At 32.9% G+C, this 72,089-nt stretch overlaps 1 protein-coding gene, 1 long non-coding RNA gene and 1 other non-coding gene across 7 annotated transcripts; 2 read left to right on the forward strand and 1 right to left on the reverse strand.

Moving 5' to 3' along the window:
* Positions 1–8,614: 8,614 nt before the first annotated feature.
* LOC107917885 (uncharacterized protein At3g49140) lies at positions 8,615–13,658 on the reverse strand. Of its 5 annotated transcripts, XR_005916692.1 has the most exons (12): positions 13,366–13,586; positions 13,052–13,142; positions 12,651–12,870; positions 12,162–12,264; positions 12,011–12,078; positions 11,212–11,355; positions 10,985–11,107; positions 10,421–10,759; positions 9,954–10,106; positions 9,781–9,801; positions 9,575–9,670; positions 8,778–8,837 (listed from the first exon to the last, which is right to left on the reverse strand). XR_005916692.1 is itself a non-coding variant. In XM_016847272.2 (11 exons), the coding sequence occupies exons 1-11, from the start codon at positions 13,436–13,438 to the stop codon at positions 8,739–8,741; spliced, it is 1,509 nt and encodes a 502-aa protein (XP_016702761.2). In that variant the 5' UTR covers positions 13,439–13,658; the 3' UTR covers positions 8,615–8,738. The 5 variants fall into 5 exon arrangements, 4 of the variants coding, with proteins under 4 accessions (XP_016702761.2, XP_016702770.2, XP_016702780.2 ...); XM_016847272.2 differs by lacking the exon at positions 9,781–9,801 and having other exon boundaries at positions 8,615–8,837; positions 13,366–13,658; XM_016847281.2 differs by lacking the exon at positions 9,781–9,801 and having other exon boundaries at positions 8,615–8,837; positions 12,651–12,864.
* Positions 13,659–29,431: 15,773 nt separating this feature from the next.
* Positions 29,432–33,314, forward strand: LOC107917906 (uncharacterized). Its single transcript, XR_005916693.1, has 3 exons — positions 29,432–29,549; positions 30,685–30,810; positions 31,732–33,314. It is a non-coding gene; the product is annotated as an uncharacterized lncRNA (long non-coding RNA).
* Positions 33,315–40,121: 6,807 nt separating this feature from the next.
* Positions 40,122–40,194, forward strand: TRNAA-UGC (transfer RNA alanine (anticodon UGC)). The gene has a single exon. It is a non-coding gene; the product is annotated as a tRNA-Ala (tRNA).
* The last annotated feature ends 31,895 nt before the right edge of the window (positions 40,195–72,089 follow it).

Here is a 72,089-nt window from a genome sequence, read left to right on the forward strand (position 1 = left end):
CAACAAAGCCAATCAGTTCTCATGCATCCCAATTAATTCCAGCTGCATTTACAAGCTCTAGAAGCTGTCCAAAGATGTTTTCATTGCTGGAGAAGTTTCTTGGAATTTTCTTGAATTTTTCTGGAAATTTCAGCTCATTAAAAGCTGAAATTAGATGACTATTTGGCTAGCCGTTGTTTTGGTTATAAATAGTTGTTTATTTTCATTGTAAAAGAACTTTTGAACCTTTGATTAATGTTTTATACATTTTGTGAGTTTTTCAACCCTCTTATTTCGTTTTAGACTCAAGTAGACTTATCTAGCTTGCTAGTGGCGTCTTCATTGTTTCTTCGAACTTATCACTCAATCTCGAGTGTGGCGTTCAACCATTTGATACCTCTGGTTCCTAACTCTTATAGTTAGCGGGTCAAGGTCCTTTCTACCACCTTTAAGTGTTTTTATAAGAATCGGGTTGGTACTCCATTTTAGTATTGGTTCCTTCTTGACCTTAAAGCCATTCGAGCCATCCGTAAATCCATCTTCAAATAACCTTTAGCCTCTTCACTTAACCGAATCCATTACATACCTTACTTAGCCACCTTGAACCTATTTTGGAAATTAAATACCACACTTAGCCGAATTTAACCACTTTATTTTAAATCGAGCGATACTTCTGATTTTAACGATCGGGCACATTAACGACTCAACTCATATCACCGAGCCGGATCGCATCATACAGGAAGCTGGAGTTGACTTCCAAGAGACCTTAAGTCTTATGGTCAAGCCAACCACTATCAGGATAGTTCTTGCATTAGCTGTGTCCCTCAACTGGTCTCTTAGGCAAATTGATATCAATAATGCGTTTTTAAATGGGGAATTAAGTGAAGACATATACATGTTTCAACCTCCAGGGTTTGAATAAAGTGGGTTAAATGGTGAGCCACTAGTTTGCAAATTGAAGAAGGCTTTATATGGTCTCAAACAAGCCCCTCGTGCGTGGTTTCAGAAGTTAAGAGATTTTTTGGTTGCTATAGGGTTTACGGTCTCCAAGACAGATAACTCTCTCTTCATTCTTTGATCGGGTGCTCAAGTATTGTATGTTCTAGTTTATGTTGATAACATTATAGTCACTGGCAGTGATTCTCAGGCCATTACCAACTTTGCTACTCAACTCAACACTAAGTTTTCATTGAAAGGCTTAGGAAAGTTAAACTACTTTCTTGGCATTGAGGTTCAGTACACATCTGAAGGAATGGTTTTGTCTTAAACAAAGTATGTTCGGGACTTACTTCACAAAGCTTCCATGGATAGGTCGAATGGCCTACCAAAACCAATGGTCACCAATTGTCACCTATCTGCTAGTGACGGCAGTCCAATCGTGGATCAATATCACTACAGAAGCATCGTTGGTGCCCTGCAGTATGTACTGATTACGAGGCCTGATATTGCTTATTCAGTGAACAAGGTGTGCCAGTTCATGCACAATCCTCTAGATGTACACTTCAAAGTAGTAAAACAAATACTACGGTATTTACAAGGGACGATGAGCTATGGTTTAAAGTTCACTCGAGCATCTAAGTTTCTATTGGAAGGTTATTTAGACGCTAGTTGGGGGTTCGATGTTGATGACCGTAGATCCACCTCTAGATTTTGTGTTTTTCTCGGAGGTAATCTAGTTTCTTGGAGCTCCAAAAAGCAACAGGTGGTCTCTCAATCTACAGCAGAGGCAGAATACAAGAGTGTTGCTCACACAGCTGCAGAAATGGTTTGGATAAAATCATTATTAATTGAGTTATGTGTTCCAGTATCGCCTAAAGCTTTGATTTGGTGTGACAGTTTGGCTGCGGTTGCTGTAGCAGGAAACCCTGTTATGCACTCCAAATTTAAACATGTGGAGTTAGATGTATTCTTTGTCCGAGAAAAGGTGGCAGATGGTGTACTTCAGGTTGGCCATGTTCCAGGTTCCTATCAGCTTGCGGATATTTTAACAAAGTCGCTCTCTGCACCCGTGTTCAATAACTTTCGTAGTTAGCTTCGAGTTGTTAACATGAATTAGAAGAAGTTTTAAGACAGTAGATAAGTATGGGGAATATTAGGAAGTAAATGATACAGTTTCTGTTATTAGTTAGCATCAGTTATGGTTAGTTAGGAAAGTAGTTGAGTAACCGTTCTTGAGCTTGCATTAAATACATGTATTCTGTACGTGTTTTGTAGAATGGAAAATAGAATTCTTTCTTTCATGTGTTAGTCGTTATCTTAGCAAAACTATCTATTTCGAGTGTACCAAACTGCCCAGTAAGCAATCACCATAATCTTCCTATCTCTAATATCTGCTTGATTGAAGACCTCTCTGCTAACCAAAGCCTGTAATCTGGTTATTGTGAGGCAAGAAACACCCCAATTTTCAACGAGCCAAATGTTTGCTTAGAGATAGAATAAAATCTCAGCAAATAATCCACCGTTTCTTCAGCTTCCTTGCACAAAGGAGATAGGTTGTCAACATGCAGCTTGCACCTCAATAAATTCCCAAAAGTAGGTAAAAAATTATTAAAAAATCTATACATAGTAATCTTAATTTTTGCTGGAATTTGTAATGTCCATAACTTTGTATAAAACACTATAATTAAGCTAGGCATAGTCGTAGAATGTAATCTCCTATTGTGTAACTCTTCATCAAGAAGCAACTTGTATCCACTCTTGGAAGAATATTCACTCGACCCTTTATAGCGCCACACAAAAGTATCTGGAGGTCTCGTTTGAGCAAGTGGAACAGTAAGAACCTTCTCATCCTAATCGATCTTAAGAATGGATCTAACTCATCATTTAATCCAGGTACACGAATCTGCATTAGTCAATTGTGCCACAATAGTAAATCTAACATTTATATGCTGACACTGAACTCTTTCATTTCTTGGACTAGGAATCCAAGAATTATTCCATATATTGACCTTATCCCCAATACCAATTCGCCAACCAACTCCTATTTCAATTAAACCCCAGCGCTTAAGATACTTCTCCAGGTAAATTAAGAGTAAGTTCTAACCGAGCTAACATAAAATCTATCTGTGGATAATACCTAGCTTTCAAAAATTTAGCCAACAAACTATCTGGATGAGTAATAATACGCCAACATCTTTTGGCTAATAGGGCAATATTAAATTTGGACAAATCACAAAAACCTAATCCTCCCTCTGCTTTCGGCAAACAAAGTGAATGTCATGTAACTCAATGTATAGCTCATCAAGATTTATTTTTCCTTTACCAAAATAAGTTAAGAAAATTTTCTAACTTGCTAAATAACACTTTTGGTAAGAGGAAACACTACATTGCATAGACAGGTATAGCTTGCAAAACTGCCTTAATAAAGACCTCTTTCTCCCCCCAATCGACAAATATCTCATACTCTAGTCTTCTACTTTCTTGTTAAACCGACCCAAGTAATGCACAAAAGCTTGCTTCTTACGTCTACCAACCATCATCGGCAGACCCAAATACTTTTCTGGGCTTGTTGAAACCCTAACTCCTAAAAGGCTATCCACAATCTCCCGCTCAACTGATCCAACATTAGCCCCAAAATGATTCACCTTGCCTCAAACCTCTCAAAGGTAAAAATGATTCACTACTGCAAACATTAACGCCAATCGTATAGGAAACATAGGTCACACACTTCATAACCAAAGCCACACAACTATCACGAAAGCCCAATGTAACATTATCCCTGCTAAAAAATCTCACTCCACCTTATCATATGCTTTACTCATGTCGAGCTTAAACACAAAATTACCCTGCTAGCCAAATCTTTTTATTTTAAGGGAATGCAAAATTTCATACGCAACTAGAACATTATCTACAATATGCCTTCCAGGTATAAAAGCTCATTGAGCCACATCAAGGTAACCTTTCAAAACTCTACTCATTCTGCCCACTATTACTTTAGCAATGATTTTGTACAGAACATTGTACAAGCTAATAGGTCTAAATTACGTCATGTTTCTGGGACTACTGACCTTCAGGATCAAGACAATATGAGTCTTATTTATTTCCTCAATGGCAACCTCCCCATGAAGAACCGCAAGATAGTATTTCGTAGCATCATTGCCTACAATATGCCAATATTTTTTTTGTAAAAAAAAAGCAAGAAAACCATTAATACATGATTCTTTAATAGGTTTCATAGACTTGACTGCAGCCTATACTTCCTCAAGTCTGAAAGGTAGCAACAACTACTTATTTATACCTGGTGAAGCCTTTTTTTGAACATTAGCACAAATCCACGAAGCATCCCTCGCAGGGGAGGCCGTAAAAATTTCAATGAAATAATTTGAGGCAATTTTCAAAACCTCTTCCTCCTCAGATACCCAAATCGCCTCTTCACCCTCAATACCGATAATATTATTGCACTTTTTTCGACCAGTTGCAACTTTATGAAAGAAAGCAATGTTTCTATCACCATTTAAAAGCCAATTGATACGAGTTCTCTGTTGCCAAAATAATTCCGCCTTATCTGCTTCTAATTCAAGCTAAGCTGAATCTTTGACAACTCAGTGAAGATATCATCATTTGGATCTTTTTCATAAAGCTCTTTCATTCTGAGTTGTAGCCTTTTTTTTATTAACCTCTCTATTTCTTTTTATCGTATGGCTCTAATGTCTCAACTTTCTTCCTAACCCAACCAATTTTGAAGGCAACGTGTCTAAAGATGAAGACTAAAATTGGCTTATTGCTTCTTCACAAAACCCCTCCAAACACCAATTAGCATCAAAACGAAAATTATGACAACCCCCTCTCTGCCAACGTCTTCGCCCTTTCATATCTATTACTACTAGACAGTGATCAATAAAAGAATGTCTCCAATGAGCAACTGAATAATTAAGAAACAAACTCTACCATGTTGTATTCGGCACTCCCCTATCAAGCTTCTCCCAAATGTTGTTTGCCACTAATCTACCTCTCTTCCACATGAACCAGCACCTTGTAAACCCTAAATTACTTAGATCACAGTCTTGTAGAGAAGATCTAAAAGCCTTCATATTCCTTTTCACTCGTAACCATGCTCATTTCTTTTTTAAAAAATATACTATCTCATTAAAATACCCAACTACCAACCACGGAATAGATTGATCTTGACCCAACTGGAAAAGTAGATCTTAAGAATTGCTCATTAGGCGTTCCTTAGGATGCCTATAAAACCAGTAAAACGCCATAAAAAACCCTCTTGCTCATCCTGAATGTCAACATCAATATGATACTGCGAATAGCTTTGCAAACTAGATACTGCGAATAGCTTTGCAAACTAACCACACAACTTTGTCTCTAACCCAACGATAATCCTCCTCTAGAACCCACTACTCCCACATTAATTCCATTAGAAAATTCACACTTCCTCCTAACTACTTCCATCATTCTCGCGCTAACTTTTTTTTATAAGAAACACAATTTGGGGACAAATTTCTCTCAGCTTACTCCTGAGACGATTTATAGCATGTGGCTTCCTCAGCCCACGAACATTCCAACTTAAGGTTTTCATTGCGCCTAGCTGGCCTACAATGTAGAAATTGCACCAAGCATTCGTTGTCTTTTTTTCCCCTCAACAAATTGAATAGAACACTCTTTACCATCTGAGCCTAACTCCATAAGCTCAGAACCATTAGACCCATTAACCTTCGACTCATTCTCCCAGTTAGGTACTCATTCATTTGCATTAGCCAATTGGAATCTTATGGACCATACCAGATTTTGATTGCGATTAGGATAGATATTTGTAACATTATCCCCAAAATTACATCCGTTCATATTCCTATCCTTATCCAACCTCTGACTCACCGTTCTATCTGACTCCTGTAACCATCTGCTAACTACCGAAGACCCTTTTTGTAACCGGAGCACACAACGAAATATCCCACCCAAAAAGAATCTTAGCCAGATCTATCCTCACCCTAACTGGGAAAAAACTCTACCCATGCTCAAGCTTCCCATAGAGAAAACAAAATACGCTGAGCTTTTTATACTGAAACCTAACATATAGCATCTAACTAGCCCCTAACACAATCTTCTTTTTACGCTCAATGGAAGTCAAATGTCCAGTCGAACCTTAATCCTCATATACCTCTTTACAACAAACATTGAAATCTTCGTATCATAATCAAGAAAACTGCCCAAAAAATAACGAAATTGATGCGCAATTGCTTTTGACATCAGACCCGAAGGCAGATCGTGAATCTACACCCAAAACTCCACATATAACAATGGCAATGTATTCGGATCCTCCCCTAGTTGAATCTTATGCAATAACAACAAATGATTATTAAAAAACCACAGAGTCCCCTCTAAAACCCAATTCACATCAACTTCATAAAAGAACTGAAACAAAACATGCTTCTCACCTAGATTTGTGATAGAAATACCTTCAATAGGGTACCATAAATCAGCCAATGTGTTTCTCAACGAAGAGAAGTGCACTACACTATCTGTCAAACAACTTCCAACAAAACAAAACTTGAAATCTTTTCTAACTCACTCTCCTCTTGAAACGCCTCCACCTCCTCGTCGACAAGAATCAAATTTTCCAACTCGTCCTCCATGGCCCCCTCCACGAGCCCTAGAAAAAAATCGTGTCAAAAGACAAACGAAAAAATTGCGTGCCAAAACGGCAGACGAAAAAACTACTATGATCTAGATTTATTGTTATGCTACTATTTTTTTAATTGTTTACATATAATGTGATATAATATGATTATTATAGTTAGGTATTTGGAATCAAATACATTTTGCATTGCTTACCCCCCTCAAACATATTACAACATTATTTTATAAAATTTTACATCCTAACAAATTAAATACTATTGCATCTAATTCGCTTTCAATGAAAGTGGCAACATATATTCCAATATTTGAGTAATTAACTTTTGCAAATAGCAAAAAAATAAAAATACTTTTGTAACAATATATAAGGCATACTATTTTTTAAAATGCTTACGATTGTGTTCTTAATGCAAATTGTGTATGCTTTACTAAATAAATCTAAATGTTTGACTTTATATTTCAAATTATAAAATCATCAAAAGATAAGGGAGGAACTTTATATTTCAAATTATAAAATCATCAAAAGATAAGGGAGGAATCCACTTACACGGGTAAAATTAAAGTAATTTTACACTTTTTCGGGTTTTTTTGTACAATTAATATTTTAACAATGTAACCGACATAATTCATATTTCATTTATATAGATTATGCATGTCAAATTTGATGTAAATTAAAAATTTCTATCTATTTGGATCGATATATACAGTACTTTAGATCAATATGATAGTGATATCAAATCAGTTCAAAAAGATGTATACATTACAAATACAATTATATTGATAAATTTAACGATTAAATTGTTAAAACATTAATTGTAAAAAAAATACGAAAGAATATAAAATTACTTTAATTTTATACCGTGTAAATGGATTCCTCCTTTAAGTAGATAGGAAAGAAAGCTCTTGAAATTATTATATTCTCAACTCTTTTCGAATATTTAAGATTACTTAATAACATTTTTGGTTTTTTTTTTCATTTTAATTCTCATGTATGACATATTAAACCATTTTTTTAATTGATTACTAACCTTTCGTTTATGATATATTTTACTATTCTCAAACATTCGTTTTCTAGGTTGTAATTATAGTCAGAACTTTAAAATGAGAATCAAAATGATTTTAGCCATTACATGGTTCTAGGTTTTAAATTTTATATTTATCTTACATTATTAAAATAAAACTAGCAACACTTAATGTTTTCCTTCGTTTTTCTTTTCATCATGTAATTGAAGTCTTGAGGTGAAAATTTTTTAGATAATCTTTACTTATAGATTTAATTTCCTTTTTTTTTGAGAAAAAAATTGAAATGGTAAGCAAGATATTAAGATTATTAAGATTAATCAATTTGTGTATTAGGTATTTGTTTTTCTTAATTGAAAAATTGCTCGACCATTTCATTCTTAAAAAAAAATTGAGATTTTATTCCTTGGTTGATTTTAAGTACTCACTTTTTACTCAACAAAAGAAAAGAAAAACTCAATTTAAAAAAAATACAAAATCTAAACAAGAAGAAAAAAAATTGAGTGTTATTGATTTTATTTTAATAAAATAAGATTAATACAAAATCTAAGAGTTAAAACTATTTGTGTTGATGATCATTTTGGTTCTCATTTTAAAAGTTGTTACAATCATTTGTTTTTCAAGGTTTAGAGTAAACTCAATAACTAATCCTCTGCATTCTGTAAATGTTACTCCATACCCAAGGCGAGGATCGAACTCTCAACAACTGGTTAAGGTAGGAGAGACACTTATCATCTCACCTATCTCCCATGGTTAATACTATATATATTTTAAACATTATATTAACACACATAATATTCATCTGTTAAAATATAAAAGGCAAAAACTATTTTACTGGCTTAATCCAATTTTTATTGGATATGGATTCATTGGATCCTCTTGTTGGGGATTTGTTGGAGTTTAAGTAGAGGTAGCTAATCGTACAAGTGAGACTAAACTCGTTTTTAGACTTTGGATCATCTTCGCCTGTATAACTTGTTCTCCAATTGCCTTTTATCAGTCTGTAGACTTTTTGCTTGTTGGCAACATTAAATTGTGATATCATCAAGAATTTATTACCACGTCAACGAATACATACACTTGATGCTGGCAACTGTTGCTTTCTTTCAGCCTGCATTTTACAAAACTATTCAGAATTATGCTGATGACTTTAGCTCTCATTTTGATGACCCTGTTCTCCTCTTCTGTGGCTTTTGATGACTCCTTGGAAACAATAAGTCCTTAATTTGTCGCTCAGCACTATACTCTGAAGTTGCCTGCAAAGGCCAAAGTCGACAACTGCTTAACACCAATGATCTTAAGGGCCAGTTCTTCATTGTTTTTGAAAAGTATTGTGAAAAAGTGCTTTTGAGAAGTGCTTTTGAAAAGTTTAGTTTAAAATTTGAGTGTTTAGTATTACTGTCAAAAAGTACTTTTGAGAAATAAAATGTCTATTTCAAACATGTTATTATCAAGTAACAAATATGTATTTAAATAATATTTAAATTAGTTAATATTATTATATTTTAGTAATAATATAAAAAAATTATTATAATTTGTTAATATTTTAATATATGAAATATAAATTGTAAATATTTTTAAGCAATAAATATTAATTATTTATAAAATTTAATTAGAATATATGAACTATATTTTAAATATTTAAATATAACCATTAAATATTTGTAACTAGTATTTTAAAAAATATTTTTTTATTTATTTTTAATTAATGATTTTAACACAATTGTAATTAAACACCAAGAAAAAAAATACTATGTTATTGGAGAGGTGAAAAAATATTTAAGCACCAAAAGTCCTTTTCAGAAGTGCTTTGCTTCTTTTCAGAAGTGCTTTTCAAAAGCACTTCTGAAAAGCTAAAAATTTCAGCCAAAAGCAACTTGTTCTTCACCGTTTTTCTTTTAAAAGTGCTTTTAGAGTCAGAAGTGTTTTTTTTAAGCAATGAAGAACTAGGCCTAAGAATAATAATAACAAGAAACAAAGTCAAGGGACATACCCGCGCATTATACGCGAATCTTAAGGTTTGGATTTGGGTTCCACAGCAAACTCTCAAGTTAAACCCAAGGGAGTCTACACTGATAATAGCTGCCTCCTATAACGAATTGCAAAGAAAACGAATCATCATCTAAAGTATTATAATTAACACAACAAATGATACTAAATATTAAGGTATTAGGGATATGTTAAGGCAACAAATCTTACTTGTCAAAGTCCTCAAGGTTCCTTTTTAAAAAAAAAACATAAAACATGTTTCAGAAACTTGAACATTTTACACTGCCAAGTATGGTCAGATATGGTGCCAGTAGCTCAACATCCAGACAGCAGACTTTCACAAAGCTAATTTATTCCTAACTTCCATGTTAATGTTTTTTTACCTCAACTGGGATACCCTTGCATCTCCAACATAGTGATTTAAGTGCCTGTACGGTCTTCTCTCCACCAGCTTTCAGGCGAGATATGATTTTGGCTGTTGAATGTGCAATGGCATCAGGTTGAGCTTGTTTGAAGTCTTCTAATTCAACATCTGTCTGAAGAAGTGGAAGAAATCAATTTTTCTGATGGAACAAGTGCTATCGTAGCACTCAATTATTCCATGGAACTGTCTTTCTATGTTGCAACTTTATAACACAATATGGTTTAGTTACAGAAGAATGTTGCTTAATAACACCAACAAACAATGCATATCAATCAGCAACTTTATTATTCTAGCTAAGAACAGGATACAAGACCAGAACCACAAATGGTCTCGAACACAAGTAATAAAAGTATTCACACGTTAATCAAACAAAATTTAAAAGAGAAAGAGGATGAAAACCACTAAACACGAAAGCCTTCTACAAACCTGATGTCCATGTGCTGTAATTAGCTGAATTTTAGACATCTGCAATTTGTAAAACAAAGACCCATTCATGGAGATTTCATTTTTCTCAGATTCTTCTGATGTTGAATTATCTTTTGAGGACCCTAACCCATTTCTGTGACCATTAATTATGCTAACATCTTCTATTTTGTCTCCCACAACTTTCTCAACCTGATGTTTATCAGAACTACGAGACTGATTGGTAGATATATGCTTCTGAATTTCAGAATGTTCTTCAATGAAGGCTGGCCTTAGAAGGCCTTGAATAGCTAAACCATCCGAAGGTTGCTCCATCCAGTCTATAGGATCATCTGAAGCAACCTATAACAAATAAATAAAGATAAAGTGAGAAAATGTTCACTGGTACAAACCCATGCATCAAAGTTATTTTCTTTAAAACATAGTTGCTACCAAGGGTTCCTTCAAATCAAACTTGACACATGCCAGGAAAGGTTATGTTCGCATAAACATGGATTTAGTTCACTCATCTTCCAAGCAGTGTTCCGCGTTAATTTGCCCTTACTATCAAACATACAGTATCATTACCTCAGTCAACTTGTTGGCGAAGTACATCGGATGGGAGGAATGCATAGTCTCCAATTTTGCCCAGTCTCCTAGTGTCCCATCAGAGTCATCTTGATCATTATCTTCAAGAGCAGAAACCCAATCCTACAAATAAGAAATTAAAAGATGTCTTAGACAGGTTAGAAGAAACATCTTGCATGAAAAGCTAAGTTCATGCACAAGTTAAATTTGAAAGGAGAAGGTCAAACCTCATCATAATCCTCTTCTTCAGCATTCTCATCTTCATCTTCATCTTCATCATCAATATCCTCAATTTCAAAATCAACTTCAGATGCGCCTGATAACTCAAGTTCCTTCATGATTTCTGTAGTATCAAAGCCTATAATGACTTGCTGCATAAATGAACTACGTAAGCTTTCAGGAATGCAACAGGAAAAGGAAAAAGGAACTATTAGTTGACCTTTCCGTATGTGACTGCAACTAAAGGTTATTATTCTTATAAATTATTCCAATTTACTCAAAATGAAGCCCATTCTTCCGATTAGAATGGCGCATTCATTATCATGCCAAATCAATAACATTAATGCCTCATTTGGTTAGTAGTGTAATAAGATGAGGAAAATGCCTATTTATTACAATAGTTAGACTTAAAATAAAAAATAATTAATACAGTTTTAAACTTGAAATTAGAAAAATGAGTAAAAACTCTTGTTAAAAAAAAAAAAAAGCTCTTCAAAATAAGCAAAAGGTTTTTCCTCTTTTTGCTAAGAATAGGTCATGGGAATGGCTAAATATTACCACTTGAATTAGTTTATTACTCAGTCATGTACTAAAATATGAGTAAAAAATTACTCCTACCAAACATATAGTAAATACTCAAGAACTTTTAGTTATTCATGGGTTGCCTTGACAAACAAGACTAATGTCAATATTGAAAAGCAAAAGCTTCAGACAGAATCTAAGCACCATCTTGAGCCATGCATGCAGGCGTTTCAGATTATTGAAGGTCAGCATTGGAAATTTTATCAGAAAGAAAATATTGCATACCAGAAAGTTATTTTCTACAGCAAAACTTTGCAAAATATCTTCATCACTTTTTACTTGAAAGTATACATCTGCAAGGCATCAGAGTACAGCTTCAATTTGATAAAATAAGACTGACAAGCCTAAATCACAGATATGAGAATAGTCAACTTACTTCCATGTCCATCGGTTACATAAGGCAAGTCTGGCCACATTATGCTTTCATGAATTTCATCATTAATCATCCCCGAAAACATAAGTGTAGCTTTAGTATTCACCTGAATATGATTTACTATAGCCAACATTAGCCGCACATACGGGCTAAAAAGTAGGAAGCTATTTTGCTCTGACTATTCATTTTTTTTAAGCTACCCAAAACTGACACCCATGTCAACCATATATTAAAACATGGGTATGACTGTCCAAAGACATATAAAAAGAGAACCTTAGAAAAATCAAACACACCCACCTATATCCAACACTTAAATTTTCTACTATCCGGATAATATAGCATAAAAGTACATATTCCAAATGTTAGCCGATCCCAAAACTCCTCAAAAGGCATCTAATTTGCTTCTCTTAGAGAATAAAATTTTAATTCCCTTAAATGACATGCATCTGAACTCTGAAGTTGATTCTTTGATCAACAATCAAAGCAATATACCTCAATGATGGTCCTACAGGTTTCTGCAGCTGTGAGTGTAGCATCATCGCTATTATTAGAATTCGCCTCACCAATCTCCTCAAACGGATGGTAATCCGACCTTCCATTCTGCTTGGTAGGACCAGATGCAGAACCCAAATGCTCTGCTGTCACTTGATTCTTTTTCTTTATGAGAGCTCTTCTCCAAGGGGAAGCAGTGTTTAGTCTTTGAAATCTATTCCTGCATACAGCTCTTAGTCCTTAACATTCACAACCACTATTCTTAATCTCCATGAGCATTTACACAAAATTGGGAAAAAAATTCACCATCAGCTAATGCGCTATTCTACAATATCGACTAAAAACAATGTGTTACTTAGGACAAGTACTTAATTAGGAAATATATAAATTAAACTTAGTACCGAGTTACGTCGAATCCACCACGGCGAAACGGGCGGCGAGAGGTGACGTGGCAACTAGTAACCTCATCGGAGCTGCAGGTAGGACGGTATTCTACTCAAACAGTACATGCACAACATATGCAAAAAAATTAAGTCGCGGTTTGGCGGCTTAGAAAATGCAAGAAAGTTTAAAAGAAGCAAAAGCTAACATATCGAACCATTGGTGGCAGCTAAGTTCATTGAGTTGGTCTATTAGTCAGGTCTTAATAAGCCATGAATAGCACTAAAAAGGTATATGATTTCGAAAAGGTAGGCAGAGGGGGGAAGAGAGTTACGGTGGAAGGCGGAGGAGCAGAAGTTAGCAGCGGCGGGGAATCGGGCGGCAATAGCTGATTCAAGCATCATCATATTTTAAGATAAAAACTAAAAATTAATTTCTATCCCCGGAAAACCGAGTGCAAAATCTTTGTGAGGCACGAGCGAAGTACGCTTTCCCTTCCAAGAGAGAAGATGAGGTATAAGGGTCGAGTTCCTCCGCCGCAAATAAGAGTTCTGTATTTCCTGCAATCGAACACGTGGAGTAATATAAATGGATGCAAATATTGGTAGGAACAACTAAGAAATAAAAAGTCAAAGCCACATAATATCATAATTCTTTAATATATAATATTTGGATATAAAACTATATCAACTAATAACAAAATCACTTAGAAAATAATTTTGTTAATTAGGGGTGAGCATTCGATCGAACCAAATTAAATCGAATGAAAATATTTTAAGTTAATCGAGTTGACGAATCATATTTTATCATCCTAACTTGATTTGAAATTTTCTCGAATCGAGTCGAGTGAGATGGAATTCGAATCGAATATATTTGTTCGAGTTAAATTTTAAAAAATAATTTTGGGTCCTTATAACCACTGTCACCCACCGTAATTAAATTTGTGCACCGTAATTAAATTTGTTATTAACTTTCATCACCTCATAATTTATTTATTAATTATTTATATACGAGTTAGTTTCTTTGCTTACTTCGTTTTTTCAATTATCTTCTAATTATATATTTTGAAATTAAAAAAATATATTAAATGTAAAAATGTGATTTTTTAATAAATTTATTTTAAAGATAAAATGTGAAATTGATACCAACATAAAATTTTAACACAAATATTTTATGGCATTATTAATTATTTAATTTTAATATAAATATTCAATATGATTAAACAATTCAATAATTTAAATAGTACAAAATGTGAAATTTAATTTAATAATATAAATGGTATATATAAATAAAATTATTATTTAGGTTTAGGGATTTTTTTAGATGATTTTGATTTTTTATTTGGGATAAAGGGTGAGAAGTAAAAGTTTAGGGGGAAATAAATAGTTTTGAGGAGTAAAATTTTGAGAAAAAGTGAACAGGGGGGAAAATTTTTAGAGAGAAAATATTAAAAAAATGGGGGATGGGTTTGGGATAGATGGGGGTGGGAGGGGAGTAAAAGTTTTAGGGGGAAAGTGGGAGGGAGTAAAAATTTTGGGAGAAAATAAAAAGTTTTGAGAGTTTTTTGGAGTACAATTTTGAGGGAAAGTAAATGGGAGAGTAAAATTTTGGAGAGAAAATATTAAAAAAATTGGTGGAAATGGATTTGGGATAGATGGGGGTTGGGATGGGATGGGAGGGGAGTAAAAGTTTTGGGGAAAAAGTGAGAAGGAGTCAAAGTTTTGATGGGAAAGTGAGAATGAGTCAAAGTTTTGGGGAAAAAGTGAGAAGGAGTCAAAGTTTTGATGGGAAAGTGAGAATGAGTCAAAGTTTTGATGGGAAAAGTGAAAAGGTTTGAGGGTTTTAGGTAAAAATGTAAAATATTATAGTTTGATATTCGGTTTATTCGAATTCGAAAGTTCAACTCGATTTGAACTCAAAATTCGAAAAAAAAATTTGACTTGACTTGAATAACTCGATTCGTTTAACTCGAAATTCAAATTTTTGTTCGATTTTTTTAGTCTAATCGAGTTTTGCTCACCCCTATTGTTAATAGCGTTTTCAGGTCGTGGCAGATGTGGGAAATATGTCAAGTTTGGCATGTGTCTGTCGAAACCATTTTTTATTTGTTTTTAAAAAAATGGGAGTCGACTTTGAAAAACGAAAATGGAGTGGCCGCCGATCCTTTATCAAGGTGTGATCAGATCATCTAAAAACAAATTTGGTCTACGAATTAAAACAATGGGTTCGGGAGTCAGTTACGTACGAGGAAGGGTTAGCACCCTCGTAACGCCCAAAATTGGTACCGAATTAATTAGTTAATGTCTTAAAGTCGAATGTCGAAAATTTGAAAAGATTAAAAACGATCCCCCTTTTATTAATGACATATTTTAAAACAATATTTGTATGAATTGGAACATATGTAAAAGGCCTTCTTATCCCGAGGCAACAAAATGTCGTATCCAGTAAGTTAGGATACAACACTTGAATTCTCGAGCATAAGCTAACCTTTAAAAACCTTTATTGAAACTTTGTGTATTTGAAAAGAAAATGTTTGACCATCTTGGTTCAATGAGGAAATCAAAACCCCGTAAGTTGGGGTACAATTTCTCGAAGTTCCAAAGACGGTATACAAGTTTGCCTTTATTTAAAAAAAAACCTCGTCTCGAGATATCAAAATGTCATATCCAATGAGTTAGGACACAACGTTTCGAATTCTCGAGAGAAGCTTTGATTTGAAATTTTTTTGTTTGGATTGAAAAAGGGATACTAGGTTACTTAAATTCAACGAGGAAAATTGAAGCCCAGTAAGTTTGGGCACAATTTTCTCGAAAATCTTAGATACCGAGTATTGCATTATTTTGAAAACCCTTGAATAAAAAGATTTCAATACTTTAATTAAACGTGATCTTTTCAAAAAAAAAAGATGGAAAGATAATGTAACACGAAATGAAAATTTGTAAGCTAAAATGTACACTAATGAATACAAATAATCAATCAGTGCAAATAAGCAATACACACTACACCAGAATAGGCTTTTAGCGGCACTTTTAACGGCGTTTGGAACAAAAACGCCACAAAAAATCGAGCATTAGCGGCGATTTAGCCAAAGCGCCGCTAAAGGTAGACCATCAGCGGCGATTTCTAAGAAGCGCCGCTAAAAATAGGAATTAGCGGCGTTTTATATAAAGCGCTACAAAACCTAAGACCAACGACGTCGTTTTTTGCAATTTTTAAACCTTTAGCGGTGTTTTTATTTGAGCGCCACTAATGCTCGGATCTTTAGCGGCGTTTTTATGTGAGCGCCGCTAATCCTATGGCCGTTAGCGGCGTTTTTGTCTAAGCGCCGCTAATGCTCGGATCTTTAGTGGCGTATTTATCTGAGCGCCACTAATTCTCTGGCCTTTAGCGGCGTTTATATCTAAGCGCTGCTAATGCATTTACCTTTAGCGGCGTTTTTGCCGAAGCGCCGCTAATAGTAACAAAAATCTTATAAGTTGAAATAATTAATATTTTGTTCTATTTATTATATAGTGGTACAATTTACATTTAAATTATAATTAACAAATAATATTGATTAATACAAAAAGTTTTTATTAAAGAGAAGTCGTATATATATCAGCTAACTATTTATTACTAATTTTCAATCACAGTTGATTTAAACTACTTTACGAGAGAAAATATATTAAATTATGAATAAAATAAAATATAATAAAACTTAAATTTTTGTATTGTAAAGAATAAATTAAAAATAGAATTAACTTTTATAAGAGTAATAAATTTTGGTAGTACTGTTTGACTAAATAAATCAAAGGAATTATAAAACACCAATTTATACAAAATATATTTTAACAATTAATTATTGTTTAATCGATTTTGACTATATTTTATGATTATATATATTAAAGATTTAGGGAATTTTTTTATGGACGGTATTTTAAGGAGTACGGGGTATAGATTTAAGGTTTGGGATTTAAGGTTAATTTAGGGGTTCGAGGTTTAGGGGTTTAGGGTTTAGGATTTCAACGGTCATGTTAGGGTTTAATTTAGATTAATATTAGTTTTTGATTATTTTTTATGGTAAATATATATGTTCTTATTTATTTGTAAAATATAGATCCAGAATAAATTTAATATATTGAATATTAATATAATAGGTAGATCATCATGATGGATTTATGCATGTCGATTGATTGGTTAATTTATAATTTGAGACTTGTTAAATGATGCAATTAATTATCTTGAATATTTAAAAACATTTAACCCTAACCATTTGATTTTTTGATATATATGGCTATAGCAATAGCAGATGCAAAAATATCGATACTTAAGTTCAAAAATGATAAAAACTTATATTTAGATCGATCCATACGAAAATTATTGTCATAAAGATAATTTGCTAGCATTTTTCAACTTTGTACAACATTTTTAACTATATATATATAACTTGTTGTTTAATAGATTTTCACTATATTTTGTGATTATTAAAGAATATTAATTTAGGGAATTTTTTGGGTTTGGTCGGGGGGTTTAGACGGTCATGATAGGGTTTCTTAATAAGAGGTTAATATTAGATTGATTAATTTTTACGTTAAATATATATATGTTATTATATATTTGTAAAATAAATCCAGATCAATAAATTTAATATATTGAAGTTTAGTATAGTTTATATTATAATTAATATCTATAATAGCCTTTAGCGGCGTTTTAGTCAAAAACGCCACAAATATTGCAATATACGACGTCATTACGTGTTAGGGAATCAGTTTCTATTGTGGCGTTTTATAGGGAAGCGCCGCTAATATTCTTGAAACTCTGTCAGAACGTCGTCGTTTCAGTTGAATGATGTACTCTATTAGTGGCGTTTTTCGGGAAAACGCCGCAAAGATGTCTACAATTTTGTGAAAACGTCACCGTTTCTTTGTGTAATTGAAAATTTAGTGGTGTTTTTTCCCCTAGTGCCGTAAAAGGACATGCAATAGCGGCGTTTTTACGTAAAAACGCCGCAAATGTGACTTAAAATTAATTTAAACAGCGCCGTTTCTTTAAAGGCTATTTAACCCGTGTCCTCATCCTTTATGAACTTACTATCGAAAAAAATGCATTTTCTATACCAAATTTTATAAAAAAAATTGTTTTTTATATAAAGAGACAAAATTTGTTGTACCAAGTTTATTATAACAAATTTCATCCATTTGTTAAGAGGACATTCGAAGCTTCATACGAAAATTTGTCATAAAGATAATATTGCTACCTTATTTCAACTTTATACAACATTTTTAACTATATATATAAGTTGTTGTTTAATAGATTTTCACTATATTTTTTTTATTATTAAAGAATATTTAGGGAATATTTTGGTCGATGCATGGTATTTTAAGGAGTACGGGCCGGTATATATGAATTTAAGGTTTGGTATTTATGGTTTAGGAGTTAGGGGCTGGGTTATGCTTTAGGGGTTACAGACATGAATTTAGGGGTTAGGGATAGGGTTAATTAGGGTTTAGGGGGATTTAAGGGTTAGAGAGGTTTTAAGGGTTTGGCCGGGGTTTAGGGTTTCTTAAGAGGTTAATATTAGATTGATTAATTTTGGAGGTAAATATATATGTTCTTATATATTTGTAAAATATAGATCCAGAATAAATTTAATATTAAGATAAGTTTTGAGTATAATAGGTAGATGATCACTTTATGCATGTAGCTACATAAATTGAATGGTTAATATGAAGATTACTAGGTTAATTTATAATTTGAGACTTGTTAAATGATACAATATAACTAATAATAGTTATATAATAGTAATTATTTATTTGTTAAAAAAATTGGTAATTAATTATTTAAAAGTAATGCTTTTAAAAATGTGAGAGTTTTAGCGGCGTTTCTATATAAAAACGCCGCAAAAGGTATCCTTTACCGGCGTTTTAGTCAAAAATGCCACCAATATTGCAATATACGACGTCGTTCCGTGTTAGGGAAGCGCCGCAAAACTTACATAACTTTACTTAAACGGCGCCGTTTCTTCAGAGGACAAATTAACTTACATCTGTGTCGTCCTCCAATTACAGCAAGAGGTAAATTGCAGAGAAATTAGGAGAGAAATTTTCTAAGTGTCGAAAGGGGAGAAAACTTTTCACGAAAAATACAAAGGAAAGAAAGGTGGTCGGAGTCGATCTTGAAACAAGGTGGGCACAGTTGCGAGATTTGTCGATTGAATAGGTAAGCCGTTTCTGTTCTTTTTCGAATAAATTTTTTGGGTTTTAGGTCAGTCTAAGTTATTTGGGGTTTTAGGGTTTTGATTAAACAACATAATTTGTGGGGAATCATTAGATGATGGGAAAAAAAAATTTAGGTTTTTAACAATGAAACAGACTGTTTCAACTTTCTCAATTCCTCAACATTATCATAAAAATACAAGTGTAAATTTCCTAGTCATACTTGTTGTCTCTCGTCTTGTAACTGTGTTTGAATTTTCCACAATTTTACTCATGTCTTCACCATCCCTTCTTTTTCTTTTAGAAACGAAACTATTAGGTTGTCTGAGAACCTCAACACACAAAAAAGTAAGTCAATAAACTAAGGTCTTCAATTGAAAACCTTGTAGCAAGTGAGGACATAACATTGTTTATGAAAGATGGCTTATAGCCTGTGATGATGATGTCGTCAACATAGACAAGTAGGTACACTATTGCTTGAGGTTGAATGAATATGAATAGAGATAGGTCAGATCTGATTTCACAAAACCACGATTGTAGATAGTTGTGAGTTAAGCCAGTGGCGTATGTTTCGGTCCATAAATAGCTTTGCATAACTTGCAAATATGATAAATGTGAGGTTAAGACATATATACCTCTTTTTTTTAGCTGTCTTGCAAGAAGGCATTGTTGGCGCTGAGTTTACGTAATACCCAGTTGTGTTGAATTAACTACTGAATTGAATATTGCATGAAAATCCTCTCTAGGTCACTGAGTGAACCCTTTTGCAACAAGATGAGCCTTAGATCAATTGATGAGTTCATCTACTTTTTTTTCTTTTTCTAAACAATCATTTTTTCCGCACAATATTCTTCATAGGGTCATTAGAAACTAATCCCCAAGTCTAGTTCTGTTGCAATGCATCAAACTCAACTTTCATTGCATTTTGTCACTTACAGTGTCTGTTGGCTTGGGCAAAGGCTTGGGGAGTGTTGTTTGGATGAAGAAGAGCCATGAGATAAAAAAAATGTCTTGTGAATGTTATTTTGGGAACAGGTTATCATTCGATTTAATGGATTGGCTGACGGATTTGGTTCAATAGGAGATGTTAGTGTTAGTTGTGGTGGTTCTAGTATAGTTAGTAGAGGGTGAGGTAGATGTTAGCTAAGGGCTATTATTGGAGTCGGAAGAGTTGGGTTTTGAGAGGTATTGTTAGGGACATTGGTGGTGGATTGATTCTGTCATGGCATTCGACGAATAAATAATAATTTAGAAGAAAATGTGATTTCTCCAGCATGATTTGGTTAGGTTAGGTTTCAACATATATTCATATATATGTTCAATTTTAAACCTCTAATATCATCTAATTCACTGTCATGTACCTTTATACAATAGCAAGCTGATCAGTTTTACAATGGCAGGTTATAAGCTGATAAATAATGTAATAGTTTTTATATGTGCTGGTTTGCACATTGATGCACTTAGGCTTATTTAAAAGAAACAATGTATGTGATATGGCTTTAAATCATTTATGCATTTAGGTTTTTTTAGTTTTTTTAGTTTAGCTAACTTTGTGAGTATAAACTCCTGTTTTTTTAGTTTTTTGGCTTTAATTACTTCTGTTTTTTCTGTACTAATGTATTTCTGTCTTTTTTTTTCCAAGATTTGCTTCGGAATTGAGGAAATTTAAGGTATTTATTCCTATGTTTCTCTATTTAGGTTTCTTATAAAAAAAAGTCAAATTGTTAAATTTTTTTTGTTATATTTTAGTTGTATAGTTTAATTATTATTTTTCATTTTTAGATGGGAGTTTTAATTACCATTTTAGCTAAATTTGCATTTGACTTTGCAGCTTATTACATTATTTGATGTTTAAATTTTCTGCTTAAGATATTCGGCAAAGGCAATTGTTTTAAACTATTAAAATTCAGAATACAACTCTTAAACAACTTTATATATTTGAGTAATTGAATAAATTATGGGCGAATCGTTTAATCGGTTTAGCGTTTATAAATCATCGATTTCCGATATTATGTGTTGCAATTATAAATTTTACTTCAAATTAATGATTAATTATCGATCTTAACTTACATAATGGTTTTATGTTAATGATTAATAATCTTTTACATACAAATAAATTTGTATATTTATTTATATTTTCTATTAAAATAAAAATATACTTTTTCGAAATATATTTATTTTGTAATGGCAATTCAAAGTATTATTTCTTTAATAACAAAAATTGTTTTCATAAATATAAACAAATTAATTATATCTTGTAATTCGAAGTCAATGTTTTTTTTCACTGACATAATTTGTTGTTTGAATTAATAAAAGCTACAAAATATACATCATATCGTATCGATCTTTGAATTATCCGGAGATTAAAGCTACAAAATTATATTTTAAATGAAATGTATTCAAAGTTATATTTTAAAACATCTTTGATATATATATTTATATACAGTTTTAATATATTTATTAAAATTTTATTGATATTTTGAAAAATTTATCAATCATATCATAATTTACATACATAACACATAGCCTACATGACTTATATAATACACAACTTAAATAATTTAAATAACTTACATAATACATAACTTACATTCATAACTTACACAAACTTATATGTTACCTTACATAATACATAACTTATATAAAATTTTTATATAAACTTACATAATACATTACTTACATATTAACTTACATAAGTTATCTACAAGCTTATATTTAAACTTGCATAACTTACATAATAACATAACAACTTACATTATACATAGCATACATAACTTACATATTATAGAACTTACATAACTTAAATATCTTACACAACTTACATAACCTACATAATACATAACTTACATAACTTACAACTTACATAACATACATTAATTTGATAACTTACGTAAGTTACATAACTTACATAATACATAAAAATATATCATATCACAAATTTCTGAAATTCATTTATGGTTATGACTGGCGTTTTAACTTACCCGTGCAAATTATTGTGAACATCAGAATTCAAGAATTAAGAAATGGACCGGTCTTGGATGAATTTGTCAAGGGTTAGCAATGGTTATCGAAATGGAGTACAGTATTTTCTAAATTTTGCATTTCAATATACAAGCCAAGAGAACATGATTCTTTGCCCGTGTAAGAAGTGTGTCAACATAAACTGGCATTATCGTGAGGTTGTATATGAGCATCTAATTGTTGATGGGTTTGTTCGGGGTTATAAACAATGGTTATTTCATGGAGAATGCCCGCCTAGTACTTCCTCTTTAACGATGGATGTATCTTACTCTGGTAATGCTTACTATCAGTCTGATAGAGGGGATGACATGGAAGGTATGTTGTGGGATGCATTTAATATGCATAATCATGGTGTCCAGTCGTTCCCAGCGTACTTTGTGGCTTATGATGATTGTAATATTGGGAGAAATACTTTTACCGAACCGGGAAGTAGTGTACCTCATGAAGAGCCGAATGAAGAAGCGGCGAAGTTCTATGCGCTACTTAATGACATGAACGAAGAACTGTATGAGGGATCAAAATTTTTAAAAATGTCTTTCTGTGTTAGTCTTTTTCAATTAAAATGTTTGGGAGGGTGGACCGGGAACTCTTTGACAATGCTGTTGGAGTTCTTGAGAGAAATGTTTCCTTTTGCAAAAATCCCTCAGTCATGCAAATATATGAAGAAAATGATAAAAGATTTAGGCCTTGGGTACAACAAAATCCATAGTTGCCCAAATGACTGCATGTTGTATTGGGGAAATTGGAGAAATCAACAGTGTTGTCATGTATGCGGCCACTCCCGTTGGATAAGTAAAAACACAGAAGGTGGGAACGACGATGAAAATGTTGCACAACCAAGACAGAAGCCGGTCAAGATTTTACGATATTTTCCGCTGATACCAAGGCTTCAAAGGCTTTTCATGTCGTCGAAGATAGCGGAGTCTTTGACGTGGCACCATGACGGACGAACCGATGATGGGAAGATGAGGCATCCGACAGATTCTTTAGCTTGGAAATCATTTGACAATAAATTTCCAAAATTTGCAAGCGATCCTAAGAGTGTGAGGCTTGGGCTAGCATCTGATGGATTTAATCATTTCAAGATCATGAGTACTGCGTACAGTACTTAGCCAGTAGTGCTTGTTCCTTACAATCTGCCTCCGTGGATTTGCATGAAGTAATCTTCCCTTATTTTATCTATGATTATCCCTGGGGAGAAAGGGCCTGGGAATGATATCGACATTTATTTACATCCACTTATTGAAGAGTTAAAACAATTATGGGCTGGTGTCGAGACATACGATGTGCTGAGAAAAGAGAACTTTAATTTACGTGCAGCTTTGATGTGGACCATTAATGACTTTCCCGCTTATGCCAATTTATCCGGTTGGAGTACCAAGGGTCGTTACGCGTGTCCTTGTTGTGCTGCACAAACATGTTCGCAATGGTTGTACAATGGGAAGAAGTTCTCTTACATGGGCCATCGTCGGTGGTTACTAGAAAGTCATAGATTTAGATTTTAGAGTTCTGTATTTGACGGCACTGAAGAGTTCAGAGAAGCTCATTCGCAGACCAGTGGCTCTGAAATCTTGTTCATGTTGGAAGATATGAATTTCATTTATGGGAAGATGAACCAACCGGCAAACATGCAAAGAAACAGAAGATCAAATGATAAACCTGATGATGACTCCGACGAAGAGGACGATCCTAATGAGGCGAAATTATGGAAAAAAAGAAGTATTTTTTTTCAATTGCCTTATTGAGAGCATCACCTTTTATGACACAATCTTGATGTTATGCACATTGAGAAAAATGTCTGCGAGAACATTGTGGGTACAATTTTGAATGTCGACAAAAAATCAAAAGACAATCTTCAGAGTTGACTTGATTTAGTCCAAATGGGAATTCGGCCTGACCTTCATCCCAATCCACTTCCAAATGGGAAATATCGGTTGCCGCCTTCTATTTTCTCAATGTCCAAGACGGAGAAAGAACTATTTTGCATGGTGCTGAAGGATATAAAGGTTCCAGATGCGTATGCATCAAATATATCTCGATGTGTTAGTGTTAAAGATCGAAGATTATATTCGCTGAAATCACATGACTATCACATCTTAATGCAAGATTTACTGCCCGTTGCTCTACAATATTGTATGTCCAAGAAGGTGACGTCTTGTATAATTGAACTATCCAATATAATGAAATCCATTTGTGGCAAAGTTTTGGATGTTCAAGAACTTCAGAAAGTACAGGATCGAGCCGTTTTGACTTTATGAAACATGGAGAAAATCTTTCCACCTTCCTTCTTCACCATTATGGTTCACTTGATAATCCATCTCCCGCACGAAGCAATTCTTGGCGGACCCGTTTTCTATCGATGGATGTATCCAATAGAAATGTGTTAATTAAAATTTTTAAAATTTTCCTTCATTCACCTCTATGCCTTTAGTTACAACTTTTGATAATGTTGTATATTGTGTTTAGGTTCCTATCCAAATTAAAGTCTTACTGCCGTAACAAGTGATATCCAGAAGGACCGATTGCTGAAGGCTACTTGGTAGAGGAATGTATGACCTTCTGCTCAAGATATTTGGAAGATGTTGAAACAAGGTTGAACAGACCAAATAGGAATGCCGGACTCACGGACCATAACTTAGTCGATACTTATTTGTTCCAAGGTTTTGGAGAACCAATCGGCAATGTTGAAATTGCAGAATTAGATCATTTATCGTGGGTACAAGCACATCGATATGTTCTGTTTCACCACGAATCATTGGAACCTTTACGGAAGTAAGTTCTAAAAATTTGATAAATATTTATCAAACTAATAATTGTTTATCTTCTAACAAAGTGAACATTTTTTTAACACAGTAAGTACAAACAAATATTGAGATCTCGTTCGCGCTTCCGAAGAACACAACATCAGGATATCAATAAGTTGTTTACAGAATCTTTTTATGATTGGTTAAGCCAAACGGTATGCAGTTGGAGCTTCCGCTTACAAATAATAATGTTTTTTCATAACATTTTTAATTACTCAGTTTACTTTCCATTCAATAGGTTTGGAGTGGGAAGAACGTAGACGACGAAGTTAAATGGCTCTCCCAAGGTCCAAATCGAGTGGTTAAAAGATATAGTGCGTTCCTCATCAATGGATTCAGATTTCATACAAAATATCGCGAGAGGTTGAGGAGAACGCAGAATTGTGGAATAGTTGTTAATTCTGCAATTACAAGTTATGTTAGTGCTAGGGACAATAATCCTGTCGAGGGAAATGTGGAATATTTCGGACATCTTACTGATTGAGTTGGATTACTACGGCAAATGGAAAGTTGTCTTATTTCCAGGTGATTGGGCCGATGTTAATACAGCTCGTGGAATCAAGCAAGATCAATTTGGTTTTACAATGGTGAACTTTGACCGATTGATTCACACAGGACAACAACTGATAGATGAGTCGTATGTATTCTCATCTCAAGTCAAACAAGTTTTTTACTCAAAAGATCCAACTGATGAGGGTTGGTACGTTGTACTCTGTAACATCCCTAGATACTTGTTTGACATGGGCAGTGGAAGTAGAGATAACATCAACGACAGATCAGAAACTTTGTCATTTCCAGAACAAAACTTAAACGATAATATCCCTAGTACTAGTGCACAATTTCAATGGGTTCGTCAGGATACGGATGAAAATATTTATGAATAATGATGTAGTAAGATTTTACGATTGTTTAATTATATGTAATATCATCATTTAAATCTTGGTCTTATTATATCATATCAACTGTTTTATATGTGTTGTTATTGTTGTAATTAGTTATTAAGTTTTCAACTATTTTATGTGTATTACAGATAAAATGCCTAGAAGAAAAATTCTAAGGGGAAGCATTGTTCAAAATGATCCAAACTCGACAGAAACAAATAGTACTGAACAACAGACAACAATTGGATCTTCGAATGTTCCGATTACAATTGAGGATCCTACAGAAGTTCAAAGTAATTTTACATTTAATTTACATGCGTGTTAACTTATAGTTGATTTATTTTTCAAATTCTTATATTATAATATACCATTTGTAGCTGAAAATGGTGGGACGTGCAGAGGTCGAGGACGTACGCTACTTAGAGAGTTATACGAGTTAGATCCAGTCGAGCATGTCAAGGTATGCATAAACAGTTTTGGTCAGCCTGTTGGATCAGAAGCTCGACTTTTAGCAGGATACATGGGCATTTTAGCACGAAATGCGAATATGTTGCCTATCAACTACGAGTCATGGCGTGAAATGCCCGATAGCAACAAAAACCAAGCCCTCGATAATATTAAGGTAACAAAATGTTAATGTCATCTGTAATGCTTGGGAAATAGTTTCATTTATATTTACTTTATTAACTTGTGTTTTTTGTAGGCGAGGTTTGCTTTAGAGGTCTCGGATGCTTATGTAAAGAAGGCATTGGGAAAAAGATGGAGAGACAATAAAAGTACTTTGAAGAAAAATTATTATAAGACAAAAACAACCCTCGATGAGAAATTGCAAAATGTTCCGCCGGGTATGTTGAGGTACCAATAGGAAGATGCGGTTAGATTTTGGCATTCGAAGAAAGGCGAGGTACGACGTACTTCCAAAATATTGTAATTATTTTGGTTTATACTATTTACTATTTACGTTCTAAAAATTTTATAACGTAGGATCGTGAACGAGTTGGAAAAAGCAGCTGGCAGCAACAAAAATTCACTCACACAGCCGGGTTGAGAAGTTTTGCATGTGTAGCTGAGGCGGAGGTATTTTTAATTTTTTAATATTCTCAAATATGTATAACTTTCTATTAAATAATATTTTTACTACTATATTGTAGGAACGGGCGTCCGGTCAAAAAGTTGGACGCCTTCAACTTTTTGAAATTACACATAAGAAGAAAGATGGATCTGCTATGACTCTTGAAGCTGGTGAAATTATGGTACGTTTACTTAATACGATTTGACTTGTTTTAGTTATTTATAGTGTTTCTTTTCTAATGGTTTAATTTATTGCTTTTAATGCGACTATTGTTATATTGCATTTTTCTTTTTTAATATATATTGCGTTCCTAACTATGTGATTTATTTATTAGGAAAAACTAAAGGATAAAAAGATGGAGTACGAAGCGATTGCTTCTAGTGATAGTTCTATTCATCTTGAAGACATTGACAACCGGATTATTACTGAAGTTTTGGGTCCAGAAAGGTATGGTCACGTTCGATTTCAAGGATCTTTTATCAGCCCAACCCAATATTTTGGAACCAGCTCGCACCAATACATGGCTTCGGGGAGTCAATCTCAAGCTGAAGTTCAAAGGTTAAAAGACCAGATGCCTCAGATGCAAGTGACCACATTTGAGGTTAAAAGGAAATATGAAGAACTTCAGCAACAACTTAAAACAGAGGCGGTAGCGAGGGAAGCAGAGGTTGCAGTGAGAGAAGTAGAGGCTGCAGCGAGAGAAGCAGCGAGAGAAGTAGATGTTCAAAAGAAATATGAAGAACTACAACTGCGACTTCAAGCAGATGCGGCATCGAGAGAAGCAGAGCAGAGCAAAAAGTACGACGAACTTCAACAGCAACTTCAGATTATGATGAAGATGTTTCAGCAGTCGCAACTTCCGCCGTCATAATGTATGTTGCATAAATATTTTTATCATTTTAACTTTTAACGTTTTTGTAAAGAAAAGTATGAATTCACTTTTATTTATTGATATTAATATTATTTTAGTCATTTAATTTGAAATATTATATAAATTTATTGTTTTTGGTTAGTTTAGATCTAGTTGCTTTTAATTTGTTGTTGCAGGAGGGCTGAAAAAAACAGAAAATTTTATTTTAAAAAAATCTCAAAATTAGTGGCGTTTTTTAAAAAAGCGCCGCTAAAAGTTATATCATATAGTGGCGTTTTTGAAATAAGCACCGCTAAAGCACACTACTTTTAGCGGCGTTTGTAGATGAAGCGCTGCTAAAGAACAGTACTTTTAGCGGCGTTTTCTACCAAGCGCCGCTATAGAACATTACTTTTAGCGGCGTTTTTTTCCCAAGCGCCGCTAAAGATCATGTTATTTAGTGGCGTTTTTGCACAAGTGCCGCTAAAGAACATGATCTTTAGCGGCGTTTTTTTCGCAAGCTCCGCTAAAGAACATGATCTTTAGCGGCGTTTTTTTCTAAGCGCCGCTAAAGAACATGATCTTTAGCGGCGTTTTTTTCTGTAAGCGCCGCAAAAGTTAGCGACGTTATCTTTAGCGGCATTTTTTGCGGCGCTTCCTCAAGCGCCGCTAAAGGCCTAAAAAAACGCCGCTAAAAACCTGTTCTGGTGTAGTGACAGTGTACATGATAACAATAATCTCACATCATATATTACGCAAATACTAACGTTAACAATCAAAAGCTAAATGAATTAAAAGTCAATTTTAAAAGAAATACCAAACAAATTAACACAAATAACATGTAACAAGTTTTTAAAATAGCTAAAAAAACAAATAACATGAAAGAAGGGAAATTATAATCAATAAATTATACATCAAAATAAATTTAAAATAAATAATATATACATATATGAAAGTTTGAAATAAATCAAAAATAGAGTTAAAAATAAATACTACGTAAAATAATAGTATCTAAATAAATTTTAAAATAAATATTATATAAAAAGAAAATCAAAATACATAAAATAATATATATTAATTTAAATAAGTAATACATATGGAATCAAAAACTTCATATAAATAATAGTATATAGTAATATATATATAAATAGGTAAATGAAAATATAACCAAATATAATAATATCAATAATAATAAGAGTAATAATAATAAATTAATTAATAGCAAAAATAACAAACATGACAAAATTGAAATTAAAATAGAAATTTAGGGGCAAATCTGAAATAAATAAAAGGATATGGACCACATTGAATGTGCGAATAACAGGGAGGGCCCAAAAGGGAAATTAATCCCTACTAGAGGTGCTCATGGGTCGGGCGGTCCGGCTCGGCCCGACGGCCCGCCCGAAATTTGGGAGGGCTTGGGTAAAAATATAGGCCCGAAATACGGGCTCGGGCATAAAAAGAAGCCCGTTAGAAAACGGGCCGGGCCTCGGGCAAAATTTTTTTGGCCCGGGCCCGGCCCGGCCCGGATATAAATAATATATATATTTTTAATTTATTATTACATTTACATTTTACATTTCCCATTTCCCCTCCACTCCACCTCCACTCCACGACACTAGGTGGCGTTGTTGTTCTCTTCACTTCGATTCTTCTGCAACTTCCGACCCAAACCCTTCAAATCAACAAGTTCAAGGTAACATGCTTCGATTCTTCTTCACTTTAGTTTTCATTTCAATTGAAATTTTCGAGCTTTACATTTTAATCATGTACTTAAGAGAAGGCTCCTCTTTATTGCTGAGTTTAGTGACGGTGACATGCTTCGATTTTTAATATACTGTTGCCATGTTGTCTTTCAACTTTAAGTCATTTGCTAAAGCTTTTCTGTAAAAATTGGGCTCACCGGAAGTATGAAACTCAGCTTTGGACTTAGATTATTATTCCATTCAGTAGCCTCAAAAGACAAAATGGACGTAGCTACTTACATAATAAGCAGGCCTTTGACCTTCCATTTCTTGATAAAATCTTTTCTGGGTGTGGCCTTCACTTCTTCTGACTTCTGAGCTGCCTTCACTTAACTTCAGTTGATTTAATAGGCTTTTCTGCTTTTCTTTTCTTTTCTTATTTATGCCATTATTAACTTACTACCATTGAATATTGATGCCTTGTTTTCACTTGTTATTTTTCCTTTGGATCAACAAACTGATGATCATAGTAGTAGACGTGGAGTTCAAATCTGTGATTTCGTACATGTTCTTTTTATTGAGATCTCAACACATGTCTCAGTTCCTTTGAGCTGTCAAAAAATTACAAAATATGTGGCTCAAACCAACACTTCCAAAAAAGAAAGAGACACTGTTTTAAATTCTCTTATTACGTACAAGACTTATACCAAACATAAGGAGCTTATCTACATTTATATCCATATGTTCTTTCTTCTTGTATGAAAATAAACCAAACAAGTTTTAATGAACATAAGAGAAATAGGACTTTGATAAGGAAATGATTTTGATACGTCTAAGAACATGTTCACTAGTGGTCCAAAAAAACAAACAACCAACCCTCTGTAGCAGTCATGACAATCCCAGTACCAGCTCTTTGAAAAATCGAGTCTTTTATTGCAGCAAAGGTCGTTTAACTGGCATTCACATGGGTCTAATTTTGTCTTGTCTCCTATCCTATGGAACACCAATCCGACAGTAGGAGAAATGAGAGCTACATTATATCTTCTAGGGGCGTAGATGCTATTCATAATTTCCCATTGTATTTTGTACATGTTATTCATAATTTTAATCTCATCTTTTTTGTTTTTTCTTTTTTTTTAATTGCAGAAACAAGCTATTGAAGCAGAAAAACAGCAGGCCCAGTCAGGTTGCTATCACTTAGAGGTTGCTATCACACCCTTTCCTTCGAAACAATCAAACTCAGATCTTTTCGTAAATTGCTATCACTTAGAGGTTGCTATCACACCCTTTCCTTCGAAACAATCAAACTCAGATCTTTTCGTAAATGATGTGTGTTTTTTTAGTATTACTTAAAGACATGTGACAAGTTTGATCTTGTATCACAAGGCTAGCATAGTTAAATAACTAGTTTATTATCTCGTGCAATATATGAGTTCGGTATTATACTATTATGTAATATGTATTTATTTTTATATGAAAATGGTCAAATATCATTTTATCCCTCTATTATGCTTACAAGTTACAACTAAACTTTAATCTTTATATCCTTTTACCAAAATGATTAAATTTTAGTTTCTATACTTTATTTTTTAACATAAATTGGTGCTTATATTTTTATATTAACTAAATAACTAATATTGTTAATTTTTTTTATTAAAACAATAATTTTTAATGTAATATACTGTTTTAATATACTATTATAAATATACCTTTTTAATATATTGTTTTAATATACTGTTATATATATACTGTTTTAATATAATGTTTTAACTTTTAATATACTATTATAAATATACATTTAATTTGTAACACATTAAATGTTGATGTCTTAATGTATTACAGTGTTACTTGTCAAACATTAAAAATATTTAAATCTAAAATAATTACTTACCGTTTTTAATAAAATACTAGAAAACTATGTCTTTAATTGCCCAAAATATTTAAATCTAAAATAATTACTTACCGTTTTTAATAAAATACTAGAAAATTATGTCTTTAATTGCCCAAAATGAAATTTAAAATCCAATATTTTTATGATTAGATGTCGTAAATCGTAATTTACCCACAAATGTAGTGTCATTTTGAAGGTGCATGGCATTGATTAAATTTAAGATTATTTAATTTTAATACATGTATATATATAATTATATATTCTATAACCGAGTTATAAATAAGATTATTTTTGGATTGCAGGACTTGAGTTTTTATGACTATGGCTAGTTCAAACACTCCTATACCTGTGGACGATGGGTTTAATGAGTATGAAAGTTCTCTCAAACGTCAAAAGTCTACCACTTCAAAGGTGTGGGATGAAATGACAAAGCTTGAATGCGAGAAAAAAATAAATTGAAGGCACAATGTAATCACTGTAAGACTATCTTCTCTGCTAAATCTTCTAGTGGAACCTCTCGTTTAAGACTTCATCTAAATAGCTGTTTGAAAAAAGTTAATAAGGACATCACTCAATACACCATAGCCACTCAGCCATCACCCGAAGGTGTTCCATCTATAAAAAACTACAAGTTTGATGCAGATGAGTGTCGTAAAGCTATTTCTACTTTTCTTGTGTGTGGCAAGCATTCATTTAGGACAGTTGAAGAACCGGGCTTTAGATACATGATGAGAATTTCTAGTCCTAATTTTAAGAATATAAGTAGACATACAGTTGCTAGGGATGTCCTAATGTATTATGCAAAAGAGAGAGATCGTGTTAAAGAAGAGTTGGCTAAAGCACTTGATTTAATTTGTCTAACTTCCGATAATTGGAACTCGGAGCATACTAATGATGAATATATTTGCATTACTGCTCATTGGGTTGACAAAGATTGGAAGCTACAAAAGAGAATCATAAGGTTTAAAACTTTATTTCCTATCTTGGTCATTTACATCCCACTACACAGATTGTGGCACACCCAACATCAATCTTTATAGTGCAATCATTTACGGAAGACATTTGACTGTGTAAAAGCATACAACTCAAGATGTTGGAACAATGGTGATCTCAAGTCTAAGTATCATACTTAAAATTATCATTATAAAAATGTCATGACTATTACATAATAATCTAAGAAGCATTCTCATGATTGGTCAGTCTAGTATATTGTTCTTTAACATATACTAATGTGTTGATTTGTAACCTGCTATCAAATGTAGTAGTTAATTAGGGTCAATTTCACAGTTGAAGAGTTTGTTTTCTATGCAATTTAAGATTTTATATTTCTTTCTCGGCATTTAGGTCGTAAGATTAAAAGTTAATAAAATAAGTCTTTTTAACACATTTTGTAGGTGTTGTGACCCAATAGGCCGACACGGGCCTTAGGTTGTGCTAATTGGTTTAATTGAGTGTGTAGTATGAAGATATAAATGCCCAATTGATGTGAAAGCAAGGGTCAAGTGATGCACAAGCTTCCTATGATGTCAAGGTACAAAACGAACAACCAAGGTAGAGTTTGGATATTGTGTCATGCCACGCAAGGGGTGTGACGCGACACAAGTCAACGTGCTGCCCAAGTTTATTGGGGTTATTTTCATCTACGCAGTCAAACTTATACAAAGACCTAGGATGTGCCGAAGACCTATTTGGCTATCAACACCTATATAAATATGACATTAGGGGTTTGATGTAACTAAGTCGTCCTAGACACCTTCAAAAACCTTAGCAGTTTAGGAGTAGGAGTAGATTATTTTCTTTTCGGTTTTTCATAACTCTTTTGTTTTCCTGTTGAAATCAGTTTTGATTCAAGAGTCTATCAATTTAATTAAAGTACTTCAGTTTATTTTCTTTTGCATTCTATTTAATTCTTTATTCCAATCAAGATATTTACTACTTTGTTCCTCATTCGATATTCAATCCACGATATTCAAATCTCTTGTCTCTTCCGAATCGATCATGTTCTTCTCATGATTTATTTAACCAGAGTAGAGATTATGAATAACATGAGTGGCTAAACCCCTTAGAGGAGATTAACGAGTGGATGAGGATGTGATTAATGGAGGATTTAGGGTTTTCTAAGAGGGATTAGTTGGTATGAATTACTTGTGCTTAAACCACTAGGATTGGCAACCCTAGGAAGTTATCATAGGCAAGACGAGACCAAGAGATAAGTCAAACCAACTAAATCGTAATTTATCCTAGTTGAGAAAGTGAGGTCGGAAGATAAGCAAGTATCAACCAATCGATTAGTTGATTAGAGGTCGAGAGGTAATAATTTGTTAATCAGTAGCTAATCCACCGTAAAACCCTAATCCAAAATTAGTTACAAACCCTGAAGCGAGTTAATCTTCCTGATTGGTTTATTGATTTATTTCGTTTGTCTATTTTTCTTTATTTATTTATTTTTATTCCCTTAATCTATTTTATGGTCCATCGTAATATCGAAAATAATCAATACTACTTAGACTTGTTATTGTAAAAGCATTTTCATTACTTATTCCATCCTCTCTTGGGTATGACCCTTGGAATATTTCCAAGTATTGTGTTGTACAAACTGTATTATAATTTGACCCGTGCACTTGCGGACACTGCCATTCTTAATTTCTTATATTTTTGGTGTATTGTTTAGCTATAAACGATAAAATGTTTATAGGCGGTCAATTTATATCATATATCCATAACAACATTTGTCATCAATCAATCACATTATTGTTATCCAAGCCCACAATAATACTTGACTAAGGACATTTAAGAATGATCATATCATTCTTAGGACTTCATTGTTATACAACTTATTTAACACAAAAATAAAGATTGAAAACAATAATGGCAATGTCTTTATTAATAAAGTAGGTAAAAATATGTTATTATAATTATCATATGTTTGGTCTTTAGGCATACTTCAACATTAACTACCAAAAGGAGTTTGTAAAACATAATTCATGTAAAAGCCCCAAAATTCAACAACACATCAAAGCTCATAAAAGCCACATATAACAAATTTATTACACATTGCTCATGTCATCATTTCTATTTCATTGCTTACTTTAATCTAAACATGCTCCCAAATTTTCTCAAGGTAACATAAAAGTGTTTGCAAAAACTTATACTAGCCTAAGCATTTGTGTACATGCCGAAAGACTATCATAAGCTAATAAAAAATCAAGTACTTTATATTTTCCAAACCTTAAACGGTGATGTGATCCTCCCAAGAAACAATCTTAAACTTGTCACAAAGTCTTCAACCTATGCGTTTTAAACAATTAATGCGTTAAGCTCAAAAAGCTTAGTAAGTATAATGATATTTCCTACCTTTAACTTATCACAAATTAATGTTAAATATTTCATAATTATGAATTTTAAGCTCAATTATACCACTTTTTAACAAAGATTTAGATCCATCCACTTATCCATTCTTCATTAAGACTCGTGTATAGCTTATTCTAATCACTTTCATTCACCTCTAAGATGATTTCAACCTATTAATCCATTCTTATCATTTTGTGAGTTTTCCCTTTTGTCATTAACATCTATAGTTCTATTTCCATAGTATACATATTTCCATTAATTTGACCCAATGGTTCCTCATATTGCATGAGGCTTACAATTCATTAGGTAAATTTTATTTTTATATTATGCATATGGTAATTCAATTCTAATTTCTAATTTCAATTTCTTAACACTAAATTATTAAATATTAATTTCTAATTTCAATTTCTTAACACTAAATTATTAAATATTAATGAATAATAGCTCCTTTATTTCACTTAGATCCAATCATTTTATCTTTGTCCATTTTAATACAAAACGTGTGTCTCATCTTGGCATCAATTTTAAACACATAGCCCATAGTAAACTTTAGTAAAATAGGACTCAAATACTTGGAATTCTAACCAAACACACCACATATAATTATTTCACTAGAAGTGCATCCATCCAAACACAACCATATATTATATTGCACTAATAGTGTATTCCTTCCAAACACAATCAAGTTGCACATACATGCTATGCCATGAGACATCAAAACATATCTTGATCAAACAACATATCTTCATGCCAAAGTGCGTGTTGCTATCCTTATTGGCAAGTCAGTTGTATCCTAACTATTCCACTAACTTACTAGGGCAATAAGTGTATTAACATATATTATGTATATACAAATCACATCTTATAACATCCACATAATGAATCACATGCTTTCAAGTACATAACAATTTTCATATTTCACATATAACACATTTTGGTTTAACATATTAAACATACAATATAGTTTTGTTTGATATAATTAATGCAAATTAACGTTATTCAAAATAATATCTAATTAAAATAACTAACTCTAATATAACTAAAGTGATAATTAAAATGGTTAGAATTCTATTCAAGTAATAACTCTATTTTATATGTTTACCTCAAAAATTTTTAGCTAATAATTTTAAATTATTATAATTATCACAGTTTTTTCCTTGTATTTTATGCTTAGAGTTTTATTCAAGTAATAACTCTATTTTAAAATTAGCACAACTTTTTTTAATTAATAATTGTAATTTAAATTCTAATTATTTTTAAATGACCAATTATCACAATTTTTTAGCTAATAATTTTAAATTAAATATTATAATTATTTTAAAATATAATTTAATAATATAATGGAAAATAAAAGCTATTTTTGTAATTCAATTTTTTTTCAAACTTTTTCTTTTATATATATTATTTAATTATAACATATATTTTAAATTATTTTAATGTTTATTTTATTTAAAAATTTTAATATTATAATATTATAAAAAATAAATTTAATAAAAATATTCTTAATTTTCGATATTAAAAGCTAGATGCCATGATAGGACATCAAATTCCTACTAAAGTAAAAATATAATATGGATAGGAAAACTTGTCCAACGTTATATAAAAATGAATAATTAATATTAGATTATGACACATCCACAATATCGGTGAAAACAAGAATTATATAACAAATATTTTTATAAAAAAATAATTTAAACCATAAATAAAGTTTTGATTAAATGGTAAAGTACAAATATTGAAAACTATAAACACTTAAAGGGGTAAAAAACCTTCAAACTTAAAAATAAATAAATAAAAACAATTAAGCTCCTGTTTTCTTACACTCAATTACGTACTTGAAGTAACAAAATTCATCAAAGCAACCATTGACTGTTAACTTTAACAGTTGACCGTTAAAGTTATCGCCTTCAATTTTTTCTTCTTTTTTCAATTATTTTCACCACGTCTCACAAACGTGGTAGAAAATGATAAAAAATATTAAAATCAATAAAATATAAAAAAGATATAAATGGTATAAAATAAATACAATTTTTTTTAAAAAAATTATAAAATTTATAAGACTTAATCGTTGATAGATTCTATACTTCTACAAAAACCAAATCCATTGATCCCCATAATTTCCCGGATCGAACCCAACTAGAAAATCTTTCAAGCAACAACCATCTAAGAAACTAAACACCTAGAAAACCTTTCTCTCAATTCTGATGAATACCATAATGTTTTTTTTTTTGAAACAAGATGAATACCATAATGTTATCATCAAGAAAAGGTTTTTTGTTTTTGTTTTTATGCTTTAACGATTCAATGACCAAGGAATAAGTTAGGGTTAGATGCAAACAACTATAATTCCCTTGTACACGTGGAGAAATAAACATGTATATCAATAACCAATGTGTATTCAGTAAGCCATTCAAATTCAAAACATTGGTTCTAAGAAGTGCCACTTTATAACCCTTCTTAGAACCAAAGGGAGGGACTATATTGTTATGGTATTTCTCGTTACCGATCCGAAACTTGAATGTAACCTCAAACTACAGACCCACAACACGAGTAGATGTGGACAAACCTAGGCCCCACAAGGTAGAGACAGTAGGGGATCACTGGGAGAGCTCGTGTGATGAGCTCGCGAGCTAGGCTCGCATGTTCCTGGGTGTTCATAGGTAGAGAGTGCGAAGTCAAGTGGGTAGTCCGATAAACACGTGTTAAGTCTAGAATAGTATATGTTGGCATGCATGGAGCCTACCTAAGACGTCATTTTGGTAAAAGTAACCGTAACTTATAAATACCCGATTCCCCTCACCAAGAGGATACACAACAAAACACTCAACAAAATATATAAAATGACAAAAACAACCTCAAAATAATACAATTTACTTTGTAAATAAAGGATATTTTAGTCATTAACCAACTAAGTTGGTATCTTATTAAATCGAGATACTAAATCTATCAAATGTAGGTAAGGGTAAATTGTGGGGTTAATCTTTTAAAAATTAAAACGTTCATACAAGTCATATAAACTAATGTATAATAATTTTTTTTCTTGTTGTTCCTCTATTTCACTAGTAGACTTTCTTTTAAAATATTTGTTCATTCTTATTAAACATTTAGAACAAATAAATCTAATTCTTAAACGCATAAAAATGTTTACAAAGTCAACATACAACTAGTAATTTTCTTTCAAAAAATAAAAAACAGTTACGTGCTTTTTGGTGCCATGCTAATGCAATATATCATGTTTTCAAACACAAGATTCACAATAATCACACTTGCAACAATAATTTCTAAAAAATTCTAAATTTTTTTTATCAACATTCAAGAAATTAAAGATTATAAATACAATTAGACCTAATTTCTTCAAGTATTTATATTAATCAACCTTTAAAAATTATTACCTGATAGAATTAAATGACCTGAATCCTTATTTAAATAAAATATAATGGTAAAATAAAATAAAAATAAAATCCGTATAGAACTACACTTCTTTTATTTTATTTTAGAATAAGGTTTTTTAAACCTTATTAAGCTCCATCTATTTGATATTGATTAGAATAAGGTGTTTCAATCTTACTGCACTCCTATTAGAATATGGTTTTACAAGTCTATAAATAGGCATAGTCTACTCCTCTTATAATCATTCGAATTCGACATAGTAAATTTTCTTTTCCTATGCCCGTGGTTGTTTTCCCGAAAGAGTTTCCACGTAAAAATCTGTGTGTCCATTATTTTTCCTTTCTCTTTTCTTTGTGATATATTGTCATTACCGACATTCTATTTTTACATTACCCAATCACGATGTTAGGAATTTTCTATAAAATCAATGTCTTGAAATCATTTAATAAATAATAAAAGTCCTAATCTATTATGAGAAAAGCTCGAATCCTAATTTTCTAAAGATTAATTGATAAAACTTGAAAAATAATCATTTAATATATAAAAAAAACTAAATTTTGCATAAAAATTCTAATCTATCATGAGAAAAGCTATAATCCTAAATTTTTTAGAGATTTCTCAATAAAGCTTGAAAAAAAAGAGTTATATAAAGATTGAACACCTATCTTGTAAAAAATTTAGAGAGTGCAAGAGAATAAGAGAAATTTGAGAAAAAAGTGATAAGTGTTGGAAGAAAATAAAAGAATTAGAGATTTTTAGGTTTTAGTAAGTGGAGAGAGATTTATTTATTTTTATATAAAATAATTATTTTTCAAAGATTTTGACAGGAACTTTTCAAATTTTTTATAGGATATTTTTTTTATCAAACCATTTTCAAATATTTTATAAGGTTAATAAACTAATTATATAAATTTTAAAAAAAATTATAATGTTTTTTTTACTAATGCAAGGGTGAAGAAATGTAGATTGTGGGGTATTTTTAAAAAAAAAATTAAAACATTTAGAAAAGTCATATAAAGTAATGCATAATATTTTTTGTTCTTGTTTTTCCTCTACTTTACTTGTATACTTTCTTTTAAAATATTTGTTTATTATTGTTAAACATTTAAAACAAATTAAATCTAAGTCTTAAATACTTGGAACCAACATATAACTAATAATTTTCTTTCACATAAATAAAAATTACTTAAGTGCTTTTTGGTGTCTTGAAAATGTAATATATATATATATTTCAAACACAATATTCACAATAATCATACTAGCAACAACAATTTCTAAATAAAAATGCTAATTTTCTAATAAATATTCAAGAAATTCAAGATTATAAATACAATCAATTCTAATTTATTTTAGAATTTGTATTAATCAACCTCTAGCAATTATTACCCAATCACGATGTTAAGATCTTCGTTCAAAATTAATCTAAAAAATCATTCAATAAAAAAAATATTACATAAAAATCTCAACCTATCATAAGAAATACTATAATCTTAATTTTTTAGAGATCAATCAATAAAGTTTGTTACCAAATTAAAGAGACTCGCTTGAAAGTCTCACAAGATTGAACGCTTATCTTATAAAAAATTCTAAAGAATTTTAAGTGTTGGAAGAAAATAAAAGGATTAGAGATTATTGAATTTTAGTGCGTGGGGGAGAAACTCATTTATTTTTATATAAAATAAATTGTCATTTTGTGGGGTGAATACTCAATATACCAATTTGGGTGAATTGACCAAATACTTTATGTGAAATGGTATATAGATGTTATGTTGAATATAATTATGACCTAAAAAACAAACATAAAAGTGATTATTCGTCAAACAGGATTGGAAGTTGGTAGAATAATTTCAGTTAAATTCGTCAATTTCGAACATTTTGTGTAATTATATGGAAATATTTAAAACATAAGTACAGAACTTTAATAGTACTTTGAACCTCTCCTTAATCACGCGGGGATGTAGCTCAAATGGTAGAGCGCTTGCTTTGCATGCGAGAGGCACGGGGTTCGATCCCCTGCATCTCCATCTCGTTTTTATTTTACCTTTTATAAATATTTTAATTTTAAATATAATAATTTATTTTATTTTTATAGGATGATAACACCATTTAATTATAATTTATAAAAAATATAATTAATTAATAAAGTTGTTATTATATGTAAAATTTATGAATTTTATAAACAAAATTATATAAAATTTAAATTATTATAATAAAGTACAAGATTGAAAATAATTAAATTGATGAAAATAATTGTCTGGTGAAATTTTTTAAATTCTACAAACGAATTAAGGGTGTGACAAGTATTATATTTATTTATATAATTAATTTTTGTACTACACCCTATAATAAACTCGTCACACCCAACTTTTTTATATAACTCATTTCATTATTTTAAAAATAATTAAATTTTTTATTTAAATTCAATTACAAAAGTGCATAAATATTAATACAAATTTACTTTTGTATTTTTTTAAAATAATAAAATGGACCAATTAAATTATCTCAAAATAGGACGGGCCTCCCTTTCGATTCAAAATAACACATGATGAGATGGAATATTGGGTAATATTCCTCCATTACACTGGTATTGTGTTTGGATAACATGACAGTGGGGCAATAGTCATGGCTGTGGAGCTACTTTTCACCATTTTGACCTCTTATAGGGGGCTTGATTTTACAACCTTTTGATTCCAAAAATTAATTGTAAAAATAATAAAGGATTAACCTCTTTACAATTTATTGTCTACTTTTATTTCATCGTCATTACAATTGAATCTAATTATATATTTCTTCATTGTTTTTAATCTTACCGTTATAATACTCAATTTCATTGTTACAATAATTAATCTCATTGTCACTGTTATTATTTCTAATTTTACTGCTCATTCAAAAAAAGTCAAACCCATTTTAAAATATTTATTTCAAAACTCAAATATATAGTGATAAGCCCAAACCCAAAATAATCTAATTATATCTCAAATCTTAAGTTTAAAATAAAAATAATTAAAAGTATAATGATTTTTTAACTCTCAAACTATATAGAAAAATCATTTTAACCCCTTTCATATTTTTAAGCTTTATTTAACTTTTAAATTTTTATCTTTTGTCAAATTGATTAATTTTGAATAGAAAAACTACCTTTTTTTGTTAACTTAATAAAGTTGAAGGTTTTATGCTGATCCATATGAATATCATGTCAGAAATTAATTAAAAATTTAAAATGAATTATAAAAAAATTGTTTAAAATTATTTAAAATTATTAAAATTGAAAAAAATTATTAAAATTATAATTTTAACATCAATATTTATAATGGTGCTAAAAATCAATATATTTTTCTTCTTCGACATCAACATGAAACCTCTGTACTTTTTCAATCTCTTTATCAAGCATTGCCATTTTCTTCACATCCTTTTAATTTCCCTATTACAAACCTAAAACCAAATTGGTAGGAGACAAAAGAACCCTAATTGAAAAAAAATTGAATTAAACCTTATAAAGCCATCTCGGTCGGAAGGAAACCAAGTTAGAAAGCCAATGAACTCGAGATGCTTGGGTAGATCAACCAAGCCTTAGCTATCGTCATTGTCAAGCTTCCCAAAATTTGAGGAAGAACCACCACCGTCATGAAAGATGGATTTATCATTGACTCTTTTGGTACCTGAAACGACAATGATATGACCTAGAAAATTGAAAGGAAATAACAGAAGGAAAAAGAAGAAGAGAGAATAAAGGAGAAGAAAATGATACTGGAATTCTGTTTACTGATCTGATAACCACCCTCCTTTACAGCTGAAAACTTAAAAGAAGGAGAAAACAGTTGTGGGAAAGTTAGTTACAACTGCCAATTAAGGTCATTATCATAATGCATCGTTTCATTAAAGACTTAACTTAGGCACGCAACGCACCGTAAAACAAAATCACATTGTTTTAAAATAGCAAAAAATCTTCTTCTAAAACGTGTTGTTTCATCCATTTTATTTCATTTTTCCTAATTTGAATTCTTCGCCGTAAAAAATATTGCCCTCCAGAAAAGATCCTTGTCCTCAAGGATCAAAATGAGGAAAATTAGCTTGAAGCTGTTGCAGAGGTTCCTAAGTAGCATATTCAGGAAAAGTATCTACCCATTCCACCAAGATTTCAGTTGTTGCTTGGTTCCCTTTCTTCACCATCCTCCTCTCGAAGATTCTCACAGATTCTTTCATCATGGCTCCATGAACATCCACCAACCGCAATTGAGTCTGAGTTGGGGCTGCTCCTATAGGCTTCTTCAACTGAGACACATAAAAGGTAGAATGAATGTGCGACCTTAGGGGTAATTGCAATTTATAGCCACCTGTCCAACCTTCTCTACCACAGGGAAATGACCAAAATACTTAGAAGATAACTTCTGTTTAAAGACCCTTCTGACTGTTTGTTGCCTATATGGTTGCAATCGTAGGTAGACCAAATCTCTAACATGAAAACTTCTATCAGTTCTATGCTTGTCAACCTGTTGTTTCATGCAAGTCTAAGCCCTTTTTAAGTGGAACTGCAACATTTTCCAAATAGCTTCACGAGCCTGTAAGCTTTGGTCCAGTGCTGCTATAGGTGACACTCCTACTAAGTAAAGCATACGCTGTGGTGGGGGCTACCCATAAAGTGCTTCATAAGGGGTGAGCTAGATGGTTGATTGAAAGGAAGAGTTATACCACCACTCAGCAAGTGGTAACCAGCTTGACCAAGCAGTAGGCTTTTCTCCTATCATATACCTCAAGTAGTTTTCTAAGCATCGATTTAATACCTCTGTTTGTCCATCCGTTTGAGGGTGATAAGCTGTGGATAGGAGAAGCTTAGTACTAGCTCTTTTGAACAGTTCCTGGCAAAAACCACTCACAAAGATATTTTCTTTGTCTGAGATGATAGAATCAGACATCCCATGTAATTTATACACATGGTTCAAGTACTCTTGAGCTACTTCCCTGGCAGTGAAAGGGTGAGACAGAGCCAAGAAATGACCATAGTTAGTCAAATGATCTACTAAAACTAAGATTGAGTCATTCCTTTTAGAGATTGGCAAACCTTCAATGAAGTCGAGATTGATAACAGACAGACCTTTTCTGGAACAGGCAGTGGTTGTAAAAAGCCTGGTGAAGCTACATTCTCACTCTTACATTTCTGACAAACAAGACATTCTTTAACCTAAGGTTTAACACCTGTTGTTAATCCCTTTCAATACACTAGACTAGCCAAACGCTTCCTAGAAGTATGTATCCCTGAATGTCCCCTATAGTATTGTCATGAAAATGCTAGAAAATTTCTCTCCTCACGTTCTCATCCTTCCCCACTACAAATTTTCCTTTCCTCCTCAAGAAGCACCTATCCCAAGAGTATTTCTAATGTTAGGGGCTTTGTTGTTGCACATCCTGAATTATGTGAGCCACTTTAACATCAGCTTGGTAGGATTGTTGCACCCTTATCAGACTGGAGATAAAAGAACTGCTAGATAGCTAAAACAACTATCCTTGCTCTAGTTGTGGTTGTCTAGAAAGGTCATCAGCCACTCTATTATTGATCTCGTTCCTATAGATGATCTCAAAGTCATATCCCAACATTTTGGCCACCCACTTTTGCTGGAAGAGAGTTATGACCACTTGATCATTCAAGAACCTTAGACTTTGGTAATCAATTCTGATCTTGAAGTGCCTCTCAACCAGGTAAGCATGCCATTTTCTGACCTCTAGAAGGACAACCAATATTTCCTTCTTATAAATGGAAAGTGATTGGTGCTTTACTCCCAAAGCTTTACTGAAAAAGGCCACTGGCCTACCCTGTTGTTGCAAAATTGCCCCAACCCCACAACCACTAGCATCTATGTCCACAGTGAACTCCAACTAAAAGTTGGGCAACACCAACACTGGTGTTGAACATAAGGCCTCTTTTAAACCTCAAATACTGCAATAGTTTAGTTAGTCCAACCCCAACTATTCTTTTTCAGTAAGTCAGTCAAATGTTTAGCCAAAGATCCATATTTCTTGATAAACCTTTTGTAGTATCTTGAAAGACTAAGGAAACTCCCCAATTCCTTGACTAATTGTGGAGTAAGCCATTTGAAGATACTCAACTTTGGACTTATCCATAGAGACTGTCCCATTGTGTTTGCGATACCCTAGATTCCCGATTTGTAAAGTGCTAAAAAAACACTTACTTCTCTTGACAAACAGTTGTTGGTTCCTCAAAATAAGAAAAAATTCCTTCAAGTGTTTCAAGTGTTCTGTCCAAGTGTTCGAATACAATAGAATATCATAAAAAAACTACACTAACCTCTTTAACAAGGGCTTGAAGACTGCGTTCATAAGGGCTTGAAAAATTAAAGGAGTATTGGTGAGGCCAAAGGGCATCACTAGAAATTGGTAATGTCTTTCATAGGTTTTGAAAGCTGTTTTGTGTATATCTGGCTCCCATATCTTGATCTGGTGATAACCACATCTTATATCCAACTTGGAGAACACCTTAGCTGCTCTCAACTCATCCATCAATTCTTTAATTATAGGGATTGGAAATTTATCTTTGATGGTAAGCTGGTTGAGTTGTTTACAATCAACACACAACATCTAGCTTCTATTTTTTTTACCATCACAATGGGGGAAGCAAATGAGTTATTACTATCCCTGATTATTTCATCTTGGAGCATCTCCTATATCAACTTCTCCATCTCCCCTTTTTGGATTACAAGATATTTATAGAGTCAAATTTTAACCACAACTTTCTCATCTTTCAAAGTTATTTTATGGTCTTGCATCCTAGAAGGTGACTGTCCCTTTGGTGATTGAAAGACATCAGCAAATTCATCTAACAAGCATTGAAATTGTTGGTCATTAGAAGACACTTCTGCTGACAGAATAATTTAAGCATAAGAACTCATCTTTAAAGCATAGGGCCTCAATTCCTGACTGATGGCCGCAAAACACTTGGGGGAAGAACCAACACTCTTTAGCTATTGAACCAGGGACAATTCTATGGATAGTGCAAGGTTCTCATTTAACCAAAATCTGCATGTTTAAGGAACCAAAATTCCAAATGATATCCCCTAGAACTAACAATCACTACACTCCCAGCATTATACCACACCCTCTGAGTGGAATCACCATAAAACCTGTATCAAACTGAGAGCCTTGGACCTCCAATCTGACACCCTTACACACCCACTGTAAATAAACAACTAACATTTGCCACAGTAACCTTCAATTAATTTTTGTTGCAACACAGGAAGTGACAACCTGTGCACCAATTTGACATCAATAAAATTATGAGTACTACTAAAGTTTACCAAGATGATAGCCCAAATAGAACCCAATCGAGCTGTTACTCTCATCGTGTTATGGCCTTGTGAACTAGTTATGGCATGTAATGAGATAATAAGAGATTTAGGTGGGCTCTCCTTTAAAGCAGTCTCTTTTAATTGGTCAAAACACTCCTAAAATTGCTCCATCTCACAATTAGACACAGGCTCAAGCAAAAATTGATACAATTAAGACTTGACACACTTGTTTCCAACATGGTATTTGGCTAATCACCAAAAGTAAAGACCCTTTTGCTTACATTCAGCCATATCAGTAGGTGAGATGTTCCTAGAGGTAGGCTTACTAGCAGGAACACTAGTCACATATGACACCTGGGAAGAAGGAACATATCTCATAGGTGTTGAGGAATGGCCTAATACAACAGAGGGGCTGAAGAAGGATCTGGTTGGAGTTCTCAAGGGAATCAGGGTTCTCTTGGGAGAATGTGAGAGAATTCCTTCAACTTTCCTGGCCAATTGGAACCTTTCTACCAAGGATGATTGCTGAAATAACTCAAGGTATTGACCAATCTCAACCTTCAAGTTACTCATAAAAATACTAAGAACATAAGGTTCAGGAAGTTGTAATTGGATAAGTAGGCTAACAAAAACATGGCGATACTGTTCAACCATACCTTGTTACTTCAAAATAACTAATTCCTTCATTGGATCACAAAAGAAACTGGATTCAAACCTCTCCTGAAACTTTTGAGCATAGCATGGCCAAGTTAGCATATGTAGGCCACCATTCCTTTGGGATTAGAAATGGTGCTAGTCCAGAACTCGACCTTTCAAGTTCAACATTGCTGTATGAATCTTGGTTATCTCAGAGGTTCCCTTAGCTTCAAATAATTGTTCTAACTTAGCCCACTATCCTTTGAAATTAGTGCCATCAAATTTTAGGCACTTAAGTCTAGGTGGTTTGCTAGATATATCCGCAACAGTGGAATGAGCCTGCAAATGAACACTGCCTATATCAGTAGGTGGATAATACGTGCCCCAGCTGGAACTTGACCAGAGCTTGAAGTAACTGAGCCTTTAGGATCAAAACCAGGAGGTGCTCCCCCTAGAACTCTCTTCTTTTTTCCAGTAACCCTAGCATTAGGTGGTCTAAAATACTGTTTGAGCAAATATTGAAAATCCCCTTTGAATTATTCTTTGAACTCTTGAAGTTTGGTATCCATCTTAGTGTGCAATCGAACCAACTACTCTTGGATCTTGGAAATCTCCTGCTGCATCATACTGACTTCTTTCTGCAAACGTATGGAAACACTGTCACCAACCATAGATGGGATTATAATAGCTTTGATACCTTTTATACGACCTGGGAAACTGAAAGGAAATAATAGAAGGAAAAAGAAAAATAGAGAATAGAAGAGAAAAAAAAGATAATGGAATTCTATTTATTGATTTGATAATCACCCATTTACAACTGAAAACTTAAAAGAATGAGAAAATAATCATGGGAAAGTTAGTTACAATTGCCAGTTAAGGGCATTATCATAATGCACCGTTTCATTAAAAATTTAACCTAGGCATGCAACACACTGTTTCATTAAAACAAAAGCACACCATTTTAAAACCATGAACCTAAAAAATTTGCCAGCTCTAACATCAAAAGTACACTTTTTCGGATTAAGTTTCATATTGTGTGCTTGCAAAATAATGAATACTCTGAAAAATCTTGAACATGTCTCTTTAGAGTAGAACTTTTCACCAACATATCATCAACATAAAATTCAACACTTTGCCCAATATATTTTTTAAAAATTATGTTTACCAACTTTTGGTAAGCTGCAGTTGCGTTCTTCAATCCAAAGGGCATGACCTGGTAGTAGAATAAGTCTTCCTCGGTAATAAAAGATGTCTTGTCTTGGTCTTCTAGGGCCATAGATAATTGATTATAACCTAAGAATGCTTCCATAAAACTCATAAATTATGCCCCAAGGACACATCAACCAGTCTATCAATCAAGGGTAAGGGAAAATTGTCTTTAGGGTAAGCTTTATTAAGGTTGGTGAAATCAATACACATTCTCCACTTTTCATTAACTTTTTTCACCATTACAATATACGAAACCCAATTTGCATATGCGTCCTCTCTGATAAATCCTTCTAATAGCTATTTCTCCACCTTCTGCCTTACTGCTTCTACAACCTGTGGAGTAAATCTTCTTTTCTTCTATTTATCCAGTTTCACCTCAGGTAGTGCATTTAACCTGTGAAAATTTATTTGAGGATCCAATCCAAGCTTATCTGTAGCCGACCATGTAAAAACATCAGAATTTTCCCTCAGATACTCAACCAAATCCTTTTTTTCTTCCACTACCAGCACTAATGAAATTCTCACCACTTTATCGACATCATCATAAAATAACTTAAAAGTTTCCATAGCTTCTGTTGTCTCCTACTTCTTAATTTTCTTCTCACTTCTTGCATCAAGATTATCCAAATCCAACACTTGACTATTTGGTCTCATTTTCTACGAGCTCTGTCCTTGCTATATGTGATCGCGTTTTTGCTTGATCGATAACATATGACACTGCCTGGCTTTTCACTGATTAGATTGAATGAATACTACCTCTATACTTGTGAGAAATTTAATCTTCATGCAGAAAGTTGCAATCATCATCTTAGCCATCCTCATTATGTGACGCCTAAAAATAGCATTGTACGCCATTGGATGATCAACCATAAAAAACTAAACATACTCTGTCGTGGTGTGCTCGCCATCCCCCAAGGTCACAGGTAAAGTGATATAACCCTTTACCTCAACAGGATGGTTCACAAAACCATACAATGGGCTCGTCTTCTTTAGTGTTTGTTCTTTCAATCTCATTTTCTGGTAAGCTTCTCAGGTTAACACTTCCACAACACTTCCACTATCCACTAATATTCTTTTGTTTTCACTCCGAAACCTATAATATCTACTGACACAATCACCAGATTATTTCTATCCTCATTGCAAACTAGCTTTTCATCTTTGATACCAAATTCCACCGTCCATTCCTCCTATTGGCATAACCTTTTGGGTGAGGTAACTGACATAACACTTCTAAGATGAGCCTTCCCCTTGGTATTAGAGGTCGTCCAATCCTCACTTGTTCCAATTATCACATGAATAATTTCTCTCACTTTTTACTTACATTTATCTTCGGTCATCAAACTCTGCCTTGGCTGACTATCATGCTGAGCTACAATATCCTTTAGCTCACCATTTCTGATTGCTTCTTCAATGACATCCTTCATAAAAGAACAATCATCAGTTTTATGGCCCCAATCTTTATGAAAAGTACATCTATCCCTTGAGTTCAACCTTCTTGCATTATGTCTCATAAGTGGAGGACTTGACAGAATGCCTAGACTCTTTACTTGAATGAGGATATACGCATGCGTAGCAGTTAAGGGAGTATATGTCTGAAACTTATCGTAAGAAGGATACCTTCTTTCGTGCTCAAGTTGAGACCTTTGGGACATCCTGGATGACTCATTTGGTGAGTGTCCCTTCTACTGTTCCTCACTTTATATACACAGAGTCTGATAAGACGGACCTTGATGACTATGAGCTCCCTCTCTATCCTTTGGAACGTACCGCGAGCTGCTCTCTTAATCTCTTCTACTTCAGCAAATTTGTGAGCCCTCTTATATAAATCTGTCAAACTTTGTGGCATATTATCAGTGAACGAGTATGCACGTACTCATTCAAAACTCCCATAATAAAAGCATTAATATGATGAGAACTGGGTCGCATCATGTTTCGATACATCTCAACTACATCGGGATTGACCTAAACTCGAGGCGCCCAAGTGCAAAATGAGACGTTTAATTTTAGTTTGTTAATAAATTGAGTTCATCTTAGTTAATAACTCATCTTAGATTAATAGATGAGTTGCTGGTCATTAATACAACTCATCTTAGTTTTAATAATTGAGTTATTATTGAACTTCATTTAATAGATGCTTCTTAATTAATCTAGTTCCTAGGATTATTTATTGATGCATGAGTTAAGTTCATTTAATTATGCTTCTTTAATTAACTAGTTACTGAAATAATTGATGCATATGTTTTAGTTCATTTACTTAAGTTAAGTATTAATGTATGTTATGTTTAATATGTGTTTACATGTGTTTAATAAGGTCATTTTAATGTTTTTATTGCAGGAGTCTTTTCAAGTCATAACCGTTACAATTCAAGGTTGTTACAAATTAAATAAAGTGGTTGTTCAAGTTATTTTCGGTTACAAAGTAAAGGGGCTGTTAGAAATGAGGTTTAACACATCATTTAAAAGAGTTTAAAGAGAGGATTATTGCTTCTTTAAATTCAGCAGCAAGCTTTTCAACTACCTATCGTTTTTGCTGCTTCAAAAGAATTAATTCAAGCATTCAAAACACCATGAAAGTGTTGGTGACTATTCAGCTAACCAAAGGGCATTTCAAGATTCACTTTTTAAGCATTCAAGGTCAATTATGCAGCTGAATTGAAGTGAATTAAATGGTGGAGTTATTTGGTTCAAGAATTCTAAGAGACTTGAGCTTTATTTAAGCTTTTAAAATGAATACTTGTGACCATTCAGCTAGCCTTTTTCTAGCCTTATAAATATGTGTGTAATCAGCCTTTTGAAGGGACTTTTACTTTTGGAACTTTGATAAAATTTTATGAACATCTTTTTCACGAGTAAGTTTACCTCCTCTCCTATTTCGTAAAAGTCTTGTTCGAATTATCTAGTGCTGCTTGTGGCGTCTTCCCAACTTGTTTGAACTTATCATCAAACCCCTTTTGGTGTGGTGTTCATCAACCTATCTTCATCCGACCACCTTAACTGCATAAGAACCGGGGTGACACTTTCGTATAGTGTTGAATCGTTTTTGAGTTGAGTTTGATTTTTCCACATCCACCACCTATTCGACTTATCTATCCTTTCATTCCCAAAACCACTTTGTTAGCTTCCGCATATCATCACCAAACTTGTGATTTCAATGCCTGAACATTCTCTTCGTCGATGATCGATGCAAACACGTGAATCGACTTGACTCACCCGGGCTGAATAACATCATTTGGTATCAGAGCTAGTAAAACGAGGATCACCAACATTCATGAAGAATCCGAAGTAGGTTCTTTTTAAAAAAATACGAGTATTAAAAAAAGTGACCTTTTTTGTAAGTTTATGTTCTCATTTCTTCTATTCTGTGTCCCGATCATCAAGATTGATTTTTCTACCCCCAATTCTTCAACCCCAAACGCTACACTCATACCCAGAAATTTCTTTTGTTTAGCCTACCTTACACCAAACGCTTATCCTTTGTTAAACTCTTTGAAACTGACCCGAAGTAAGCAAATAGGTCTTTTGAGACAAAATACGAAATTGTGAGAGAGAGGTTGAGTGGAAAAAGGAAAGAGAGTGTGAGCTCAACAGAGTGTTCGAAAAAGCCTTTAAAAATGAGAGAAAATACGAGCAGAGTGAAAAATCAACTATTTTCCTTCTGAGTGAATTTGCGAGGTTTTTGTGGTGAGGTAATCATTTTCTGCTTTTGTTTTTAACATTTCTTTTTTTCAGTAAATAATCATGTCTCGAGATGAGTTTCTAGCATTTGAGTTTCAATACTTGTTGAAAGAAATAGAGAATATGCTTAACCGAAAGATTAAGCCCATTCAAGACAAGTTTGAACCTCGAGCAAGCGCCCGATGGAAGTAAACTCCACCAAGTTGGAAAATGGAGTCACGACCATCACAAAGACACCTTCCCGATGACTATTTGAGAAGAGATTATTATCGGGACTCCTACTTAACAAAGCTTTTGAGGCAACGAGAAATAAACATCGAGTCAGAAATCATTTGAGATGCCGAACGAGAAAGCACGAGTTATTCTTCGTATGCTTCAAAGACGTCACGTACGAAGAGTCGTTTACGAAGAATTGATTGTGATATCTATGAGAATATTTTCTCTTTCTCTGAGCCAAACACTTATATTTTCGATTCATATGTATCATTCACAAGTTGTAATCAAATCGAAAAAGAAAAAGAAAAAGAAGTTAAAAAAGAAACTGAAAAGGAAGAAAAAGAAAAAGAAGTTGAAAAAGAGATAAAATTTGAGAAAGAACATAAGAGTGAGATAAAGAAAGACAAGATTGAGGCCGAACGAAAGTGTGAGGAAAAAGAAAAAATTAAAAATGAAAACGAAATGAGAGAAACAGAGGCAAGTGAACAAGAAAAAGTGAGGAGTGTTTCAACTAACCCACATAAAATCTGTTCTTGTTCTGATCTTTCTTTTCAGGTTTCTAAAAGGCCGAGTGTCGAGTATCAACTTCAATACCTTCCTGATGAAAGACGCTTTCGCATGACCAAAAAAGGTAAGATTGAAGATGAAATCGAACCACACAAGCTCAAAGGTAAGCGAGGTAAGGAAATTCTAGCAGCCGAGTCACGACAAACATGTTTGAAAGTTATCGGTAACATTTTCGATGACTTAGTTTTTAAAAGATTCCCTTACTTGCATCCGATTAATTTTTATTCCTTGACTGTGGTTAATGAACTCATTCTAAAAGAAAGTACAACGAGTTTTTCCCTTAATTTGCATTGTGAAGAAAACTTTGTTGATGTTGTTCGGTCTGATTGGCAAACCAAATATTTGATTCTGCATGACGACGCTTTTTCACAAAAGCGATTACAATTTTCGATTGTGATAATTATGTGCATCAATTACTGCCTTGTGAAAAATCCATGATTTGGTGCAAATCTATTTCGAAGAATGTAAAGAGTTTTGATTTTATGTATCTGTGTATGCAAAATTCCTTTTGTCTCGGCATGTTTGATTTACTAAAACCTTTGCTACACTTTGGCATAAGTAATCAAAATCATGTTTTTAAACCCGTAATCTGTTTTGGTTCATGTTGTGGGAAAAACCAGCAACTTGAATTTCGTCCGAATAATTTCCATTTGTTTGATACTTGGTTTTTGAATAAGGTAACGAAATTTGCCAAAAAAAATTTCAATTTAAATTCGTTCCTTAATCCATTTCCGTGGTTGTACGTGAAGTTCACATTTTATTTCGACAAGGTTAACTCAACCACGAAGTTTCGACTACACTACCTTCTAGAGGAAAGAAGGTTTTTGTTGGTTAAGAGAGGTGCTGTCCAATACGATTGTTGATCACTTGTTTCTAAAGGAGAGCAAGGTAAGATTCTGTTATTCCTCAAACCACTTCAATAAACTCGAATTGATGATTTTGCTCGCGACTTGAATTTTGAAAAGGTAAAGTACTTTGGTGGTGTTAATTGCCATTCTTTGATTGGTGAAAGAATGTTTGTTTTGAATGACGACATCAAGACTTTCGTTTTTGGAAAATGTGATGCGTCTGTTGGAAAGTCCATGTTTAAACTTCCTTTCCCAAGATTTCTCCATGTTCCTGATTTTGATTGGAATGTGTGTTTTATGAATTGGTATGAGACGTTGATTTGTTTGAACCATGCCTAACTCAAGGTGTTTGAGCGATGCACTTTTGATTTCCAAGAATATATCTTCATAGTACTTTGTAGTTCTGGTTTGTTTCAATTAAAGAACATTTTGATTCATTATGAGAAGGTGAGATCAGTTTCTATTTTTGATCCTGGTATCGGTTTAAACATTCCAAGTTTGAATGGGTTGTCGAAAAGTTATTTTCTGTTCAAAATTCAAAGTGTCACTAATTTATTCTATTATTGTATAGGTGACAATTTGAAATGGTATCCTACTCAAAAGGGAGGGTTCATAAACAAAGGTGTTTGTGACGATGAAAAATTTTTCGCGAGCAAATGGCCCGATTTGAGGACAAATCGTCTTCAAGAGGGAGGGTATGATGCAAACCCGGTCACATCATGTTTCGATACATCTCGATGACATCAGGATTGGCCTAAACTAAAGGGGTCGAAGTGCAAAATGAGATGTTCAATTTCAGTTTGTTAATAAATTGAGTTTATCTTAGATTAATAAATGAATTACTGGTCATTAATACAACTCATCTTAGTTTTAAAAATTGAGTTATTATTGAACTTCATTTAATAGATGCTTCTTAATTAATCTAGTTCTTAGGATTATTTATTGATGCATGAGTTAAGTTCATTTAATTATGCTTCTTTAATTAACTAGTTACTGAAATAATTGATGCATATGTTTTAGTTCATTTACTTATGTTAAGTATTAATGTATGTTATGTTTAATAAGTGTTTACATGTGTTTAATAAGCTCATTTTAATGTTTTTATTGCAGGATTCTTTTCAAGTCATAACCGTTACAATTCAAGGCTGTTACAAATTAAATAAAGTGGTTGTTCAAGTTATTTTTGGTTGCAAAGTAAAGGGGCTATTGCAAAGGAGGTTTAACACATCATTTAAAAGAGTTTAAAGAGTGGATTATTGCTTCTTTAAATTCGACAGCAAGCTTTTCAACTACCTACCATTTTTGCTGCTTCAAAAGAATTAATTCAAGCATTCAAAACACCATAAAGGTGTTGGTGACTATTTAGCTAACCAAAGGACATTTCAAGAGTCATTTTTTAAGCATTCAAGGTTAATTATGCAGCTGAATTGAAGTGAATTAAATGGTGGAGTTATTTGGTTCAAGAATTCCAAGAGACTTGAGCTTTATTTAAGCTTTTAAGATGAAAACTCTTGACCATTCAGCTAGCCTTTTTCTATCCTTATAAATACGTGTGTAATCAGCCTTTTGAAGGGACTTTTACTTTTGGAACTTTGATAAAACTTTATGAACATTTTGTTCACGTGTAAGTTTACCTCCTCTCCTATTTCGTACAAGTCTTGTTCGACTTATCTAGCGCTGCTAATGGCATCTTCCCGACTTGTTTGAACTTATCACCAAACCCCTTTTGGTGTGGTGTTCATCAACCTATCTTCATCCGACCACCTTAACTGCATAAGAACCGGGGTGACACTTTCGTATAGTGTTGAATCATTCTTGAGTTGAGTTCGATTTTTCCACATTCACCACTTATCCGACTTATCTATCCTTTATTTCTTTATAATTAAACCGAACCTACATATTTTTAAACCCTCAGTTCATTCCCAAAACCACTTTGTTAGCTTCCGCATATCATCACCAAACTTTCGATTTCAATGCCCGAACATTCTCCTCGTCAATGATCGATGAAAACACGTGAATCGACTCGACTCACTCAGGACGGATCGCATCATAATTGCTCATTGGTCCTCCAGATTTTTTGTATTTAATATCACTACATAAAAACTTTTGATGTAATCCTGCAAACTCTCTCATTCCCTCTGCTTGACAGACATTAAACCCATAGGAGTACTCATTATTGTCCTAAATTCTTGAAACCTCCTCAAGAACATTTTTCCTAATTGTGAAAAACTTTGAATGGAACCCTACGGTAAAGATAAATACTAGTCTTTTGCACTTCCTTCAAGGGTCATTGAGAAGGCCTTATATTTCGCAGCATCAAGAGCTCCCAACACATTCATATAATCATTTACTGCATAAGATGTGCTTGAAGGTCCCTCCTACCTTCAAAAATTTCTTTTGGGACTTTAAAATCAGCTGGTAAACTTATAGTTGCTATCTCAGAAGCTAACGGTTTGTTAGAACAAAACAACCAATCTATATCCTATAAGTCAGGATACAAAGCTCGCACATCTCTACGTAAAACATTCATTTCATTCTACCACAATTTTGCCTGTAATCCAAGGCCTTCTTCATGCATGATGGTATTATCGCGGAGATCAGAATTGTTAAACCATACCTTTCTCCTCAACTTTTCATTATTCTTCAATAAATCTTACTGAAACGTTTGTTGATACTCGAACAGAACATTTTGCAAAGTCATTTGCTCCATCATCAACCTCATTTTCTCCTGAAGAATAAAAAAATAGTTATGGGGATGCCTCCTGGTCTGAAGGAAGTGATAATTCCTAACCAGATGGGATATTCAAGTCCAAAGAATTTGAGGCTCCTGCATGAGTCGAAGTACCCAAATTCTCTGGCCGATCGACAAACCAACCAACAAATAAATCAATCTCGTTAGGTTGATTACCGACGCCAAAAGCTCCAATCTCTACTGACAAAAAATTAATGGGGAAATTCTCATTTGGGTGAGCCATTTTGATTTTTCTTTTCAAACTGAAAATCTTTTTTGGTCGAAAATTTGTCCACGTTCACTGTACCAAATTCTTGAGTGTTTTCCTCTATCTCTCTTGGATGGTGGTGTTTGACTATTAATATGATCTAGGTATTGTTCATTGATGTGACGTACTAGGTTGGTTCCATGCACATCAACACGTATCCTACCCTAAACTTAACATGTGTTTATGTAGTCTCATGAGTGACTTCGCAGGAGAACATAGGTACCCATCCTACGAGCTCGGTCTGCGAGGTCAATGTGTGAGATTGATGGAAATAGACCATCCAACCCAAACCCATTCGGGTTTTAGGCCGGTGATAACAAGTATCATAACAAGCCCTCCCTTTAAAGGCTATAATTGATCCTTCATACTGAATTTGATGAAAAAAAAATCTAAATTTTTGTTTGGAAAATTGAGGTTAGGGACTTTGCTCATCGAGTTTTGGACATTTATAAACATAAACTAAGGCTTGAATTTTAGCTTCTATCAGGTAAGTTACAAAATAGTTTTTCTTTTTTCCTTTTTAATATATACATTTAATAAAAAATAAAAATTTTCATAAATTTCAATATTTTTTTGAATTTTTAATATATATATTTTAAGTTTTATCATTTTTAATTATTTATTTTTTGAATTTTTAAAATATTTTTTTTATTTTTTATGAAATTTTTAATAAATTTAATAAGTTTGTAAACTTTGTTTTGAATTTATTTTATAATTTTTGATTTAAGAAAATTTAATCAATTTCTAACGTGACATACATATGACTACCATGTGGATATCATGTTAGCAAAGTTAACAGGTGGTAACTTTTCCATCCAGATTTGAGCAATTTAACAAAAATCAAAAGTTGGAGGGTTAAATGAATCGAAATAAGCTTAAGTGATTTCTTTTTTATATAGTTTGAGAGTCAGAAAAGTCATTATATTGAAATTAAACTTCATATCCAAATGCAATTTATAAAAATTAAAACCCAATTCGATATATAATTTAATAAAAAAATTAATATTTTTTGAAGTATAGGAATAGTCACTTAACTATTTAGTTCGTTCTATTTTGGTCACTCATTAATTCTTTTTTGTTTTAGTCACTCAACTTTTTAAAATTAAATATTTAGTCACTCTTGTCGTTAACTTAGTAACGAAAGTGTAAGTGGGCTTTTTTTTATTGACCTAATAACAAATTTAGTGCTTCAATATTTATACATTCTTTCAATTTGATCTTAAATCTAAAAAAAATCAATAAAAAAGCTCAAAATTAACAAATTTATAAACTCAGAAAAATAGTTGGGTTGATAACACCAATTCAGACGACTTCACTATTTGCTAGAGATAATACCAATTTTAGACTCTAGTGCTCTCGTGCAGATAGGTTAAGATAAGTTGATGACTGATTTGAAAACGGTTATGCTTTAATCATTATTCTTTATACCATTGGAATGATTGTTTGCAAATGTGTTATTGACTTGAATTGGTATGAAATGACATGATTTGGAACTGGAAATCTTGGAAAATGTTATTAACTTGGTATTGTAAATGTTCCTTCATATCTTGTTCCACAAGATTGGTTGTGTTTGTGTTTGTTTTACCAGGATTACTTTTGTTTCTAGAATTTTTGAACCTACAATCCCTAATAAGATGTCTTTTTTTTTTCCACAATGGAAACACATTTTATCAATTTTTCTATTCTTGGTTCAGTTGAATTCTTTTTTCTCAATTCGAGGCCTCTTTTAACCCTTCCCGTAAACTCTTTTCTTGGATAAGGTTAACACTTGAACTAAGAATGAGTGCATCATGAATAACCTTAATTCATAAATGATTCCGGAGAATCTCGTATCTTCTTCTTGTATCCGTTCTAAGAGGGTGGTGGATAAAATTGCACCAACTTGAAGTGAATCAGGAATCTTGGTTTCTAGTTCACTTAGTCTCAAAACTAGAATTTGTAACTCATGCACTTGATCCGCAATAGGCTTAGTATCAATGATGGTAAATTCAAAATATTTTGATTCTAAAAACTTATATGTGTCTTTCTTCTAGTTTATATATGAATTCCCAAGTGTTGTAACGACCCAATAGTCAGGAGTGACAGAAAGTGAGGTTCAAGACTCCATTCCTGTAAAATGAACCCGTAGTATATTTTTTTTAAATATTTACGAAGTTAGTTTAGTAGCGGATTAGATCTTGGTTAAGTAATTTTCGTGAAATTAGGGGCTATTAAGGTACAAGGACTAAATCGCGTAAGGGTTAAAAATTTAATTATAGATTGAAATTAATTAAAGGGACTAAATAAGAAAATATACCTTTGTTTCCTTTTAATGGACGGTCATTATAATAGCCCATTTTTTAGTAGTGTCGGCAACAGTGGTTTCGGGGCCATAAAGTCTGACGAGCAAGTTCATAAATATTTTTTTAATATTTACAAGTCAAATACGGTTTTTAAAAGGTTTTTGATATGGTAATTTATGCTATTCAAATGATTAATTAACTTCAAGTGGTAAGACCCTAAAGTCAAGTGGTTTTAGAAAATGAGGTATTGGGACCTTGTTTCTATAAACTGAGCCGCAAATGTTTTCATAAATATTTAAGGAGTAGTATTAAGGTTGTATTAAAGTTTTGTTAAGAAATTTTAATGTTTAGATAATTAATTAATTAAAAAGGACTAAATTGTAAATGATGTAAAATTTGATCACTATTAGATTTAAGTGATTAAATGGCTTAATGAATAAAGGTAAAGGGACTTAAATGGTAATTAAACCATTTAAGGAGTTAGTGGACAAATATGTACATGAATTTGGTGTTTTATTTAATTATTAACCAAGGTTAAAATGGTAATTTCATAAATTAAATTAAATTTAAATATAAAAAAAGGGCTTAATTATTATCATCTCTTTGGTTTCTTCTCCAACACAACCAAACATCCATGGAAAATTAAGCTAAGTTCAGGCATGGTGATTTCTTTATGCATCGTAAGTAATTCTTACCCGTTTTTAATAATTTTTATGTTTTTGAGATCATTGCAACTAGGTCCAGCTAGCTCGTACCTTCGTTTTTGAAACTGTTAAAGATTTTAAATGTTTTCATTGATGAATCTTTGTGATTTTAGATGTTAAATGATGGATTTAAAAAGTTGGTTGGTATTTAAAAGTATTTTGTTAAGTGGTTTTTGATGAATTTGTCGATTAGGGACTAAATTGTTAAAATAGAAATAGTTCAAAGACTTGATGTGAAATTATTGAAAAAATAAGCTGAAATGGATGCTATTAATATTCGGTTGGCATGGGTTTTGTAATAAAAATGGTTAATTTGCATGTTTTAGGCTCAGAGACTAAATTGAATAAAAGTAAAATGTTAGGGGTAATTTTGTAAAAATGTAAAAATGAATAAATTGCATAAAATATTTTTTTTACTGTCTAAATTAATAAATTGAACGAATTTATTAATTTAGATCAAGATCGAGTGGAAAATCGAGGAGAATAGAGAAATTACAAATAGCCCTTATACTTCGACACTTTTGCAATTTAGTCAGGTAAGTTTGTATAAACTATAATCACTTAAATGTTGATTAGGTAGAATGTTTAATGTGTTTCTCTAATGTAAATGATTCAATATATATAATGTTATTATGCAATTTATCATGTAAAGAAACGATGAAAATCCAACGACATTTCGACGATTATCGAGCCCCGTTTGAACCTTAGGAATATATAGGATACAAATGACATGTCATTAGGGTTTTCATGTTACGGGTGCTGGTCCTGAATGTCCTATTGATGGCTGAGTTGACATTTTTTGTGGATACTCATCAACTTATGTGAGCAACATCGTGTAGCTTACATTTTGACCGTCAGCTTGTGTGACTGGACCTAGGTTACCATGTTTCGAGTGTTGGTCCTGAATGTCCTACCGATGACTAAGTTTCAGTATTTGTTTCGGATACTCGTCAGCTTGTGTGAGCAATATCGTATAGCTACATTCCGACCGTCGGCTTGTGTGAGTAGACCCATTTATGGCTTGAGTGAGTAATGATGAAAATGAATGGTTTCGACCATATGTTAGCACACTTTGTGTGAGCTTTCCCGTGTTTTTTGATATTATTCGAAGTGGTTCAACGGGCATGAAAAGGGAAGAAACGGTAAGCATTCAAATGACTTATATCATGAAAACTATGAAAAAGAATGAAAAGGGAATGTTAAATGAAAGTATGTCTATGTTCATGAAATTGATGATTTCAAGTCAGGTTATTCATGTTTAATGACTTATCTTATGTTAATTCAAGTGAATTATGAATTGATGCACTAACATGTGTTATTGATGATGCTTAGGCTTGTGCCAAGCTATTGGTTGGATCATATTATGTCTACTTTTAAAGTTGTGCATTGAAATGGTAAGTGTCCAAATGGAAATATGCTTATGTTCATGAAAGGGTGGTAAGAATCAAAGTATGTATTATCTAATAAAATGGTTTGTCATGTGAGTGATGTGTATGCATATGACTTGTATTATGCAAATGAAACAGGTAAGAAAAGATAATGAAACGATAAGTTTAGAGTTGAGATGTAATATGATGAAAAAGGAATTGATGAGTTGAATGATGTACTTATATGTGAGAAATTTACTTATGCTATGGATGAATTTACCTAGTTCATGAAAAAATATACTAATTCGTGAATTGATGTTGTTACTTAAGTTTATGCTAAGTAAATGAAATGGTAAGAAAGTAAATAGAGTGGTTCATAATATTATGAAAAGGTTAATGATTGAGTAATATGTTTTATAAATCCTATTATGTTAGGAATGAAAAATATATGTGATATTGATGAACTTACTCATTTATGAGTTGATGGTTATAAAGTTTGATAAACTTTGTGAAATTGGTATAAGTTTATAATTACCCTATAAAGTTCATTATTAAAATGAAATGTTATGTTTAAATTTTATACGAGCTTACTAAGCATTCATTGCTTACGTAGTTATTTTCCTTTACTTTATAGATTATCAGAAGCTTGATTAGTTTGGAAACTCGTCGGAGATCTATCACACTATCCAACGATTATATTGGTAGATTTTGATGTCTTGATCAAGGTTATAATGGCATGTATAGGTAGACTTATGGTTTATGTTAGCTGATGAGTTTGGCATGTATATGTCATTTTGGTTAATGTAACCTTGGTACTTTTGATGTCTTATTGATGTGTGTTATTTTTACAATATATTAATGCATATTTGAATGGCTAAAATGGTAGGTGATGAATTGACCTCAACATGGCCAAGTTATGGTATGCTTTGAAAAGCTTTTGAATAGATGTGCATGATTGAAATATGGTACGTATATATGTTGGTTGTTGGAACCATTTGTAAATGGCTAGATTTGTGTCATTTAGATGGTTTTGATGCATGTGAGAAATGATCCAAACGGTAAGGTTATTTTGATATGGCATGAATCTAATATGGTATGGTTGATATGTGTCAATTGTGATATGTTTCGGTATGGAAACAAGTTAGTTGATAAATGGATAAATATACACATGTTTAGGTATGTTTGAAGTATGTGTTTGAGGTGTCTATATGGCATATTTGTTGTATGGATTATTAGCCTATTGTATGGACCTTTTTATGCAGGTTTTGAGCATGTTTAGAAGCCTTGATCATGTTTGCAAAAGTACTTAGGCTTATGCTTGAGAAGGATGAAGGAAATGGCTTGGTTTTGGCCAATTTCTTGTCTACAAGGCCGTGTGACCCTTACAGTGTGAATTTTTTAACTTTTTCCTCAATGTTTCAAATGTTCCTGATTTAGTCCTGAATCATTTTTAAAGCCTTTCTATGTCCTCAAGGGGTCAAATAAGGGACGATTTGCACGTTTTTAATAGACTATGATATGATTTATGAAATGTTTAGAAATGAATGATTATAAGTTACATTTTTACGGATGCAAGTTAGGGGTGTTGCAGTCATAATGAAACATTTATGATATGTATATATAATATATAATATATTAACTTAATATATATAAGTTATAATAATATATGTTATAATAATACAATTTAAAACAAAATAAAAGAAACATAATTGATAGTGGAATGAAAGAGAATTTCATTCTCTTTTACATGCATCCGAAACAAAAGAAAGAAGAAAGAAAGAACGTAGCAAGGGTGACACACGGTTTGGAGTTCAAAACCAAAATTGTTTACTGCAATTTAGTCTTTTTCTTGTAATTTTTACGTTTTTGGAATTTCGGTACTTAGAGCTACCCGACCCATGTTATAATTGTTAGTATTTTTCAAGATTTTAGATGTTGCCATTGTTGAATAGTTTAAGTACTAGGGGTTAAATTGATAGATTTTTAATTTAGAAGTGAAAAAAGACTAAATTGTAAAATAAATTGTTAATTTTGAGCAATAGGGACTAAATTATGAAAAAATTGAAATTAAAGGGTATAATTGAAAATAAAGAGCTAAAATTTAGCTTAGGGTGAAATTAGTATAAAAATCGAGGTTAAATATGGAGATTAAAATTAGTGTCGATTTAGGGACTAATTTGGGGATTAAATAAAATATGGTAGAAAAATTTAAATTCTTGTGAATTGAGTTGTGTATTATTAATTGATTGTAATTATTTTATTTCGTAGCTAATGTCATACCAGAATTCTCGAGTAAAAAGGGGAAGGATAAATTTGACATCTAATAGCTCGGAATTCACGGTTTGTGTTTCTATAATCCAAACTCTTGTAAATTGTTGCATTTTGAACTATTATGCATGGTAAGACATTAGGTTAGTAGTTTTTTAAAATTTGGGATGAAACGGATTGAATTGAATTGATGAAAGTTTATAAGGATTCAATGTGTATATTGAGAAAAGTATGTATTTGTATATATGATGAATTTAATATATGTTTTGAGAATTGTGATTGTTAATGAATTGAATAAAATGCCTATATGTTACAAATGTATATATATATGGAAATGAGACATTGGTTATATAGAAATGTGAAATGAAACCCTATTAACTATTCGGGCTAAGCCGGATATAGATGACATGCCTAGGATAGGAAGAGTTCAGAGATTTCTTCGACCTCGAGTCTATAACACCCCAAAATCGGCCCAGACGTTATGGCCGGATCTAGCGATGTCACATGATAGGGTGTTTAAAAACCATGTCGTCGCGTTAAAACCATTTGTATTGAATTCCTTATCTTAATATCTTATTAGTTCCAAAATTGTGTTGCTCATTTAATCGATAGTTTTAAAACATTATTCGTTTGCAAAAGCTTTTAAAATAGATTAAACAATCGTGCATTTAGGAAAAAACATTTGTTTCTTTTGAAAACCGATGTTTCCTACTACTAGCAGTTGTAATCCACAAGGTAAAGATAATTAAAACCTAAAACCAAATTCCTAAAGTCCAATTACAACCCAAAAACTTAGCAAGTAAAAATAGAATAGAAATAAAACCAATTATCGTAAATATGGGTTAAAAACCATAAAAGTCCAAAACCGTGGTCACTGCTGAGTCCTCCGCCGCACCGATCCATCTAGATCTAGGGATTACCTGTGCACATTTAAACAAAAGGGGTGATTTTACGAAAAATTAGTGTGTAATCCCACAGAAAACAAACAATAGCAAATCACAGAGCACAGTTAAAACAGTCCTGGGCCTAAGCTATTTTTCAGTATCAGTAACAGTTTGGGCTTTAGCCCATCTCAGTGCAGTATCAAATATGCAGTAGGGCTTTAGCCCATCACAGTATCAGTAGTAGTCATGCAGTATTCAGTAACAAAGTCCTACCCAACCAGTCTCTACACACCATCTCCGTCCAACCCTACACTCCATGTGGGGATCAAATCAACCTACCCATCCCTACACTCCAGGTAGTACCGAATGCGGCACAAAACAGTAATTTGTAGCTGAGCTGCCAGTATGTTAGGCTTAAAAGCCTTTCAGTACACTTCCTCCAAATATAATTAACCCAACCCCATGCAATGCAACATACAAGTCATGACATGCTATCTCAAGACATCAGTACATATAACCAATTCAGTATACAAGCATACTATCATCATGATCAACACATATATAAATCAAATAGTCAGTTCATACAATTAGGGGTCTAAGTGATGCTTACCGACCTTACAGTAGGTTCACAGTCGACTTGGCGACCCGTGCAACCTTAGCAATCAATTCAGTGAAAATGGGCTCACACGCCCATGTGGTCTGCTTGTGTGGGCCCACACGCCCTTGTGGCCCACTCGGCCCAAATTGGCCTTGGCCACGTGGTCCGTTTAATGTAATCCGTGCTAGCTAAATATTCAAATATGTTTTTACTATTTACTTATATGTTCCTTCAAAAGTGTCTACTTGAGTCACTATTACTAAATTATTTATATCTTGAGCTACAGAATTCCAAATTAAGATTCGCTTAATGACTTTGAAACTAGACTCAAATAATTTTCTATCATAAAATTTTCAAAATTTTTGGTTCAGCCAATAAGTATAGTAAAATCTTCAAACTTACCCTTGTTCTGTTGTCTGACAGCTTAGACCTTTCTTTGGTAAAAATTAATTATCTATCAGTAGAAAATTTGGATGATGTTTTCGTTTATTTATATTGAAAATAGACTAATTAATAATTTAAACGTGTAAATTTTACCACCAAATTATTTTTCTCCAATTTTTTATGATTTTCCAAAGTCAAAATAGGGGAACCCGAATTCATTCTAACCTTGTATCACAAGATTTATTATATTTCACGTTTTACAATTCCATTACTTACATCGTTTCTTCTATGAGAAACTAGACTCAATAAGATTTAATTCCATATTTTGTTCATTCTCTAATTCGATTTCCAAAATTTATGGTGATTTTTTAAAGTTAACATATTGCTACTGTCCAAACAGCAAGCAATTTCAGCTTTTCGTCGAATCCTATTTTTTGCATTTCGGGTGCACACCTGGTTTTGTTTGATGCTAAAACAGTCCCCGAGCACTCCAAAGCCTATAATTGAGCAAATAACACTAATTTAATCTCACATAACGTGATCCCAAATCAAACTCGTATCGAGATTTTTACCCATAAACGACTAAACTTTACCTTCAACCAATAAACAGTAATTCCCACACAATCTAAGACTTCGATTGGTGATTACGAGCCCTTGAATCCTCCCCTAATTGGTATAAATGAAACACTTCAGAAGAAAGTTAACAAACGGAGACAAATCACTTATCTAAAACTTACTGAACGATTGCAGACAAACGTGGAGTGATACGAGGCAGAGTGGGAAAAGAAAAATCAAGAAGATGAAGGGTGAAAGAGAGCAGAAATTCGGCAACAATGAAGAGAAAAATGGTAAGAGGGTGGAGGGATTTTGGGGAAAGTAAAAAAAAGGAAAAAAATAGCAAAAAGATGAACAGAATATTCGATAACCACCCCAATCCCTTATTTCTCTCCATCAATCTCCCCACTAAATCCACTACTCAGATTTTTAGTCCATCTCAAACTCTCCTGGACGCACGAGCAAAAATAATGCCTATGCCAAGATTCGAACACAGGACCTCCTTCACACCAACACTCTACTTATCCACTCGACCAGCAAGCCCATTCTGTTAATTATTTTTCAACTTTTACTTAAAAGCCTACTGACCAAAGATAAATACCAAAATTTGCCCAAGTCCTAGCTTGAACTTGGGACCTCCCAAACACACCCAGAACACATAACCACTAAAACCAATAGATATTTTGTGTCACATATTCACAATACCCAAAATTAAAATTTTGGTGCGTTACAGAGTCAATGAGGCATTAGGTGCCCATTTACTTCGGTTTAACTGATGAGACACTAGGTGTTAACTTATATAGCGCTGGGCGTAGTTATTATCCGATGAAGCATTGGGTGCCAAACTGGTGTGTTGGTTGGATCCGTGTATCTGTCCGAGTCCGAGTTGTGTTAATAGGGAAAATATAAATGATAAAATCGATGTGCTCGATATTGAAATGTCAATGGATGAAAACGGAAACAAGATATGAAAAGGATTATGAAATGATGAAATTGGATGTGCATATTGAAACAAAATTGTGAATTGAAAATAGATATGAATCATGCCATTGCATGAGTTGAATCATCAAATGTTATATAAAATGTCAATGTTAATAAAGAATGAGCAAATTTGCATTATTGATTTGATACATATGTTTATAGCATTACTTGTTACATTTCTTATATTTTAACTATTTATATCAAGTTTAAATTGTTCGGATTATAAAAATACCACTGAGTTATACTCAGCATGCGATTTTGTTTTCCATGCTTAAGTTAGGTACTTTTCAAAATATTGTTGACTAAGCATCCAACCTCAATCCTGAGCTAAAGTGTGGTGATGTTTTATTTTATAATGGCATGTACCTAGGAAGTATTTTGTTTGATGTTGTTGATATTTGATAATATTTTGGTTTTTAAGTGAAATGGTGGTCATTTGTATATATGGTGGTGATTGAAGTTGTGTTTTGGTATGTTGCATAGTATAATGTGTTGGTATGTCTTTTAGCTTAAAGTTTGATAGCCTAAGTAGCTAAAAGTTAGTTCTATATTGGTAAAGTTGATATGAATGATAGTTTTGAATGGTTGATATCTTGTTGATTAGTTTGAAGATATAAAATGTGGTACCAATGAAGGTATATTGGTTAGGCAGTTAAGATGATTGTTTTAGCATATTTTGAGCATGTTTAATTGTGTTTTGAATAGGTTAAATTGTTGGTAATTGAGTTGCTTAGAGCCCAAGTAAGTAGGAAATGGTAAACTTGAGTTTTAAGGTACATTTAGGTGCACACGACCTGAGACACGGTCTATCACAAGGCTGTGTGACACATACGGGCGTGTTCCCTGAGCATGTTAAAAAATAGAATAGGTGTAGTTTTTACACTGGTTAACACACGGCTTGGGACACGACCGTGTGACCCAAGTCAGTGAGTTACACGGGTAGAAACACGGGCTGGGACACGGTCGTATGTCCTAACTTTGAGAGTCACATGGTCCGGGGCATTTCACATGGCCTGGCCACAAGGCCGTGTGTCCCCTGTTTTAAAGTATTTTTGAAAATGGCCTTAAACTTTCAGAATTGTTCCAAACTAGTCCCTGCCTATTTTTAGACTATTTTTAGGGTCCTGTAGACTCGTAATAGGGTTGTAAGGGTAACTTTTACTCTGAATTGGAATGAATTAACAAACCTGAATTAGGTGAAGCAGGTCATTCTACTAATATCATCGAAGGTAGTAATTGTTAGAGTATAGACCAATACTCTGATGCTAATAATTGGAATAGTCTTGTTATGTATCTAACTTCTAGCTTTCAAGAGAGGAAAAATAGTGATAAGAGTGTAGATAGTGGAAGACCAAGTTTAGCATTATATAGTATGATTCGTGATTAGATCGAATAAGACACTATTACATAACTATTAAATTATATATATTGCCCTTGTATGACATAATATTAATAGTTAGCTTCCACCTTCGATTTTAAAGGAATTGAATGTTCTGGTTGGTTAGTAATGCCTATGACCCTAATCTAATGACGAAGAGGGGTTAGGGGTGTTACAAGTGTGGTCCAATTTCCTTTGGAGAAGTTATGTTTTTGTGTAGATGATAAAGACTATCTATGAAAGATTTCAATATGTAACCATGACAAATGCACTCATCCTCTCGGTGTTTTCTTCTTTAACCTCCTCAAAATCTATAGGTGTTGCTTTCGGTAATTGTTGCAGGTTTAGAAAAGGATGTAAAAAATCTTCATTGCGGCCAACATAAACATCATTTTATCTTTCCATATTGTGTAGTTGATTCCATTGAACCTATCATTCCTGATCATGTCTTGATAGATTTTTAAACTCAAAGTTAATTTAGACTCCATAATTGTAGAAGGAGAAAACAAATTTAAAGCCTTAAGAATGTTAGAAAAATTGTAATATAACAAAGAAATAGACCTGAAGCATGATTAACTGTCCTTAAGGCTTTAATTTTTCCTTTACGATACAACAAGTCTCAAAACAAAAAAAAACTAGAATAGTGAAAATAGAATTATTGAGTTTTATATATAGGCACTGTAACACCCCTTACCCGGCTTGACCAACAGGCCTTGGGTACTGGATATTACAACGACCCAAATTATCATAACAAATTACTTAGAGTTGTTATCTCGAATGGGTTGACTATGTAATTTTTACAATTTAAGATGACATCTATAATTCATGCCATTAAAGAATTGGGTCTCTACATATTTGTTAATTCATCTAATCTAATAGTGTTTACAACTCTAACAGAGTTTAATAAAGACTCCTTCCAAGTCAATTCCCTCAGGCATGGCTTATAAGGGAGCCCCTTTATAATCTAGATTGATACTCACACGTCCCCAGATCTGGTGTTGTCTGACTTGGGCCTTTACTCGATTTTCGTATTAAAGTTTTATCCTGCAATAAGCGAACAACTTATAAGTTCAAATAAACTTAGTGGGAGATTATGCAATACATTCTAAAACAAAATACAGGACTTCCAGAACGAAGTCTTAAGGAGGGATTTAAACTCCTTGATCATCGTGGATGTTCGTAGATTCTAATGACGTGGCTAAAATCTTCCCCTCTTTCTGTAGCTTACTGTTGGTGGACTTATCCTCTATCTGAGACATACGTATGAACTTTACGGTGACAACCCTCCATAGTTTAGGCTTGATTCTCATTTGACATTCTCGATTTTGACTACATCGTTAAACCATCCACGGGGTTTTCCTATCATCAAGGTGACTTTACACTTAACTATTTTGTCCAGGCTACTGTTTGTCTCGTTCCCAGTTGTCCATCGATTGATGGGAACGCTTAATCTCTTACATATCCATATTCTCTGTTGCCTTTCGGCAACATTCCACTCCTATAGTCTTTAGCAGACTTACCAGGTGCTAGATGCCCCTTCTTACTCGTGGATCCTCAGTTTTAAGTTCCGCTCAAACATTACAAGGTCATCATCAATCCTGACTTATTAGCCGAACCTGAGAACTCATACTTGAGTTTTCAAGCACACCATCTCCATCAACCCTGCTATTCTCTGCTTGAGTTATACCTAAAATTTCTTTTCCTCATTCAGATAGCTTGCAGGTTCTTTGTGTTAGAGTATGCCCAAAGACTAATCATTAGATGGTTGTAATTACATACTCATTTTACCTCGTTATTAATATAAGGCATTGCCATTATTATTTCAGTTTCTTTTTCTATGTATATATAAAATAAACTGATTAATAATAAAGTCTTGAGAATAATATTATTATTCTTAAAAAGGTCTTTAGTCAAGTATTATTATGGGCTTGAACAATAATAATGCATTGAGACTAATGTGTAGCTGATTAATGGCAAAGTGTTGTCATTCACATAAGGATGTCAAAATGAATACACGAGTATGTGTTAAAGAACAATATATTGGACAACCCGCAATGAGTATGTTTCTTGGATTATTATATAATAGTCACAAATATTTCTCATAGTGATAATTATGTATATGATCCTCATATTTGAGATCATCATTATCCCAACATTGTGAGTTGTATATTTTGATATAGTCAAACGTCTACCATAACAGGTTGTACTATAAATACTAATATTGGATATACCATAATGTATGTAGTAGGATATAATTGATCAAGATAGGATTTATCCCTCCTACATAATTGGAGTAATATCTTAGGCCACTTGATGAAGTAAGACTAGAAATGCATGGCCATGTTCAAATAAGTTGATATAAGATATCACACTTATTTGTTTAACATAACCTACTTAGAATATCAAGAAATATGATATTGGACTATAAAAATGTGACTATACCATGACTTGTGTCCAATTTAGATATAAAGGATAAAAGAATATGGTACATGAAAAATTTTATCATAGAAAGGTTATGTCGAATCACGACTTCTTGTAACTTAGGTAGCAATGATGCATTGCTAGATGCCACTCATTACTTGTAACATTAGAAATTTTATAATATTACTACCAGCATTACAAGAACCTACAGGGTCACACCCTATGGTTAAAGTAAATAGACTTCATGCCAATGAATGGGTGTATACCTTCCTACATACAGCTATGGTGGATTTTTATCATTGGAAGATGAGTATTATGTGGCGGATAGTTTTGCCTGGTGGACAGTATCACCCATGGGATAGCATCGCTTAGAGAACAGTATCGCCTGGCGAACAATGTTACCTGGGAGATATGATTCGCAACTTCTTTCTAGAGTTAATATTTGTGGAAGTTAGTATTCTTTTAGAAAGAATATAATTTCAATATCTTCCACGATTTTCTCTAAAAAGTATAAGGGAATTATTCCGTATTTAATATACATGATATAATTAAAAGGAATCAGATTATGAAGGTGTGAGTAAGAAAATCAAACTAGGTCTAGTAGCCAAAAGTTTGTATACTCTCTAAAAAAAGTTCAAAAGAGTTTTCTGTTCGTGATTGGCTGGGTGGACTATGTAGAGGCCAAGACACTTTGTTGTCGCTAGGATTAACATCGTGTAAAGGATTTCAACCAACAACATTATTTGTCATTTTCAGTTTTAAAAGGTATATCCTTAACCCTATTTCAACTCGATTCGTTCCTCATACATGGATCCGTGGTTGACGATCACTGGAATAATTTTTCTATTATGCCACGGGGCATACCGATGATCCAATACCTTGTCCTAACAAACCTTTACTCATTGCCATCGCTGAAGTTTGACCTTGCACACCCTAATTCCCATATTTAATGCCCTAGCAGACTACTCCGTGTTTAATGTTTTGTTGGACTATCTATGATGTCATAATGTCTTTTAGCTATGGTCTTACACAATTTAACCTGTATTTACCGTCCTGACGGATCATCAAAGGATGCCATAGTGTCTCCCAGCTATGGTCTTAGTCCTTTTTACCATGATTCCATAGTGTCTTTTAGCTATGGTCTTACTCATTTATGTCACGATGCCATAGCATCTTTCAGCTATGGTTTTAATCATTCTTGTCCTGATGTCATAGCATCTTTCAGCTATGGTCTTACTCATTTTAGGTGTATAGCCTCCAATCGGTCTCATGGCCTAGCCATGATATTGATTTACTATTCCCATTGCAATCCAACCGTTCCTTCGTTTGTCATTCTATACCTTGATGCTAAAACACCATAGTGTCCCTTCTATAAGGCTCAGAGCTTCGCTCATCACGAGTGCACATAGCATCACTGTATGGCGGTATCTAATAGAATCACCTGTTTTTCCCTTCTTAACTTCATCTAATCCGGACGGAGACCCCTTACCAAAGTTCATATACAGTACATGAAATTTAATAATGGAACATTATGGATCATGCATACTGAACTAACAAGGCGGATGCTCATAAACTCATGCAGACTTCTAACATTTTTGGTGTTTCTGAGTTGGAGTGCAGAAACTCACCTTGCTTTCTTGCCTTCTTAACTTAGCTTCTTCAATTACCAATGCCTTATTCATCATTGCAGCTAAGCATCAATTAATCTAAATGTGTTCAACCCTTAAGACCCAGATTTCACAATTACTAGAAAGTTTGAGTTTTCTTACTCAACTTATTTTCTTCAATCTACAAGTTCAGGGGGTTAAAAAAACTTACCAGCTCTCAATCTTTCTACTTCTAGACTCAAATCCGCACGATGGTTGCAACATGCAGAACTTCTTTCAACTATATCCTCTTCTTCTTTAAGGCATCTGAAGAAGACGATGCTTAGATAAAAAGTTTTGAGAAACAAAATTAAGAGGAACTTTGTTCCCGCACATACCTATATATATACTCCTTCGGCACGATCTCCACTGACTATTGCCGCCACTTGATCTTAATTATTATGTCTCCCACTTTGGAGCCAGCTAGTTATATCCTAACCGAACTAGGGTTGTGGTACAACTATTTGAATTTCGACCAATAAATTTTTCTATTCTCCCATCAGACCCAACAATTTACTAGTCTTTTCAATTAAATCCTAACTCTCTAAAATCTCGAGTCAATTTAGGTAACCGGGTGGTACAGACACATTATGTTTTTCATCAAAGAATATGTCACTTGGTACGTAACTTTGTCACTAAGTTACATTTTTTCCACAGCATTACAACTTTCCAGGAAAGATATATTTATTCATTAAAAGTCTTTTTTGAAATTTATAATTATTCAAATAAATTTGTTTATATGCAAATAAAAAATTATTATTATTTAAAAAAATTATTTACACCACCGAATATAAATCTAAGTACCTATCTTTTGACATTGCATGTGTACATAAAGTTAATTGATAAGTACACTTATCTAGCAAGCTAAGCACCCAAGTCTATGAAACAAATTATAAAGAAATTTCTATTTATATTATTTGTACTTTATATGTTAGTAATGTGAGATTATTAACATTGCAAATAATTAACACTTATGCTATGTTTAGTTTGCTGTAATGAAATA

This window comes from Gossypium hirsutum, chromosome D08 (genome assembly GCF_007990345.1).
Source record: "Gossypium hirsutum isolate 1008001.06 chromosome D08, Gossypium_hirsutum_v2.1, whole genome shotgun sequence".
Taxonomy (NCBI): Eukaryota; Viridiplantae; Streptophyta; class Magnoliopsida; order Malvales; family Malvaceae; genus Gossypium; species Gossypium hirsutum.

Coding starts and splice junctions, on each gene's coding strand:
- LOC107917885 (XM_016847272.2), bottom strand. CDS start 13,438: ATGATGATGCTTGAATCAGCTATTGCCGCCCGATTCCCCGCCGCTGCT. Junction 13,143..13,365: donor CTGCTCCTCCGCCTTCCACC/GTAACTCTCTTC, acceptor CTGTTTGAGTAG/AATACCGTCCTACCTGCAGC. Junction 12,079..12,161: donor TGTAACCGATGGACATGGAA/GTAAGTTGACTA, acceptor GATGCCTTGCAG/ATGTATACTTTCAAGTAAAA.